The sequence below is a fragment of the Thamnophis sirtalis genome, unplaced genomic scaffold (genome assembly GCF_051295495.1).
Source record: "Thamnophis sirtalis isolate CommonGarterSnake01/CBP01778 unplaced genomic scaffold, rThaSir2_p1.2 scaffold_5, whole genome shotgun sequence".
Taxonomy (NCBI): Eukaryota; Metazoa; Chordata; class Lepidosauria; order Squamata; family Natricidae; genus Thamnophis; species Thamnophis sirtalis.
In genome coordinates this window covers 7,960,534-8,032,622 of record NW_028261385.1, presented here as the reverse complement: position 1 = coordinate 8,032,622, position 72,089 = coordinate 7,960,534, and the positions used below count along the sequence as shown (strand labels likewise).

Below are 72,089 nucleotides of genomic sequence, written 5' to 3'. Positions count from 1 at the left end.
ACCAAGGCTTTGCAAAGTAGTACTAATACATCACATGATCTTGATTCTATGCCTCTTTTTATACAACCAAGGATTTGATTAGCTTTTTTTAGCTGTTGCCACAAACTCCTGGCTCGGTGTGTGGCAGCAGCCAAAAAATGCTGATATAACCCTTGGTGGTATAAAGAGAGGCTTAGAATCAAGATCATGTGACGGATTAGTAACACTTTCTCCTGTGGTCGTCCATTAGGATTCCAAGGTCCCTCTCACAGTTATTGTTTTTGAGCCAGGTTTCACCTAATTTGTACTTGGTGTTGCAGTGGTTAGAGTGCAGTACTGCAGGCTACTTCTGCTGACTGCCAACTGCCTGCAATTTGTCAGTTTGAATCTCACCAGGCTCAAAGTTGACTCAGACTTCCAAGGTGGGTAAAATGAGGACCCAAATTGTTGGGGACAATATGCTGACTCTGTAAAACTACTTAGAGAGGGCTGTGAAGCACTGTGAAGTGGTATATAAGCTTCTTCTTCTTCTTCTTCTTCTTCTTCTTCTTCTTCTTCTTCTTCTTCTTCTTCTTCTTCTTCTTCTTCTTCTTCTTGTCTTCTTCTCCTTCTCCTTCTCCTTCTCCTTCTCCTTCTCCTTCTCGTCCTCCCCCTCCCACTCCTCCCCTACTCCTCTTTTTCTTCTCCTCCTTATTTCTTCTCCTCCTCCTCCTCCACCTCCTCCTTCTCCTCCCCTCCTCTTTTTCTTCTCCTACTCATTTCTTTTCCCCTCCTCCTCCTCCTCTTCTTCTTCTCCTCCTCCTCTTCCTCCTCCTTCCTCTTCCTCCTCCTTCCTCTTCCTCCTCCTTCCTCTTCCTCCTCCTTCCTCTTCCTTCTCCTCCTGCTCCTCCCTGTAAATTGACTCAGCCTTCCATCCTTCCATCGTTCCTCCGCTTCTATTTCGTCTCCTCCTCCTCCTTCTCCTCCTGCTCCTTCTCCTCCCCTCCTCTTTTTCTTCTCCTACGCATTTCTTCCCCCCTCCTCCTCATCCTCTTCTTCTTCTTCTTCTCCTCCTCCTCCTCTTCCTCCTTCTCTTCCTCTTCCTCCTCCTTCCTCTTCCTTATCCTCCTGCTCCTCCCTGTAGATTGACTCAGCCTTCCATCCTTCCATCGTTCCTCCGCTTCTATTTCGTCTCCTCCTCCTCCTCCTCCTTCTCCTCCTGCTCCTTCTCCTCCCCTCCTCTTTTTCTTCTCCTACTCATTTCTTTCCCCCCTCCTCCTCCTCCTCTTCTTCTTCTTCTCCTCCTCCTCCTCTTCCTCCTTCTCTTCCTCTTCCTCCTCCTTCCTCTTCCTCCTCCTCCTGCTCCTCCCTGTAGATTGACTCAGCCTTCCATCCTTCCATCGTTCCTCCGCTTCTATTTCGTCTCCTCCTCCTCCTCCTCCTTCTCCTCCTGCTCCTTCTCCTCCCCTCCTCTTTTTCTTCTCCTACTCATTTCTTTCCCCCCTCCTCCTCCTCCTCTTCTTCTTCTTCTCCTCCTCCTCCTCTTCCTCCTTCTCTTCCTCTTCCTCCTCCTTCCTCTTCCTCCTCCTCCTGCTCCTCCCTGTAGATTGACTCAGCCTTCCATCCTTTTGAGGTGGGTAAAATGAGGGCCCAAATTGTTGGGGGCAACAGGCTGACTCTGTAAACCTCTTAGAGAGTAAAGCACTGTGAAGCGGTATAGAAGTCTAAGTGCTATTGCTATTCCCCACCTAGGTGTAAAACCTTCCTTTCCTCCACCTTAAATTTCATGTTGTTGGCTAGGGCCCATTGTTCAAGTCTGTGGAGATAATATACCTTTCTTGGCTAAAATGGTCATAAATGCCTCTTTTTCCGGATTGGACAACACACTCTTTAGCTGTTTATGCCTCTTCCGATGCATCAATTGCTTAAGGAATTGCTGCATTTGCTGATTCAAAGGCATTAAAAAATAACAAGGCATGACCCAGCAAAATTGCTCGGTTTACACAGGGCGATAAAAATCTTAACTGGGCATGCAAACTCCACTGAGTTTCGAACTTCCTCGGCACTGCACTGGGGACTGGCCCTGATGGAGTGCTTTAATAGGGAAATAATTATCAGGCCTCGAAGTCGGGAGCACGGCTCCTGCTTATTCCCTTAGCCCAGCGAAAGCCTCTCGTGTCAATGCAATCAGGAAATCTAATCTCCGAAAAGCCACTGGATAGACTTTTATGGTGGCTTGATGTCAAATGGCGCATACGTTTCGGAGCAAATTGATGATCTCTGGCAGGGGCAAAGCTGTAGAAATGTAAAACAGAAGGAGGTTCTCCTTCACTTCCCGAATCTTTCTTGGAAGGCAGATACTAGCTAGAAAGAAGGGACAGGATGGGATGGGAAGGGATGAGATGGGATCAGTGGTGGCATTCAAAAATCTTTTACTACTGGTTCTGTGGGCGTGGCTTGGTAGGCGTGGCATGGCTTGGTGGGTGTGGCAGGGGGAGGATACTGTAAAATCCCCATTCCCTCCCCACTCCAAGGGAAGGTTACTGCAAAGTCCCCATTTTCTTCCCGATCAGCTGGGACTCGGGAGACAGAGAATAGATGCGGGGGGGGGGGGGTGCGGCCAGCCAGAGGTGGTAATTACCGGTTATCTGAAGTACTCAAAATTTCTGCTACTGGTTCTCCAGAACTGGTCAGTCCCTGCTGAATACCACCTCGGAATGGGATGGAGTGGAATGGAATAGAAAGGAACAGAATAAAGAATGACTCTGACTACTTAATAGGCCAGGCCAGGCCAGGCCAGGCTAAGCTGGACTGGATTGGACTGGACTAGAATAGGATAGGATAGGATAGAATAGAATAGAATAGAATAGAATAGAATAGAATAGAATAGAATAGAATAGAAAATATGGGATGGGATAGGATAGAATAGAATAGAATAGAATAGAATAGAAAATAATAGAAATATGGGATTGGATGGGATGGGATAGAATAGAATAGAATAGAATTATTGAATAGAATAGAAAATAATAGAAAATATGGGATGGGATGGGATGGGATGGGATAGAATAGAATAGAATAGAATAGAAAATATGGGATGGGATAGGATAGAATAGAATAGAAAATATGGGATGGGATGGGATAGAATAGAATAGAATAGAAAAGAATAGAAAAGAATAGAAAATATGGGATGGGATGGGATGGGATAGAATAGAATAGAATAGAAAATATGGGATAGGATAGAATAGAATAGAATAGAAAATATGGGATGGGATGGGATGGATAGAATAGAATAGAATAGAATAGAAAATATGGGATAGGATAGAATAGAATAGAATAGAAAATATGGGATGGGATGGGATGGGATGTGATAGAATAGAATAGAAAATATGGGATGGGATGGGATGGGATGTGATAGAATAGAATAGAAAATATGGGATAGGATAGAATAGAATAGAATAGAATAGAAAATATGGGATGGGATGGGATAGAATAGAATAGAATAGAAAATATGGGATGGGATAGGATAGAATAGAATGAAAGAGTTTGAAATTACCTTGGAGGTCTTCTAATCCAACTGCCTGCTCAAGTAGGAAACCCTATACCAGTGCCAAAAGTGGGGGGAGCGCGGGGGGGTCCTGCGTGGGCATGCCACACCCATAATGCTATGTGCACAATCCCAGAGCACATGCGTGCACGACCAGCGCTCCCACACCGTTTCTGGCATACTTTTTCTGCCTTCCCCAAGCTCCAGAGGCTTTATAGGAGCCTGGGGAGGGAGAAGACAGCCCCCACACTCCCAGGAGGCCCTCCGGAATGCGAAAAACCAGCCCTACGGACAAACCGGAAGTTCAGGAACAGACTTCCAGTTTCTCGTAGGGCTGGTTTTAGCCCTCCGGAGCCTTCAGGGAAACTTCCTGAAGGCTCATGAAGGCTCCGGAGGGCTACGAAGAAGCCGGAAGTCTATTCCTGAACAGATGCTCCAGAAGCTTCAAGGAAGGGCGAAAAATGGTGTGCACTGGCCAGCTGACAAGGCAACACCTCACATGCCCTGATAAATGGATCCGTGTAGCATGCGTGCCATAGGTTCGCCATCCTGGCCCTATACCATTTAAGACACATGATTGTCTGATCTCTTCTTAAAAACTGAATTCACAACTTCTGAAGACAAGCTGTTCCACGGAATAATTGTTCTAAGTGTCTGGAAATTTCTCCTCAGTTCTAAGTTGCTTCTCTCCTTGATTAGTTTCCACCCATTGCTTCTTGTTCTGCCCTCAGGTGCCTTGGAGAATAGCTTGACTCCCTCTTCTTTGTGGCAACCCCTGAGATATTGGAAGACTGCTATCCTGTCTCCCCTAATCCTTCTTTTCATTAAACTAAACATGCCTAATTCCCAGTGTAGGTTTCAAAATTTTTTAGAACCTCTTCTGTAGGTGTGGCCTGCTCTGTGGGAGTGGCTTGCTGGCCATGTGACCGAGTGGGAATGGCTTGCCAGCCATGGTGACTGGGTGGGCGTGGCCAACTTGTAAAATGTGGTGAAACTCACTTAACAACGCTCTTGCTTAGCAACCAAAATGTTGACTCAGGAACTCTGGCATTTGAAGCACGCAAGTCTTAAACCTGTCAAGTTACAAGACCCTTGCACCCCTAATTCTTTAGAAAAAAACCCGAGGGGTGTTCAAACTTGACAGCTTTAAGACTTGTGGACTTCAACTCCCAGAATTCCTCCTCTTGCTCTTCATCTTGATGATGTGCGGACGGGCAGGGGGAGGGAGCTGGAACCGGTTCTAAACGGCACTGGAGATTTGTGGAACCTCTTTTATAGAAGAGGTTAGAACTGGCAGGAACCCACCCCTGCTAATTCCTGCAACCGTTCTTCATATGTTTTAGTCTCCAGTCCCCTAATCATCTTTGTTGCTCTTCTCTGCACTCTTTCTAGAGTCTCCACATCTTTTTTACATTCGTGGCGACCAAAACTGGATGCAGTATTCCAAGTGTGGCCTTACCAAGGCATCATAAAGTGGTATTAACACTTCACCTGATCTTGATTCTATCCCTCTGTTTATGTAGCCCTAGAATTGTGTTGGTTTTTCTTAGCAGCACTCTGCGCTCTTTCCAGAGCCTCAACATCTTTTTTACATCGTGGTGACCAAAGTACCATCTTTTGATGTTGAGGTGCCACACTGAAGGAGTGGAATTGTGATAATAGCAATAGCAATAGCAGTAGACTTATATACCGCTTCATAGGCCTTTCAGCCCTCTCTAAGCGGTTTACAGAGAGTCAGCATATTGCCCCCAACAATCTGGGTCCTCATTTTACCCACCTCGGAAGGATGGAAGGCTGAGTCAACCCTAAGCCGGTGAGATTTGAACCGCTGACCTGCTGATCTAGCAGTAGCCTGCAGTGCTGCATTTAACCACTGCGCCACCTTGGCTCTTTGAATAAACCTTTCACCCTCCCCTTTCCTACCACCCAATTCAGCAACATCATTCAAAGGGTGCTCTTTAATTGAACACGAGGCATAATGTTTTCTCAGCCAATTAATTGTTAGTTTAGGGCCATCTCATAAACTTCCAACAGTAAAAACATCCCCGATTGGTTCAACGTGCTAGGGAAACCCACCGCTAAATTGTATATCATTCTTTTATAGCCACTTAAGGGGGCAAAGGTCACAGTCTTTAAGGCTGGCCATTAATGTGTCATACTGACATAAACAGCTTTTTATTTGATTATCTCTGCATGATTTTAAAGGACTAATTAGATCCTCTCAGATGTTACATTGGCCTTTGGACACCAGCATAATCTGGGAGTTGGGTTGGGTATCATACAAAAACGGCAGTCCTAGTCTTATTTTTTGGTGTCGTTTTTTTTACAATCAAGAATTCAGCATCTATTAGGAATAGGATGACACCCAGCCAGCCAATTTTCTTTTTAGGAAAATTGCTCTGCTTTATTTAAAGGTGGTTGTGAAAGTCTTCAAAAAAATATTAAGCTGGTGAAAATATCTGACTATGGGCTTGGAGAGTTTTAGAATGTATAATATGCAAATTGTTTCCTTCTGTTCTTTTTTCTATTCTATTCCATTCCATTCCATTCCACTCCATTCATATTTTATTCTGTCCTGTTCATTCCATTCCGTTCCATTCCACTCAGGGATGGGTTTCTCACCCCGTTCCAACCGGTTCGGTTGGAACGAGGCCGGCGGCGTCCTTGCGCACGCATGCATACTAGTGTCTGTGCGATGCTCCAGCTGCTCCTGGAGGATCGCGCAGGCGCTGTATGCGTCCTGCGCATGCGTGGAAGCGCAGAATTCGGCAAAACTGGGTAAGTAGCAGGTGCGCGGGCGCGCGTGGGCGCGGGGGGGGGGTTCGCCGTTCCCGGAAGTTACTTACTTCCGGGTTCGGCGACCAACCGGTTCGCAGGGACCGCCGCGAACCGGTTGAAACCCACCCCTGATTCCACTCCACTCCAGTAGTGGGTTGCAGGAGGTACGCCCTGGTACGGGTGTACCGGAGCCCTGCCCGGAACACCAGGTACCATTCCGGTACGGTGCTCAGGAGGACCCGCCCACCCGCCTGAGCTCCTTACCTGTCCTTTAAGCCTTTGGCGCTTCCGAGTATGTGTATGGTGCCTGCGCAATGCCCCACCGAGCAGCTGGAGCATCGCAGAGGCTTGCGGAGGTGTCGCTGGCAAGTATGATGCATACACGTGCCATGTGCGTGTGCGCACACACCGTGCATGTCCATGTGGGTGACGCTGGGCCTGTTACAACCATACTGGTTGGAACAGGATCCGAAACCCACCACTGCTCCATTCTATTCCACTCCACTTCACTCATTCCATATTCCATTCTATTCTATTATTCTGTTCTGTTCTGTTCCATTGCGTTCTGGTCCACTCCATTCATTCCATATTCTATTCTATTATTCTGTTCTGTTCTGTTCCGTTGCGTTCTGGTCCACTCCACTCCATTCATTCCATATTCTATTCTATTATTCTGTTCTGTTCCATTGCGTTCTGGTCGACTCCACTCATTCCATATTCTATTCTATTATTCTGTTCTGTTCTGTTCCGTTGCGTTGCGTTCTGGTCCACTCCACTCCACTCATTCCATATTCTATTCTATTCTATTCTATTCTATTCTATTCTATTCTATTCTATTCTATTCTATTCTATTCTATTCTACTCTATTCTACTCTATTCTATTCTATTATTCTGTTCTGTTCTGTTCCGTTGTGTTCTAGTCCACTCCACTCATTCCATATTCTATTCTATTCTATTGTTCTGTTCTGTTCTGGTTCCATTGCATTCTGGTCGACACCACACCACTCCACTCCACTCCACTCATTCTATATTCTATTCTATTCTATTCTATTCTATTCTATTCTATTCTATTCTATTCTATTCTATTCTATTCTATTCTATTCTATTCTATTGTTGTCCCTAAGGTGGGCCTAGAATTTACCATCACCTGGTGATTCACCCAAAATCACCCAGCTGGCTTGTGTGCCTAAGGTGAGACTAGAATGCACCATCACCTGGTGATTGGCCCAAAGTCACCCAGCTGGCCTTTTATGTCCAAAGTGGGATTAGAACTCACAGCCTCCTTCTGATTGGCTGAAAGTCACTCAGCTGGCTTTTGTGGCCTAAGGCAGGGCTAGAACTCTCAGTCTCCTGGCTTCTATCCTGGTTCCTTAAACCCCAGTTCTATATATATATTATTTTATCCTTAGGAAAAATATAAATCTCATTAATGTTCAGAGATTTGTAATGTGTAAATCCAACAGGTGTTCAGTGGTGAGCTACTGCAAGTTTGGACCGGTTGATTTAGCTGAACCGGTAGTTCCAAGTACTTGTTGGCCCCGCCCACCTGCCCGGACACTATCTGGTCCTAGATATTTCACTTTCTGGCTTGCTCGCCCCACTCCACCGCTAAGCTGATTTGCGTGCCTCTCCCGTTCTGTCAGAGTTTGTTGCATAAATTCAAATCTGGGTGCGTCCTATACACTGAATACAGCACTTTTGGCATCCCAAAACCCCACCCCATTCACAAAATTAATGTGCATTGGCTTTGAGAGGCCTGCAAAGTGCTCCTGGGGGCTGGGGAGAGCAAAAACGAGCGAAAATTGGGCTATCTTTGTCTGTTTCTACCACCACCACCCCAGCTCTCAGAAGCACTCTACAAGCCTCCCAACGCATACGCAAACCCTTCTCTTTTTTTGCAAAAAAAATTGGCCCATTTTCACTAAAAATGGGCCATTTTGGGGGTGTTTTGCCCCCCCCCAGTCCCCAGGAGCACTCTACAAGCCCCCCAAAGCATATGCATGCCCTTCTTTTTTTGCAAAAAAATTGGGGCGTGGTTTGCTCATTTTGCCCCTCTCCCCAGCAGGCCTCTCAAACTCTCTGCATGCCCTATTTTTCACAAAAAAATGAGGCATGCAGAGAGTTTGGGAGGCTTGCAGAGTGCAAAAAACGTTTTTTAAAAATTAATCTCTTCAAAATCTTGGTGCGTCTTATAGTCCAAAAATATGGTAGTTTACTTCGCAGAGTAGCAGACTGCTTACAGACAAAGAGAACCTCCTCTATACAGGGCAGTTAAGCTAGGTCTAAGCCACGCCCAGGCTCCAAGCCATCGAATCAAATCACCAAATAATTGGCTGACCCAGTTGCCATGCCTATACATTGGCTGACCTCCTTCCCATGCCTCTCCCAGTCATGAATATTTTAACACCTTCTACTAACCATGGGTGACCTAGTAGGTGTGCAGGAAGCCGCACCCCAGAGGTGGGTTCCTACCAGTTCGCACCTATTCGGTAGAACCTGTTCATCAAATCTACCGAACCGGTTAGAAGAGGTTCCACCAGTGGACCCGGAAAGCAGGCCACACCTACAGAAGAGGTTCCAAAAAATTTTGAAACCCTCCACTGGTCCTTGGATATGATTATTCTACACTATCATGCTCATATTTATAAAACTCAGTGCCTCTGTGAAAGGTAAGAATGACTACTGCGTTTGTGGTGCAATCAGAACATTGTGTTGAAGTTGTTTTAATGCAAACCAAAGATGCCTTTTAAAAAACAAGTTTACATCATATTCTTATGCAGGCCAGTGCTGTGTGTGAGGTAATTTAAGGTGGTTCTGACAAGTGCATCTTCATATCCGGTCAAATGGGCGGCAAGCCACTCCCATCCGGTCACATGGGCGGCAAGCCACTCCCACAAAGGAGGCCACACCCACAGAGTAGGTTCGAACAATTTTTGAAACCCACCACTGGTATGCGCCTACAAATTGAGCAGATGTGCGCGGCAAACCGATGGTAACAAAATGTGAAACCCACTGCTGTACGTAATGCTGGATAAATAAGAATAGAATGACAACATTTTTTGGGAACCCACCACTGCTGCACCCATAGAAAAAGCCTTGTTTTAGGCGTTGCGCGCAAGTGCGGAAGGCATGTGCACATCGCACCCACGCATGAAGCGGGAGTGCATGCATACTCACATTTTCGGTGAACCGGTTGTTAAAGTATGTGCAGCCCACCTCTGCAGGTGTTACCTCAACGTGTTGGTTGAGGGCCTTACGAATCTTAAGTTGGTGTGGACTACGCAGCCCTACTTCCAAAACATTTAAAATGTGTCGCAGTGTGTTTCAAATAATGCCGGAACACAAAAACGCATCCTCATTTTATGCGTCCATTTACATGACCCATTCAGAATCCTTTTCACGGGCCATAACTTGCCATTTGTGCTTCGTGGAATTAAAGACCCTCTTAAAATTAAAACAGCACCCATAACTTTTTATCATTTCCCAATTTTACACCAAACCAGAGCCGGCCTGGCTTGTAAGTGATGGGTTTTCGCCTTGTAGCATATAATGAAAATTAAAGCAAAGGAGCCATAAAGCTTTCTAGCATTAATACAATTTACATCTAATTGCCGTTATTTTATCTGTGCCATCTTTTCTTCCCCCCCTCCCCCTTTTAGCAAAGAAAGCCTTTGTCAGTTTAAAAGGAAGGTTTTCCAGGCATTGTGTATTGCCACTGGAGCCAACCTTAATGAGACTATTTCCATTTTATGAGGTTTCCAGCCCCGTTTTAACTAAACCCTCAATTATTTAATTTAAAAGGTCTAGTGGAATATTGGTACCTTTGATTTAACCTTGATGAAGCACAGTCGATAGTCTGGGGGGGGGGGAAGGGGAATAAGATACGATTGTTTGTTTTTAAGGCAATATGCTAAGCTACAAGAAAAAGGAGAAGAAGAAAATGTGTGTGTCGGTTTCTCCCTGACCTAAATATAGTATGATTCAGGGTGCTTAGTTTACAATCATGAGTCTCACAGCCGTTGGGTAAACAGGGCCCATTATAATACTATTTCTCTTATCTGCAGCTAATTTCAGAAAAATAGCCAAACTCACTAACCACAAAATGCAAGAAAGAGAACAAAGTTGGAGGAGACCTTGGAGGTCTTCTAGTCCAACCCCTGCTAAGTTGAGAAACAATAGAATAGAATAGAGTACAGTAGAATACAGTAAAATACAGTAGAGTACATTAAGCTACAGTAGAGTACAGTAGAGTACAGTAGAATACAGTAGAGTACATTAGAGTACATTAGACTACAGTAGAGTACAGTAGAATACAGTAGAGTACAGTAGAGTACAGTAGAATACAGTAGAGTACAGTACAGTAGCGTACAGTAGAGTACAGTAGAGTACAGTAGAATACAGTAGAGTACAGTAGAATACAGTAGAGTACAGTAGAGTACAGTAGAGTACAGTAGAGTACAGTAGAATACAGTAGAGTACAGTAGAGTACAGTAGAGTACAGTAATGTAGAGTAGAGTAGAATGATAGAGTTGGAAATGACCTTGGAGGTCTTCTAGTCCAACCCCCTGCTAAGCCGAGAAACAGTAGAATAGAATAGAGTACCCTAGAATACAGTAGAATACAGTAGAGTACAATAGAGTACAGTAGCGTAGCGTAGAGTAGAGTAGAATGACAGAGTTGGAAGAGATCTTGGAGGTCTTCTAGTCCAACCCCCTGTTTAGGCACGAAACCCTATACCATTTCAGACAAATGGTTGTCTAATCTCTTCTTAAAAACCTCCAGTATTGGAGCATCCACAACTTCTGGAGGCAAGTCGTTCCACTGATTAATTCTTCTCATTGTCAGGACATTTCTCCTAAGTTCTAGGTTGCTTCTCTCCTTGATGAGTTTCCACCCATTGCTTCTTCTCCTACCCTCAGGTGCCTTGGAGAATAGTTTGACTCCCACTTCTTTGTGGCAACCCCTGAGATATTGGAACACTGCTATCATAACAATATAATAATAATAATAACAGTAGACTTATATACCGCTTCATAGGGCTTTCAGGCCTCTCTAAGCGGTTTACAGAGTCAGCATATTGCCCCCAACAACAATCCGGGTCCTCATTTTACCCACCTCGGAAGGATGGAAGGCTGAGTCAACCCTGAGCCGGTGAGATCATGTCTCCCCTAGTCCTTCTTTTCATTAACTAGACATTCCCAGTTCCTGCAACCGTTCTGCATATGTTTTAGCCTCCATCCCCTAATCATCTTTGAATCACTAGAACATGGAATGTAGAATAATTAGGGTTGGAAGGGACTTTTGAGGTCTTCTAGTCCAAACCTTGCTCAAAAACAGAAAGTTTCATATCATGTAGAGAGGGTGACAAAAATGGTAAGGAATACCAAATACCTCTGTGTATTAAACTAGCAAAAAGTATTGATAGAAGAGAATATTTGTAGCTCAGGATTTAACAGTGGGGTCCTTGGTGCTCTCTGAGGTTGGTTATTTTCTTGCAGACGTTACATTACCTGACTAAGTAACATCATCAATGCTAGAAGGGAGTGGGGTTTGCTCTCTATCTATAGACAGTAACTTGCCCTGCCATTTTGGGGACCTTAGGACAGGCCCATAAGTCACCCAGCTGGCATTCACATCTGAGGCAGAACTAGAACTCACCATTTCCTGGTGATTGGCTCAAAGTCACCCAATTGGGTTGCATGCTGAGGCGAGACTTGAACTCACAATCGTGCTCTACATGGGGCAGCCCTTGAAGAGCATTCGGAGACTCCAGGTTGTCCAGAATGCAGCCGTGCGAGCGATCGTGGGTGCACCTCGGTTCACCAATGTAACACCTATCCTCCGTGAGCTGCACTGGCTGCCTATTGGTCTCCAGATACGCTTCAAGGCGCTAGTTGTCACTTATAAAGCCCTTCATGGTATTGGACCTGGGTACTTGAGAGACCGCCTGCTGCCAATTACCTCCACTAGACCGATTAGATCCCACAGATTAGGCCTCCTCCAAATTCCATCCGCCGGCCAGTGTCGACTGGCATCTACCCGGAGGAGAGCCTTCTCTGTGGCTGCTCCGACCCTCTGGAATGAACTCCCCATGGAGATTCGAACCCTTACCACCCTCCAGGCCTTCCGCAAAGCCCTTAAAACCTGGCTGTTCCGACAGGCCTGGGGCTAAAGAGCTGTTGCCCCCGTCTCGAATGGTATGACTGTCGTGTGTTTTAAATTATGCATTGTTATGTGTCGTTTTTAATTTTTTGTCTGTATCCCCCTTCCCTGGTTTGAGTTGTGAGCCGCCCTGAGTCCCCTTCGGGGGAAAAGGGCAGCATATAAATATAATAAACAAACAAACAATCTCCTGCTCTCTAGCTTGGTGCCTTAACCACTAGACCAAACTGACCCTTAATCTCTTTATTGCTGTTTCCATTCCTACACCAGAGGTAGTATTCAGCTGGTTCGGACTGGTTCGAACGGACCGGTTGCAGAGATGGCTGGTGGGCCACGTTTTTGAGGCCAGGCGCACGCATGGATGGCATGCGAGCGAGCAAAGGACATGCGTGGAAGGCCGGACGCCAGTGAGGAAGGTGCGCACATGCGTAAAGCAATGACCAAGGACAGATACAATCAGGAAATAAGGAGAAATTTTATGACAGTGAGAACAAGCAACCCATGGAACAGCTGGCCTTCAAAAACTTCCTCATTGGAAGCTTTCAAGAAGAGACTGGACTGCCATCTGTCAGAAATGGCGTCGGGTCTCCTGCTTGGCTAGAGGGTTGGACTAGATGATTTAAAAGGCCCCTTCCAATTCTGTTAATCTGTTACAAATTCATCTGACTTCATTTGGCTCTTGAAAGAGATGGAGAAAAGCCATGCATTTGCATACATGAAAGCACCCAGTATAATACCTCCTTGCACCTTTGCTCATCAATCCAATCTTTAAAGTCAATTTAACCCAGAGATTGAGGGTATCTCTAAATTAGAATATTTGCACAACTCTAGTAGAATATGTGCAAAGACCTTGTTTTGAATCCCGCAGGTGTTTTGGCTCAAAGCCAACTTTACTCTTCCACTTCATGCTCTTCCTTTATAGGATGTAAAACCAGTTTATTGTTCTTACCCACCTGGCAGAGTCCTCTGTAACTTAGCCTGTTGCAAACCCTGTAATCGCATTCCTGATCTGCTGGTAACCTAGATGTTCATTGGTACATTTATTTGCAGAATATATTTTCCAAAGCACCAGAGGGGATGTGCCTTGCTTCATCGAGCAACTTGGATTGCCTCCTACTTCCGATCGGACTTTGCAATCACTAGAGGAGACTTGAGCTCTGCTGGTGTAGACGTTTCTGACTGCTAGAGAGATTGCTTAGGGCTGCTGGAGTGGGCAATGTGAATCAACATGGTTGTAGGGACTGAGTATGTCTAGTCCCATGATGCCGAACCTATGACACATGGGCCAGAGGTGGCACGCAAAGCCCTCTCGGTGGGCACATGCACCGTCGCCAGCGGCTCTTCTGGTTTCCGGCATGCACATGCTTCACAGGTGCCGGAGCACCGGAAAGTGGCCCAAAAAACAGGCCGTTTTTGGGGCATTTCAAAGCCATTTTTTGGCTGCTTTTGGACCACGTTTGGGGCCAAAAATGGCCTGACAACGGCCCGAAAACAGCCTAAAAACAGCTCCAAAAACAGCCAAAACCGGATGGTTTGAGGGGCCATTTTCAGGCCTTTTCCGGGCCAAAAATGGCCTGAAAATCAGCCAAAAAATAGGCATGTGCTCACTGGCCAGCTTGTCATTGGGTTTCCGGTACTTTGACATGCGTACATGCATGTGAGTTCTGGTTTAGGCACTCGTTGCCGAAAACTTTTGTCATCACTGATCTAGTCTAACAAAGAGAAGGACTAGGGGCAGTGGTAGTATTCAGCCAGTTTGACAGCTATGCTGTCATATTTAGCCATGTTTTCTGTCACACACATGCGTGCAAGCCACATGCATGCATGGAAGGCCACACACATGCACAGGAGGAGGCACACATGGACAGAAGGTGATCTTCAAGTGCTGCCCCCCCCATGCTATGCTGTCCTATTTAGCCATGTTTTCTTTCACGCGCATGAGTGCAAGCCATGCACACACGAGCAAAGTACATGTGTGGAAGGCTGCATGCATGCATGGAAGGTCACACACATGCACAGAAGTCCATGCATGTGCAGAAGGCATGCACATGCACGCTCCCATTTTTTTGGTGCATGGCGAACCAGTGGTAAATTATGTAAAACCCACCTCTGACTAAGGATAACACAATAGCAATGTGCCAATATTTGAGGTACTACCACAAAGAAGAAGGGGACAATGTACTTTACAAAGCACCTGAAGGCAGGACAAGAAGCAAATGGATGGAAACTAATCAAGGAGAGAAGCAACTTGGAATTAAGGAGAAACTTCCTAACAGGGAGGACAATTAACTAGTGGAACAGCTCCAGAACTTGAGGGTGCTCCATCACCATGACCTGTCAAAACCGCGCTTGACTAAGCCGCGCCCGATTAAACCGTGTCGCTGACGTCATCAACAGGGTGACAACAGCCAGCGCGGAGAAAGAAGGGCGCTTTAAATAGTGCTTTGAAAGCAAGCTGATTCAACTTAAGGTAAGGGTTAGGTTTAGGGTTAGCTTTAGGGTTAGGGTTAGGTTTAGGGTTAGGTTAAGGGTTAGGATTAGGTTAAGGGTTAGGTTAAGGGTTAGGTTTAGGTTTAGGGTTAGGTTAAGGGTTAGGATTAGGTTAAGGGTTAGGTTTAGGGTTAGGGTTAGGGTTAGGTTTAGGGTTAGGTTAAGGGTTAGGATTAGGTTAAGGGTTAGGTTAAGGGTTAGGTTTAGGTTTAGGATTAGGTTAAGGGTTAGGGTTAGGGTTAGGGTTAGGGTTAGGGTTAGGGTTAGGGTTAGGGTTAGGGTTAGGGTTAGGGTTAGGGTTAGGGTTAGGGTTAGGGTTAGGGTTAGGGGGGTTAGGTGTAGGTTTAGGGGTTAATTTTAGGTTTAGGGTTTACAGCGTGCTTCTGTCTCCACTCTGTTGTCGCCCTGTTGATGACGTCAGCGACGCTGTTTAGTCGGGCGCGGTTTAGTCGTGAGCGGTTTTGTGGTGGAACCCTCCACCACTGCAGGTTTTTATGGACAATCACTGGTCGGAAATCATATAGGGTCTCCTGCTTGAACAGGGGGCTGGACTAGAAGACCTCCAAGGTCCCTTCCAGCTCTGTTTGGATTGATTGACAAAGATCGTCCCAAAACAGTCCTCACAGCAAGAAAATAATTTGTGGGCTCCATTCTTCTCTATACAAAATGAATTTTTTTAGTGTCAAATTAATGGGGTGGCCTTGCAGAGAAAACTGGACTAAAAGCAGAATCACCTCCCTCTGCCATTCTTTATTATAAGCAGACATAACTTTGTTCAAATCTGTTACTTGGCAACCCGTTTGTATGCTTCGCTTCTATTTAGGGTAGCTAAAATGCCATTCCTTCTGGTCTGCGTAGAAAGAAGAAGGTGAGCAGGCCTAGTGAGGTTCAAATGACGTCAGATTATTACAGGTGTTTACCCCTCTTGGAAAAAAAATGGCACCAACAGTAGATACCTACAACAGTTTTTGGATGTTATTTGGAACCCTGACATTCACACGATTACATTGCGTTAAATTAATCCAGAAAAGAGGTGTGCAAACCAGGGGTAAAATTCCAAAATTTCCCCTACCGCAGTGGTGGGTTACGATCGGTACACCTGCCCGGAGGACTGGGTACTGTTCTGTTAGGATGCTCTGGAGGGCCCACACGCCTGTCTGCGCTCCTTACAGGTATTTGAGCTCTTCAGCACTTCCGTGCATGCTCACAGAATGTATGGCGCCTGCGCAATGCTCTGCCGAGCAGCTGGAGCGTCACAGAGGCATCGTGGAGTGCGTTCATGTGGTGGACGCCTGCCCCAGTTGCACCATACCAGTTGCACCGGGATCAGGAACCCCCCCAGTGCCCTACCGGCTCTATGGGTGTGGCTTGGTAGCCATGTGACTGGGTGGGTGTTAGGAATATAATTCTAATGGGTGAGTTGGCAATACATAAATCATGTAACAATGTTGTACCTGTTTCTTTAAAGCATACTGTAAAATGTGATTGGTTGCTGTTTCCTCAATCGGCCATAAGAGGGAGCCAGAATGACTGTTAGCTCTCTGTTTGTTAGATGCTGGGCTGATCTGATCTGAGCACCATGAGCTATTGTAAGTTTTGCAACTGCTAGCAAACTTTGAGTACTGAACTGATTATATGATACTGGACTATGTTATTTGGACTATCCCTTAACTGAAAGACGTTGATGACTGACTGTATGACTTGGACTGTTTGATGGACTCTGATACCTCTATTTCCACAAAAGTAAAAGCCTATTTAAACTGCAGTGTCTCTGTATGCTGGGTTGTGTGTTCTCCAACACAACTCTCACAACACTTCGCTGAACGTCTCGCTCTCCCAACAGGGAGCTTACCTAACACGGCATGTCCAATTTAGCAGTTCATTAAACAATACACACAAATCAAACTTTAATTTGTTATCCTCCTGGGGGTGGAAAGCAGGTTAGTGAAAGGATGTGGCTGCCTTGGGGTGTGTGTGAGGGACGTTTTTTGTGTGTGTGCGTGTCTCTCTCTCTCTGCCCCTCCCTCTGGCCAAGACGACATCACTTCTTTCCCCTAATGACCTACAAAAAAGAAGATATACCAATTATTATAGAGAACAATAAAAGAGATACACAAACACTTACGTAAGAGCAGTAAGATTCTAATTGCTCTTATATAAGAATTTGTATACCTCTTTTATAGTTTTGTGTATAATAATTGGCATATCTTCTTTTTGAATTTCACCCCTGATCTATCTACTTGCTTTCCCCAACCTGGTGCTTTCTCATTTGTTACTAAACTACATGTCCCAGACCGTGCATTGGCCCCCTGTTTAAAAAGTTTGAGGACCCCTGCCCTATAGCATTCCAGATAAATGGCTCTCCAGTCTCTTTTTGAAAGCCTGCAGTGATGGTGCACCCACAACTTCTGAAGGCAAGTAATTCCACTGGTTGATTGCTCTCACCTTTAGGAAATGTTTCCTTAGATCTAAGTTGCTCCTCTCCTTAGTTAGTTTCCATCTATTGCTTCTTGTCTTAACTTTTGGTCCTTTGGAAAATGGTTTGACCTTCCTTCCTTCCTTCCTTCCTTCCTTCCTTCCTTCCTTCCTTCCTTCCTTCCTTCCCCCTTCCTTCCTTTACTGTCAATGTAGACTATAAATTTATTCATTACTGTCAACATTGCCATAAATTTCCAATGAAGTGAACACAAGATGGATTGTTGTTTTCTCCATCCTCCCTATTCCTCCCCCTTCCTTCCTTCCTTCCTTCCTTCCTTCCTTCCTTCCTTCCTTCCTTCCTTCCTTCCTTCCTCTTTTATTTTTCCTTCCTTCTCCCTCCCTCCTTCCTAACCTCATTCCCTCCTTCCTTCCTTCTTCCCTCCCTTTTATTTTTCTTTCCTTCCTCCCTCCTTCCCACCCTCCTTCCTTCCTTCTTCCCTCCCTTTTATTTTTTCTTTCTTCCTTCCTTCGTTCCTCCCTCCCTTCCTTATTTTATTACTGTCAACATTGCCATAAATTTCCAACTAGGTAAACACAAGATGGATTGTTGTTGTTTTCTCCTCCTTCTCTCCCTCCTTCCTTCCTCTCTTCCTCCCTTCCTTTCCTTCCTTTCCTTCCTCCCTCCCTCTCTTTTATTTTCCTTCCTTCTCCCTCCCTCCTTCCCACCCTCCCTCCTTCCTTCTTCCCTCCCTTTTATTTTTCCTTCCTCCCTCCCTTCCTCCCTCGCCCCTCCCTCTGTCTCTCTCTCTCCCTCCCTCCTTCCTTCTACCTTCCTTCCTCCTTCTCCTCCCAAAAAGAAGGGAGACAATCCAATCTCACACAGTTGTAATCAGCCAATGTGAAACAATGGGGTATGGACGTACCTATACCCCTGGAACAATTTAGCGGAGGGACACCATTTTCCATGCCCTACAAACCTCAGAGCAGTCCGTAAATGTGATTTCTCCCCCCTTCCCTAATAAGGACAAAGTCTTTTTTTTTGAAAATTTTATTAATTTCATATATACATTCACAATTATATGATCTCATAACTGTTATTAACAATATGTATTTATAACAAATTTTCCCCTGCAGTTGACAATATACTTGAAATTGCTTTCTTACCATCCCATAACTCCATCTTATCTTACAACATTCCTACTTCTTCTTCCTTCCTTCCTTCCTTCCCTCCTTCCTTCCCTCCTTTCTTCTCTCCTACTCTCCTTCCCTCCCTCCTTCCTTCCCTCCCTCCTTCCCCCTTCCCTCCCCCCTTTCTTCTCTCCTTCTCTCCTTCCCTCCTCCTTCCCTTCTTCCTTTCCTCCCTTCTTCCCTCCTCCTCTCCTTCCCTCCCCCTTCCTTTCCTCCTTCCTTCCCCCCTTCCTTCTCTCCTACATTCCCTCCTTCCTTCCCTCCTTTCTTCTCTCCTTCCTTCCCTCCTTCCTTCCCTCCTTTCTTCTCTCCTTCTCTCCTTCCTTCCCTCCTTCCTTCCCTCCCTTCTTCCCTCCTCCTCTCCTTCCCTCCCCCTCCCTTTCCTCCTTCCTTCCCTCCTTCCTTCTCTCCTACATTCCCTCCTTCTTTCCCTCCTTGCTTCCCTCCTTCCTTCCCTCCTTCCTTCCCCCCTTTCTTCTCTTTCTTCTCTCCTTCCTTCCTTCCTCCTCTCCTTTCCCTTCTCTCCTTCCCCTTCCTCCCCTTTACCCTTTACCCAGACAAAGTCTGATTGGGGGGGCATTACCCTAAAAGCAAAGGGGATGAACCCCTTTTAGGGAAAGGTTTTGGAACTGGCCTACATCTAGATTCCAATTTGTACACAGGGAAGAGAGAAGGTTTAAGCAAAAGGAAGGAAAGGGGGAAATAATGTTTTGGGTTGTTTTTTTTTTAACAGAAATAATCATTGAGGTGTTGGCTACTTTGGGAAATGTATGAATCGTCACCTAGCAACCGCCTGCCCCCCACCCCCCCACCCCTCCTTTTCGTCTGTCTGGTGGTTCTGCCTAGAAACTTGATAAGCGGCTTCTAAGAGACACCCAGGCACTTAAAGGGGAGCAGTTGCTGCCTGGTTCGTTTTCCCATTTACTTTGAAAAATGTTGCTTTAAACTAAGAGGCAGCTTTTAAGCAAGCGCTGCTCGACAAAAGAGGTTTTAATCAGGACCTCGGTGGGTAGAGGGCTGAGCCTGTTCCCTCCCTCCTGGGTTTATAGGGAAATAAGGGAAACGGCACCGGCAATTTACAATTTAAAATGTTAAAAGGGGCCCAAGTAAATTTCTTTCTATTGAAGGCCAGTTCCTGGTGGCCCCAGGACCATGTCTGTCGGTAGAGTTTCCTTGGTAGAAATATGGAAATGGTTAATGATTTGCACTGGGGAGGGAGGGAGGGAGGAGGAAGGGAGGGAGGGAAGGGAGGGAGGGAGGAAGGAAGGGAGGATGGAGAAAACAACAATGCATCTTGTGTTTACCTCACTGGAAATTTAAGGCAATGTTGACAGTAATGGAAGGAAGGAAGGAAGGAAGGAAGGAAGGAAGGAACGAAGGAAGGAAGGAAGGAAGGAAAGGGAATGAGGGAGGGAAGATGGATGGAGAAAACAACCACAATCCATCTTGTATTCACCTCTTTGGAAATTTAAGGCAATGTTGACAGTAATGGAAGGAAGGAAGGAAGGAAGGAAGGAAGGAAGGAAGGAAAGGGAAGGAGGGAGGGAAGATGGATGGAGAAAACAACAACAATCCATCTTGTGTTCACCTCTTTGGAAATTCATGGCAATGTTGAGAGTAATGAATAAATTTATAGTCTCTATTGACAGTAATGGAAAGAAGGAAGGAAGAAAGGAAGGAAAGAAAGAAAGAAAGGAAAGGAAAGGAAGAGGGAAAGGAAGGAAAGGAAAGGCAGAGGGGAAGGAAAGAAAGGAAAGGAAGAGGGAAAGGAAGGAAGGAAGGAAAGGAAAGGAAAGGAAAGGAAGGAAAGTGGAAGGAAAGGCAGAGGGGAAGGAAGGAAGGAAAGGAAAGGAAGAGGGGAAGGAAGGAAGAAAAGGAAAGGAGGGGAAGGAAGGAAGGAAAGGAAAGGAAGAGGTGAAGGAAGGAAGGAAAAGGATGAAGAAAGCATGGGAGGGAGGGAGGGAGGGAGGGAGGGAGGGAGGGAGGGAGAGGAAGGAAAGAAGGAAAAGGATATAGATAAGGAAGGAAGGCGGGTCAATCTATTTTCCAAAGCACCTGAAGGCAGGACAAGAAGCAATAAATGGAAACTAATTAAGGAGAGGGGCAACCTAGAACTAAGGAGAAATTTCCTTAACAGTGACAACAATTAACCACTGGAACAACTTGTGGATGCTCCATCACTGCAGGCTTTCAAAAAGAGACTGGACAGCCATTTGTCTGGAATGCTATAGGGTGGAGGCCCTCACACTTTTTAAACAGGGGGCCAATTCACAGTCCCTCAGACTGTTAGCGGGTTGGACTGGCTGGGTGGGGGTGGGTAGATGGTCATGTGACTGGGTGGGCACGTCCAATTTAGCAGTCCATTAAACAATGCACACAAATCAAACTAGTTATGCTCCTGGGGTGGAAAGCAGGTTAGTGAAGGGATGTGGCTGCCTTGGGGGAGGGGTGAGAATCTCTCTCTCTCTCTCTCTCTCTCTCTCTCTCTCTCTCTCTCTCTCTCTCTCTCTCTCTCTCTCTCTCTCTCTCTCTGTGTATGTGTGTGTGTGTGTCTCTGTCTCTCTCTGTCTCTGTCTCTGTGTGTGTGTGTGTGTGTGTCTCTCTCTGTCTCTGTCTCTCTGTCTCTCTCTCTTTCTCTCTATCTCTATCTCTCTCCTGGGGAGGTCAAACACAGGCCCATTTTTAGCCTCCTTGGCTAAAAGGAGGTGGGTGGGGGCTGGTAGATAGGTGGGACGATGTGGACGGGGTCCCTCACCAGATTAATGGCTTTGGTGGGCCATATCTGGCCTGTGGGCTGTAGTTTGAGGACCCCTGGTATAGGCTCACCTGCTGTAGCAGTGGTTTGAGCCAGAAGACCTCCAAGGTTCCTTCCAATTCTATTATACTAATATTCTATATTCTAGGAAACGAGGAAGGCAGGCAGGCAGGCAGGCAGGCAGGCAGGCAGGCAGGCAGGCAGGCAGGCAGGCAGGCAGGCAGGAAGGAAGGAAGGAAGGAAGGAAGGAAGGAAGGAAGGAAGGAAGGAAGGAAAAAAAGAATGGAGGGACAGAAATTTCAAGGACCAGTCCATGCAGTAATCAGTAGGCAGTACCAACTTGAAGGCATATTGTGTTCCTTTAACCAGGAATGGTCAACCTAAAATCGTACAGATTTCCTTTTAACCCTTGTTGAGAACATTGAGTTTTCCAAGGTGGAATTTCTTTTGCAAGCACAACCATAATATGTCGAGGAATGAACACACTCCCCCCCCCAAAAAAAGTTTATATTTCTACATTTCATAAAGATGACTTCCTTGGTCAACCCATTTCTGATTGAAATGTGAGAGTGTCCCTTTCTCTTCTGGTGGATCTCTCTCTCTCTCTCTCTCTCTCTCTCTCTCTCTCTCTCTCTCTCTCTCTCTCTCTCTCTCTCTCTCTCTCTGTGTGTGTGTGTGTGTGTATGTGACCTTCAACCTTTCCTTTTGTATTTGCACATCTCTCCCCCTAATTAGTTGGACCACTTTTCACACGAGATGGAACTTGCACAATGCAACCATCTCGGGCTTTTCACTACTCCCCTAGCCCCATGCTGGCACTTAATTGTGTTTCACGACACATTTAGAAGTTAACAAACTGCAAGAGAGGCTTAGAAGAGAGAATCTTCCACTGTGAAATACTGGAGATTGCCTTCTGATTTGGCATCTATTGATTAGCTATTTATATCATGGCGGAAAGACTGTCGTGTTTAATGAGCATTTAAAATATTTTTGTAAATAAATCAATACAAACATGTTCCTAATTACCGGGCGGTGGATAATAAAGTGAATTGTGTTTAATATGGGTGCTTACGAACCATCCCTACTCAACCACTGCTAATAACAAGAGTTTTCAAACGCCTCGGAAAGGGATGTCTTTTTAATTCTGTTTATTTATTAATGTATTTGTCATATTTATATAGCTGTCATCTCACGTAGTGACCCCGGGTGCATGCATAATAAAATCAAAGGCAAACAAGTAAAATACATTAAAAAAATGTGTACAATAAAATCCGATTTAAATTAAAAATAAAAAACATAGTAGAAAAACCAAAACGTCGGTCATCGTACAGAGAATGCACCGGTTAATGTCAGGCCTAGTCATTTAATTGGACAATCATTTAAATAGGAGCCAGCTGCCGAAAAAGCCAACACAGTTCTAGGCTGCATCAACAGAGGGATAGAATCAAGATCACGTGAAGTGTTAGTACCACTTTATAATGCCTTGGTAAGGCCGCACTTGAAATATTTACATCCAGTTTTGGTCGCCACGATTTAGAAAAGATGTGGAGACTCTAGAAAGAGTGCAGAGAAGAGCAACCAAGATGATTAGGGGACTGGAGACTAAAACATATGAAGAACGGTTGCAGGAACTTGGTGTGTCTAGTTTAATGAAAAGAAGGACTAGGGGAGACATGATAGCAGTCTTCCAATATCTGAGGGGCTGCCACAAAGAAGAGGGAGTCAAACTATTCTCCAAGGCACCGGAGGGCAGGACAAGAAGCAATGGGTGGAAATTAATCAAGGAGAGAAAAAACCTAGAACTAAAGAGAAATTTCCTGACAGTTAGAACAATTAATCAGTATAACAGCTTCCCTAAAGAAGTTGTGAATGCTCCAACACAGGAAGTTTTTAAGAAGATGTTGGATAGACATTTGTTTGAAATGCTATAGGGTTTCCTGCCCAAGAAGGGAGTTGGGATAAAATGGGGATGTCAAATTCGCAGCCCGTGGGCCAGATGCGTCACAAGCTGGCCACGCCCATCCCCATTTTAGCAAAGGGAAAAAAACTTGTGATACGTCACGTGACGACAATGTGATGACATGAGTTTGACACCTCTGAACTAGAAGACCTCCAAGGTCCCTTCTAACTGTTCTGTTCTGTTTTGTTTTGTTCTGTTCTGTTCTGTTCTGTTCTACTCTACTCTACTCTACTCTACTCTACTCTACTCTACTCTACTCTACTCTACTCTACTCTACTCTACTCTACTCTACTCTATTCTCAAGAACAACATAAAGAAATCCAGGCAAAGTTCAGGTTTTTTGCCTGTAATCCTCAACTTACAACCATAATTGAGCCCCAAAATTGCTACGCGAGACAGTTGTTAAGTGAGCTTTGCCTCATTTTATGACCTTTCTGCAGCTGTTCAGTTAATCACACATTTGTTAAGTGAATCTGGCTTTTCCATTGACTTTTCTGGTCACAAAAGGTGATTTAATGACCATGAGACACTGCAACGGTCATAAGTACGAGTCAGTTGACAATTATCGGGATTTTGATCGTATGACCATGGGGATTCTGCAACAGTTGTTGTGTGAAAACACCGGCCCAATCTTTCTTCTTTGCATTGGGTAGACCAGTACAGTCCCCTGGGCCAGATCCAACCACATTGTGGGCTGAATACAGCCTGACAGCCTTGAGTTTGACACCCCTATCCTAGAGTAATATTCTAAGTGTGGTCTCACCAGTGCATCAGGGGTGGGTTCTAGCAGCCGCTACTGCTGGTTTGCTCTTGGCCACGCATGGGCAATTAAGGCGCTATGGGTGCACATGCACAATACTATAAAAATGCTGTCAGCATTCCAAATATCATGCAGGATTAAATCAGAGTCAAAGGCAAACCGATCCTTAAAGTTCCAATTTAATAAGACAGGCATGTTGGCACTATGCTATGGAATCCCAATTCTGGAAGTTACATCAGAATCCCACCCAGTTAAAAGTTCATGATCTTGTCCCCACACCCACAAATCCATCACATGGTCCAATCTTCTTCTTCCACGCTAGCACCTACGCCCAACTGCTTCTGATCAGGTGCAAAGGTGCGGACACAAAAGATGACCTTGAGCTTTAGAAAGGAATTTTTTATTTTGAAAACAGCACATTCTACCCTTTGCTATCCCCCCCCGCCCCCCTTAATGAGAGTGTGGCAGGACAAAGATTCTTAAAGGAACCACTGCAGGCTTGATAAATGCTTCTTCCACATGCGCAGAATAGCAATAGCAATAGAGTTAGACTTATATACCGCTTCATAGGGCTTTCAGCCCTCTCTAAGCGGTTTACAGAGTCAGCATATTGCCCCCAACAACAATCCGGATCCTCATTTTACCCACCTCGGAAGGATGGAAGGCTGAGTCAACCCTGAGCCGGTGAGATTTGAACCGCCGAACTGCAGAACTGCAGTCAGCTGAAGTAGCCTGCAGTGCTGCATTTAACCACTGCGCCACCTCGGCTCTTCTTAAGCCAAAAAGAAAATGGCGGCACCTACAGCGCCACCGGGATAACCCGTTCACGGGCATGGCAGGCCTGGGTCACTGCTGGTTCCAGCAACCCAGGCCGCCAAACCACTACCGGTTTGGCCGAACCGGTCCAAACTGGGAGGAACCCACCACTGGTGTGTACAAGGATGGTCCGCGAAGAACTCGCTATGGATGACTTACAGAATGTTAGTCTGTTCAGGCAACACATTTCTCCCTTCCTGGGATTTGTGCTCAACTCGATTGTCTTCTCACATTTTAAATTGTTTAGGTTTAGGTTTAGGTTTATTGGGATTTATATGCCGCCCTTTTCCCTGAGGGGACTCAGGGCGGCTTACAACCACAGGGGAGGGGAAGTGCAAGGTCAAAACAAACACTTTGTGAACAAAAGAAAAATAATAAAACACAGCTTTCATTCAGCAATCAAACACTCGGGCGGGTAATTGGAAGCCTATCCCCAGGCCTGCTGGGAGAGCCAGATCTTGAGGGCTGCGCGGAAGGTCTGGGTCGTGGTGAGGGTGCGGATCTCCATGGGGAGCTCGTTCCATAGGGTCGGGGCAGCAACAGAAAAGGCTCTCCTCCGTGTGGTCGCCAGTCGACATTGACTGGCAGATGGAATTCGGAGGAGGCCCAGTCTGTGCGATCTGATTGGTCGATTTAGGGAGGTAATCGGCAGAAGGCGGTCTCTCAAGTACCTAGATCCACTACCATGGAGTGCTTTAAAGATGGTCATCATTATCCTGAAGCGCACCCGGAGACCAACAGGCAGCCAGTGCAGCTCGCGGAGGACAGGTGTAACGTGGGCGAACCGAGGTGCGCCCACTATCACTCGCGCGGCTGCATTTTGGACTAGCTGTAGTCGCCGGATGCACTTCAGGGGCAACCCCATGTAGAGCCCATTGCAGTATTCCAGTCTAGAGATCACAAGGGCTCGAGTGACTGTTGTGAGGGCCCCCCGATCTAGGTAGGGCCGCAACTGGCGGACCAGGCGAACCTGGGCAAATGCCCCCCTGGTCACAGCTGACAGCTGGTGGTCAAAAGTCAGCTGTGGATCCAGGAGGACTCCTAAGTTGCGGACCCTATCTGAGGGGTATAAAATTTGACCCCCCAGCCTAAGCGTTGGTGTATTAGCCAAATTATTGGGGGGGAAACACAACAGCCACTCGGTCTTATCCGGGTTGAGCACCAGTTTGTTAGCACTCATCCAGTCCTTAACGGCCTCCAGACCCCGGTTCATCACGTCCACCGCTTCATTGAGTTGGCACGGGGCGGACAGATACAATTGTGTATCGTCCGCATATTGATGGTATTTTATCCCGTGCCTCCGAATGATCTCGCCCAGCGGTTTCATGTATATGTTAAATAGTAGGGGGGATAGGACCGAACCCTGAGGTACTCCACATGTTAGGGGCCTCAGGGACGATCTCTGCCCCCCCACTAACACCGACTGCGACCTGTCCGAGAGGTAAGAGGAGAACCACCGCAAAACAGTGCCTCCCACTCCCACCTCCCGCAGTCGTCGCAGAAGGATACCATGGTCGATGGTATCGAAAGCCGCTGAGAGGTCAAGGAGAACCAGGATGGACGCATAGCCTCCATCTCTGGCCCTCCAGAGATCATCGGTCAATGCGACCAAAGCGGTTTCTGTGCTGTAACCAGGTCTGAAGCCGGACTGGAAGGGGTCAAGATAGCTAGCTTCCTCCAAGGCCCGTCGAAGCTGAAAGGCCACCACTTTCTCAACAACCTTCCCGATAAAGGGAAGGTTGGAGACAGGACGAAAGTTGTTTAAGATGGCTGGATCTAACGATGGTTTCTTTAGGAGGGGTCTCACCACCGCCGTTTTGAGTACGGCGGGGAAGTGCCCCTCCCGAAGAGAGGCGGTGACAACCGCCTGGATCCAGCCATGTGTCACCTCCCTGCTGTTAGCCACCAGCCAGGAGGGACACGGGTCCAGAATACAAGTGGAGGCACTTACAGCTCGGATGGCCTTGTCCACATCCCCAGAGGCAACTTCCTGGAACTCAACCCAGAACTGATGTGGCAAATGATCCTCCTGTGTCTCAGCTGGATCTACTGCGGTGGAGTCCAAGTCCGATCGCAACCGAGCTACTTTGTCCGCCAAGAATTGAGCATAATCCTCAGCCCTACCCTGCAAGGGGTCTCCCGCATCCCTCCTATTAAGGAGGGAGCGGGTTATCCTGAACAGGGCGGCTGGGCGTGACTCGGCGGACGCAACCAAGGAAGAAATATATGATCTTTTTGCAGTTCTTAATGCTCGGACATAGTCCTTGGTGCAGGTAGTTAAGAGTGCTCGGTTTACCTCGGACCTATCGGACCTCCACTGGTGCTCTAGGCATCTCCTCCGGCGTTTCTTCTCCCGGAGTTCCTCGGTAAACCAGGGAGCTCTCCGGGATCCACTGACCCGGAGGGGCCGTAGTGGCGCAATCCGGTCGAGAGACTCCGACGCCGCCGAGTACCAGGCGGCAGCCAGAGTCTCCGCCGAACTGTGGGCGAGGGTATCAGGAATAACCCCAAGCTCCGTCTGGAACCTCAAAGGGTCCATAAATTGTCCGTATTGATGCTCATTCAAGTGACGCCTCTCGCTGGCTTTGAGAGGGAGTCATTATTTTTTGCAAGGTTGCCTGTCTTGTTGCAACCCACCCCCTGCAGAAACGGTCTACCTTACCTCCCGAGAAACCCATAAGGAAAAACCACCTTTGTCAGCCGCTAATTGACAGCTCCGTCTTCGTCCTTAACGCTAATGGGCATCCCCGCTAGACTTCCCGCTCCCTGCCACACGCTTTAGTGAAATGCATCAATGGGTCCGACGCAGCCTCTATATTATGCTCCTGACTGTATGCCACTAACATAAAACTGATGCTCTTTGGATAGGCAGATCAATAGGCCCTGTGCAATAGGAGTACGTATTACATATCGATGTTCTGGTTTTGTTGTGTTAACATTTAGCTACAGGTGTAACTAAATACACATTCACTATCCTGGCATTGTTTGACCCAACTCTCATTTCTTCCTCCTCCCCTTTTTCTTAACTATTGTTTTGATCATAGCTGGCTAATTGTGTTTAGTCTGACTGTGTAATGCAGTGGTGGGTTTCAAAAATTGTTCGAACTTACTCGGTGGGTGTGGCCTCCTTTGTGGGAGTGGCTTGCCACCCATGTGACCGGATGGGAGTGGCTTGCCGCCCATGTGACCGGATATGAAGATGCCGATGACACTTGTCAGAACCACCTTAAATTACTTCACACACAGCACTGGCCTGCATAAGAATAGGATGTAAACTTGTTTTTTAAAAGGCATCTTTGGTTTGCGTTAAAACAACTTCAACACACGCCATGTTCTGATTGCACCACAAACGCAGTAGTCATCCTTATCTTTCACAGAGGCACTGAGTTTTATAAATAGGAGCATGATAGTGTAGAATAATCATATCTAAGGACCAGTGGTGGGTTTAAAAAAATTGGAACCTCTTCTGTAGGTGTGTCCTACTTTCCGGGTCCACTGGTGGAACCTCTTCTAATCGGTTCGGTAGATTTGACGAACCGGTTCTACCAAATAGGTGCGAACTGGGAGGAACCCACCTCTGGTGTAATGATATGTGCAAATTGTCTTGGGAGATGCAGACAAGGATACAGTTGGATAAGAGACCGCTTAACTTGCAGCGGGAATGTGGGTGGGGCAAGAGGCTGAGAAGACACCCTCCCTAATTTCCTGGGATATAGAAGAGATTGGGGGGGAGAGATACTGTAAGAGATGACCAGGCTGAACTGGAAGGAGGGGTCATCATCTGTCATGAGTTCCTTCACACCCACCAAGAGATCTAAGTCCATCCCACCTTGAATCCCTGTGACTCTGATCTACCGCCAATTTGCTTGGGCTGTTAGTAGCTCAGGTTTTTGTAGAGAGCTTAAGCTTGCAATACATCATTGTACCCATTTGAACTGTCTGGCTCTCCTGATTTCCCTGGCGCTTGACAGATAGATGGCCAGACTTGCAAGATGCTGTTAGTGTAACTCGACAATAAAGTAGAATTAGCTCATCTGGCTGAGTTTTTTGTCTGGTATACCTCACAAGGCTGACAGGCCCAAGCTAAATGTAATTACCGCTCAGGAGCTGAACAGCATGGAGAACCATGGTTTTCAGATGTTGGTAGGAGCAGGGAGGAACTGCCAGATGGGATGGAGAGAAAATGCATTGACAAGAGTGAGAGAAGGCTGAATGAAAGGAAGGAAGGAGCGGAAAGGTGGGATCCATCAAAGTAATGCCCTTTCTTCTCTTTCATTGTTTATTTTCAAGCTCAAGTTACACAAATAACAGAGTTTGAAGGGACCTTGGAGGTCTTCAAATTGAAAGCTATTTTCAAGTAAGATACCCTATACCCATGATGAAGATTTTAATGGGGATTTTGCAGTATCCTTCCCCCTGGAGTGGGGAGGGAATGGATATTTTACAGTGTCCTTCCCCTGGAATAGCTACTTGGACCGACCTAAGTACTAATTCATAATTTCATATCCAGTCACATGGGTGGCAAGCCACTCCCATCTGGTCACATGGGCAGCAAGCCACTCCCATATCGTCACATGGGTGGCAAGCCACTCCCACAAAGGAGCCACACCCACAGAGTAGGTTCCAACAATTTTTGAAACCCACCACTGATTCTATCCTATCCTATCCTATCCCATCCCATCCCATCCCATCCCATCCCATCCCATCCCATCCCATCCCATCCCATTCCATATTATTCTATTCTATTCTCCCAATCTTTTCCCAAGCTCTGTGAATCACAATGCATTGGGAGCAAGTTCTTTTTTTGCATCTCCGCAGCTGAATGGACAAATCTATAGAAATTTTCATTTTCTCCCCACCTAAAGGCCCTCTAGGTTCTTTATATATTTAATGCATTTATATCACTGTCCGTCTCATATATAGGACTCTGGGTGGCTAACAATTAAAACAAAATAAAAACATAGTAAAAAACAGAACCAATAATTAAAAACATAAATAAAATAGTAGCATTAGAGCAACCAAGAACAATCACAACATCTTTGTTGGGCACAAGCAACCCGAATCACTGGGGCCTAGGCCAAAGTAGATATTTTATTGCTAATCACCTCTATTAGTAACAGCAATGGAGTTGGAAGGGACTTTGGAGGTCATCTAGTCCAACTCGCTGTTCTCACAGAAGATCTATACTATTTCTTTTTTTAAAAAAATATATTTTTTTATTTATAAATTTTAAAATACATACATTTTATCTTTCCTTAATCAGTGTGTCATCTGGGCACAGATATTTCTGTGCAACATTCTTCCATAAATTATAATACATTGTACAGTTAAACCTTAGAAATCTCTTCATTTCCTTCTTAACATGTCATTTAGCATGTCTTCTAATATAAATACAATAATAACATTGAATATAGTTATTTTCATCATACTAATGCTAACAATTATAATTTGATTCTTATCTCTGTCTTAATACATTTTCCATTCTTCTTTCTATCTTCTTCTTTTATTTCCAATTTCCTTTTTTTTTGTTCTCTAACCAAAGGCAAAACACCTCCCATGTGATATAATAATCAGATTGTTCTTTCACTTTAATTGCCAATGTTAGTCTATTCATTTCCGCGCATTCTAATATTTTCCTAATCACCTTCTCTTCAGTAGGGATCTCTTCACTTTTTCAGTATTGTGCAAATACAATTCTAGCCATGGTTAATAAATGAATAATTAAATATGTATTCTCTTTATTATAAATTTTGGGCAATATCCCCAACAATTTCTGGTTTTAAATCAATACGTTGTTTTATCATCTTTTCCAACCATATCTTTATCTTAGTCCAGTATTCCTTTGTTTTTCCACACATATGATAGTAAGATCCAGGTAACTTTCCAAAATTTAGCTGATTTGTCTTTAAACATCTTTTGCCAACCTATTTCTGATAGATGGCGGTCCAGGTTCTTCTTAAAAGACCTTTAAAGCGCTCCATGGCTTAGGCCCAGGGTACCTGCGAGACCACCTACAGCCACTGGTAGCCTCCCACTGTCCAGTGCGATAGCAGTAGCAATAGCAGTTAGACTTATATACCGCTTCATAGGGCTTTCAGCCCTCTCTAAGCGGTTTACAGAGTCAGCATATCACCCCCAACAACAATCCGGGTCCTCATTTCACCCACCTCGGAAGGATGGAAGGCTGAGTCAACCTTGAGCCGGCGAGATTTGAACCGCCCAACTGCAGCTAACAGTCAGCTGAAGTGGCTGCAGTACTGCACTCTAACCACTGCGCCACCTCGGCTCTGCGATCCCACAGAGTGGGCCTCCGCAGGGTGCCGTTGGCCAGACAGTGTCGGCTAGCGACCCCCAGGGGGAGAGCCTTCTCTGTGGGAGCCCCTTCCCTCAGGAATGAGCTGCCCCCAGAGCTTCATATAATCCCCGACCTCCGGTCCTTCCGACGTGCCCTAAAAAGTTGGCTTTTCCAGCAAGCCGGCCTGGCCTGAACAAAACAAAATAAATGATTGATTATTGTTAATTTTAATGAATTTTTTAAAATGTTACTATTAACCTTAATTGGGTTTGTTTTTTGGATACTCTATCTAATTTTTTTAAACTTTTGTAATATGTGTTTTCTTAATGTTGTACGCCGCCCTGAGTCCTTTGGGAGAAGGGCGGCATATAAATCCAATAAACCAACCAATCAATGAAGCAAGGACCCACAATTTCCAAAGGCAACTTCTTCCACTGGTTTATTTACAAGAAGGTTACGAGATATTTTTATATTACAAGAATATTGTCAGACTGTTCCATATTCTAAATTGGAACTCAACTCACCAAAGAATAGTATGTTGGATCAAATTTTTTCTAAAGGCAGGTTCTCTTCAGGATCCTGCAAAGGTAAAGGTTCCCCTTGCATATATGTGGTAGTTGTTCCCGACTCTAGGGGGTGGTGCACTTTCCCATTTCAAAGCTGAAGTGCCAGCACTGTCCATGGTCAAGTGACTGGCATGATTCAATGCTGAAGGCGCATGGAACACTATTACCTTCCCACCAAAGGTGGTCCCTATTTTTTCTCCTTGCATTTTTACGTGCTTTCAAACTGCTAGGTTGGCAGAAGCTGGGACAAGTAACGGGAGCTCACTCCGTTACGTGGTGCTAGGGATTCGAACCACCTAACTGCCGACCTTTCTGATTGACAAGCTCAGCGTCTTAGCCTCTGAGCCACCCCGTCCCTCAGGATGCTGCTAAGAATGTGCTAAACCAGTGTTTCTCGTTCTTTATTTTGCGCTCTGTTTAACTACCTGCTTGGATGTTTTGATTCTAGTTGTGAATTCAGAATTCCAAGAGATATTAAAAGGTTAGTCTGCAGCCATTCGAGATATGTTTTGAATTGATACCAGCAGCCCTTTAAAACACAGGGACAGTGGGAATCAATTTAGCTTTCACCTTGATTTATGTAAGGTAACAGAAGGTGCCAGCTTTGGGGCAGGTTTAAAGACAGGTTGATTTTGAGAATATGAACGGTTCCATTCCCTGGTTCCTGAGCAAAGTCAGACAGCTGAAAACCACGAGTATTTTTTTTTAAAAGATAGAAAACATTATTCCAAGGTAGGACTTCATGGAAGTTACAGGTCAGGAATGAAGTATCTACATGGAGCATAGAAAGTTATAAAGGCAGTTCTTGTGTTACAAGGTAGAAGTGGAGAATGATGGAGGAGGAGGAGGAGGAGGAGGAGGAGGAGGAGGAGAAGTCCAGATCTCCCCCTGTCCATGCTTCTACAGAAATATATTTTAGCCCAATTCTAGACATATCTACATAGCAATAGCAATAGCACTTAGGCTTATATATCACTTTACAACCCCCTCCAAGCCGTTTTACAGAGTCAGCCTCTTGCCCCCAACAATCTGGGTCCTCATTTTACTGACCTCTAAAGGATGGAAGGCTGAGTCAGCCCTGAGCTAGTCAAGATCGAACTCCAGACAGTGGGCAGAGTCGGCCTGCAGTACTGCATTCTAACCACTGCACCACCATGGGAAGGAAGGAAGGAAGGAAGGAGGGAGGGAGGGAGGAAGGAAGGAAGGAAGAGCAATAGCAATAGGACTTATACACCACTTCACAGTGTTTTACAGTCCTCACTAAGTAGTTTACAGAGCCAGCCTCTTGCCCCTAACAATCGGGGTCCTCATTTTACCTATTTTGGAAGGATGGAAGACTGAGTCAACCTTGAGCCTGGTGAGATTCAATCTGCAAAACTGCTGGCAGCTGGTGATCAGCAGAAGTAGCCCGTGGCATGACAAAACCACGCTCGTCAAAATCGTGGTGATAAAATCGCGGCGCTAAAGCCGTGACGTCATCACCATGCATCATGACTGCCACGACAACAGCACGGCAACAGAAGGGTGCTTTAAAATGGCGCCACGGCAGAAAGCCGATTTCAATTAAGGTAAGGGTTAGGATTAGGTTTAGGGGTTTGTTTTAGGGTTAGGTTTAGCGTTAGGTTTAGGGTTAGGTTTAGGGTTAGGGTTAGGTTTAGGGTTAGGGTTAGGGTTAGGGTTAGGTTTAGGGTTAGGTTTAGGGTACTGAGTGCTTGGGAATGCGCGGATTTGCCCTCCGCGATTATGTCATCGTGGTAGGGTCGCGTTTTCCCTTAGCGCTTCGAACGGTGCGAATTAGTCTTCGCGCTTATGTCTCCATGGATAAGGGCTTCGCGGATTTGTGGTGGAACCAAAGTAGCCTACAGTACTGCACTGCACCACCGTGGCATGGAAAGTAATCCCATAGTAGTATCTTTCATGGAACTCTAACTTCATTCTAGAAGCAGATACTGAGCAGCTACTGAGCCAATACTTTTTAAAAAAAGAATCTTAGAACAGCGATTCACTTGAAAATTACAATTAAAGAAAACTAACTTGAAACAAAAAGGAACCTACACTTGTAGTGATTCTGAGCGAGATGGACAGTTCAAAAGTGTGAAAAATAAGTAAATACATTTTTTAAAAATCCTCTGTCTCCCCTCTCCGCTTGTTTGCCCTTCAACAATTACCCAGATTGCATTTTTTTGGTTGCTTCGGCTTTTGTTGCGTGGCTTCTCTCTTTAGTGTGCCTTTAGCAGAATAACAGGGATGGAAGGTACCTTGGAGGTCTTCTAGTCCAATCCCTTGCTCAAGCAGGAGACCCTATGTTAGGAATATAATTCAAAACGGTTGGGTTGGCAATATATAAATCATGTATCAATGTTGTACCTGTTTCTTTAAATCATACTGTAAAATGTGATTGGTTGCTGTTTTCCTCAATCGGCCATAAGAGGGAGCCAGAAAGACTGTTAGCTCTCTGTTTCCTTAGATGCTGGGCTGATTTGATCTGAGTGTTTTTGGAAGCTGGAAGTGCCTTGAGCTATTGTAAGTTTTGCAACTGTTAGCAAACTTTGTGTACCGGACTGATTATATGTTACTGGACTATGTTATTTGGATTATCCCATAACTGAAAGACGTTGATAACTGACTATCTTATCCGTGTATGATTTGGACTGTTGATGACTCTGATACCTCTATTTCCATGAAAGTAAAAGCCTATTTAAACTGCAGTGCCTCTGTATGCTGGTTTGTGTGTTCTCCAACACAACTCTCACAACGCTTCGCTGAACGTACTCGCTCTCCCAACGGGAAGCTTACCTAATACCCTATACCATTCCAGACAAATGGCTGAGCAATTTCTCCTTGAAAACCTCCAGTGTTGGTTAACCCACAACTTCTGGAGGCAAGCCATTCCACTGATTATCTTCATGGTCAAGAAATTTCTCCCCAGTTCTAGGTTGCTTCTCTCCTTGATTAGTTTCCAGCCATTGCTTCTTGTCCTGCCTTCAGGTGATTTGGAAAACAGATCGTATATTTTATAATGTAGAGTTTCTTTTAGGCTAAATTTTACTCCTAGTGACTCCATAGCAATGCTTTATTTATTTTTTTAATTTGTTGCGTCAAGCGTGTATAAGATAATAGATATGTTATATTTGTGCTGATAAATAAATAAAGGGAGACTAGTATAGATCTATTTCAAGCTATTTAGCTCTCATCAGCTAGCCAAACCCTTACTGGGATTTGAACCTGTGCTGTATTGCATCTAAGGCAGATGTGTTAACCATTGAGCCATAGAGCTCGACTCCTTATCAGCCAGCCAGGGTGAAAGGTATCTATTTAGATTTTACAACCCCCGGTATGCCCAAATATAGTGATCTTCCTCCCATATTTGGGCATACCGGGGGTTGTAAAATCTAAATAGATAATAGATATGTATATACAAGATTATGAATACATGAAATGGGTATGAATACAAGGGGATATTAGGACAGGGATGATAGGAACGTTAGTGCACTTATGCAGGCCCTTACAGACCTCTTAGGAATGGGGTGAGGTCAACAGGAGACCGTCTAAGGTGAAAGTTTTGGGGGTTTGGGGAAGAAACCACAGAGTCAGGTAGAGCATTCCAGGCATTGATCACTCTGTCGCCAAAGTTGTATTTTCTGCAATCAAGTTTGGAGCGGTTTACCTTAAGTTTGTATCTATTGTGTGTTCGTGTATTGTTGTAGTTGAAACTGAAGTAGTCAGGTAGGAAATTGAAGTAGATAATTTCATGTACTATGGTTAGGTCAGACTGAAGGTGGCGTAGTTCTAGATTGTCTAAGCCCAAAATTTCAAGTCTGGTGGCATCAGGTATTCTGTTGCAAGCAGAGGAGTGGAGGACTCTTCTCACGAAATATCTCTGGATTATGATTTTGCACCTTTCCGGAACATAATAGAAAAAGGGGTTGGCCATTGTTTCCTTCTGTTTTGAAGCTTCCCACTCTTTCTTCCAGATTTCCTGGTGGTGCTTCATCCCATTCCATCCCAATCTAGCCCAAGGCTGCAGACTTTGTCAAGATCAGCCAGGATGTCCATTTATGATGGAGAACTTCTTAATAATGCCTGGTATTACAAGGACAGATTTCAGAAGTAAAAATGTGAGGGGAAAAGTGGGTGTGAAGCTTCAGAGAGAAGAAGAGGGAGGAAGAGGTATCAGGCACATAGGTCCAGAACCTCACAATCTGTTTAGAAGCTACATCTAACAAGCTACAATCTGTTTAGAACGGAGCTCTAACAAGCTGTAATCTGTTTACGCCTATTCCAGTCAGTCTGGGGAATCGGTGTTCAATGTTCCCCCAAGCGAACACTCCAGCTATCTGGCAAACCGCTCTAAAGAAGCATTTCCAGGGGAAAAAGAAATTGTGTCTGGGATATTCCCTACCTCCCCCCCCCTTCCCTTCCTACATCTGTAAATACCCCCCCCCTCTTCTCCTCCCTTCTCTCTTTTATTACTCTCTCTTTCCTTTTCCCCCCCTCTCTCTTTAAACAAATCTTTCTTTTTCTCTCTCAGTCATATCTCTTTCTCTCACTCTTCCACTGCCTTCCTCCCTCCTCCTTCTCTCTCTCTCTTTCCTCTCTTTCTCCTCTCTCTATCTTCTCTTTCTCTCTCACTGTCTTATCTCTCTCTTTCTCACTCTCTCACACATACTCTCTCTTTCCCTTCCTCCCTTCCTCCTTCCCTCTCTCTCCTCTCTCTCCTCTCTCTCTCCCTCTCCCCCTCGCTCTCTCTATCATATATCTCTTTCTCACTCTCTCCCTTTCGCTCTCTCTCTCTTTCTTTCCCTTCCTCCCTTCCCTCTCTCTCTTCTCTCTTTCTCTCCTCTCCCCTTTCCCCATCTTTCTTCCTCCCTCTCTCCTCAGCCCCGTCTCCCAGGTTTAAGACTGCCAGACAGCAAAAATATATGCATAAAAAAATAAAAAATAAAAAACGCGACGCAGGGTTGGCCCTAGAAATTAGCATTGCTATCTACGCCCGGCTGAGAATGTGAGCTAATCTCCTGCAGCAGAGCCGTTAAAATAATTGATGAATGTGGGCTGGTGTCTCAGGAGTGGAGGGGTGGGGGTGGGGGGGAAGGGGCGGGGGGAGGAGGTACTGATTTCACTCCGGTAGCGTCAGAATTGCGTCAATTTGGGTTTCAACCACGTCTTCGCGGCTCAGAGCTCGGTGAGTCAGAAGACCCGAACCAGCGGACAAGGGCTCACGAATCGCTGTGACGGAGAGGAGGACCCGACCAGGCCTGCCCTGTCTTCCGTCTCTCTCTTTCTCTCTCTCTCTCTTTCTGTCTCCCTCCCACCTGCGACTGCTCTCTCTACCTCCTCCTCTTTTCCAAACCTTCCCGGGTCTTTCGGGCTGGTATTGGCACCGAGTCGGGAAACAAGTCTCCCCTCTTTTGGTTGGTGGGCTTGCGCGCGCGTTGCCTTTTTGCGCGGGGATCCGCCGGAGGGGGTGAAAAAAAGAGGCAGGAGGAGAGAGGAGGGAAAAAAGAAACGTTCAGCACCTTGGACAGCACACGCAGCAAACAACATGGCTCCGATTACAGCCAGCCGAGAAGAATTTGGTAAGAAAGATTTATTTTTATTTTTATTTTAAAAAAAGAGAGAGAAATTACAACATGCGAATCCAGGTGGGCTCCATTTCCCCACCACCCCACCCCACCCTACCCAATCCCCACAGTTCCTTCTCAAGCAAAGTAGATGACTCTGCCATTTTGGACTCCTTGGGGAGTTTGAAACCCTTGCGTGTTTCCACTTTGATCTTGGGGGGTGGGGTGGGGTGGGGGTTCTGTGCCTCCCTTTCCAAGCATCTGTGGCAGGATGGGTGGATTGGACAAAAGTTTGTTTTTTCTTCTTCTTCTTCTTCTTCTTCTTCTTCTTCTTCTTCTTCTTCTTCTTCTTCTTCTTCTTCTTCTTCTTCCTCTTCCTCTTCCTCTTCCCCTTCCCCTTCCCCTTCCCCTTCCCCTTCCGCTTCCGCTTCCGCTTCTGCTTCTGCTTCTGCTTTTAGACGTTCAGATTATTCCTCCTTCTGTCCTCCTTCCCCTAATGTTGCAAACAGAATACAAGGACCGGGGTAAGGGGGTTGAGGACAGAGAAAGGATGGATTTGGATTTGCTTCGATCTTTGTTGGAAGGAAGCAATGATCGAGAAGAGGATGAGTCATTTCAAACCTCTATTCCACATGCTCTTGGGGGGGGGGATTGTCATAATTGCTTCCATTAATGCAAGGGTAGCGACTAGACACTTAAAAAAAGATTAGTCATCCATCTCAACGTTCCTATTGCTATGCCTTTCTACCTCTTGAGTAGATGTCTGTTTGCCTCTCCTCATAAGTGTTGTTTCTTGGATAATGCACATTAAAGTGTTACCTCATGCTTTTAACTCAGTGCAAGATTTCAGAGATAAACTCAAAGTGGCTTTGGCTGTGAAAATTAGAAGAAAATCAACCTTTGTATTGGTATCTCTCCTTCGCTGGAAAGCTGAATAAATGAGTTTTTATTTGTGGACCAAGAGGGGAAAAATGCATATCTACATAGCTTTCTTTTTCTTTTTTTCAGATGTTTAAGTGTGGGGTAGATGAGTGAGTGAACATTGTCTCATTGATTGTGTTTGCCATGCAATGCTCTCAGGGTATCACCTTTACCGACAAAAGTATTGTGGTTTAAACTCTTGATGGCCTCTTCTGGGACAATGGGATCATTTCTAAGTAACATATGCTATTCCTTCCATCCCTGGGTCAAGTCGTTTCTCTGGCTTTCCATTAAAATAAATCACTTCCATGCTGACTTCAGTTTGCATGCAGAGGATGTGCGTATCGACACTCTTGAAATCTGCCTAATTCTTTTTCCTGGTAGCTGGTAGAGTCTCAAGTCGGCATCTCATTCTCACACAGATGTTAGAATACCTAGGTGATGCTAGGAAAACAGCATCAAAGCAGATGGTGTTCCCACTGGGGGTTAAGAGAGAGCAGGATGAGTTGGGATTTCTTCTCGGTCCATCCCCCCTCCTAGGTGCTTCTAATTTCATTTGCGACAGCTTGCTCACCTCGTAATAGACTTTGGGAAGATAATTAATACCTGTAACTTTCTCCCAAGAACAATCTTCTGGGGTGCCGGCTTCTAAGCAGTCCTTGCAAAGACAGAGGTTCGCAATTAAAACCTGTTCATGGGAGTTAATACCCACATTGTAAGCATCTTATGGAAATGCCATTTCCTCACTGCTGATCAGTTGTCCCTCAAACTGGAGGAGACATTCAAAAGGGTGTGTGTGAAGGGAGTTAGTGACATAGAAAGAGGATACAGGAAACTGACCCACTGATCAACGTGTCATCCCAAAGCAACATTTCCTGGAGACTAATGTACAACCACATGTTGTCTTCTCATTAATCAACCCTAATCAAAAATGGAGAAGTCCTCTCCTCAAAAGACAAGACGCCAGAAGGCAATGCCTCCAAAAAATGGCAATGGTCCATACTCAACCCCTTCAATGCTTGCTTAGTAGGTCCATTTCATTGTCCCGTAATTTTAACGGAGAGGTGACTCTGTTACCCTTCTCCCACTTAAAAGCGAAGTCTTCCTCGCCAGTAAGAATCGTCAAGGACACATCCCCTTCTCCTCTCCACTTCAAATCCACCCTGCCAGAAAGAATACAGCACATGTCTCCTAGCATACTAGTCCCCGCACATGAAAGACGCACTTCTTTTCTGCATTAATATTTCATGCGTTCCCATTTTGTGAGGAGAAGGTAGGTTTTTCATTTGGACGGCTGTCGCCAGTGCCTGGGACTTCAACTTCCTCGGAAATGTTACTTACGGGGAAGAATTGGATTTCCAATTAGTGGCATTCATTTGGCCCTGTGCTGCTTACTCGTGAAATGCTAATGATCTCCTCGGTGTCCCACTTTTATCTATACTCCAGATGTCATTGCTGCTTCCATGCTGTTCTCCCTATTGCTGTCTAGAATGTGGGCTGTTTTCTCTGACTGATGGAGAAGGGGGAAAAAATAATAGTTGCTGTGCTGGCAGAAGGAGATGCTAAACCCTTGTTCTTTAGGCACCAAGACTTCTGAAAATCCTCATCGGTTTCTCCTGCAATGAGAAAAGAAAATATAAACCATGCACATAGGAGATAATAAAATAACAGGGGGGGGGATCGTTGTATATTACCTATTTCAACACTGACCTTAATATCAGTATGCCAGACTGGTGGGGAAACTCATCAAACTTAACATTTTCCTGCTGTATCATAATCTGTTCTATAAAAGGGTTTGTATAAAAATATTGTATGAAAGTCAACATTATGGGGATAATACATTTCAAATCTTTCTTTTTATCAGCCAGATGAAAAGGAAAATGTGAAGGATGTGAGAGGGAATGAAGCGTCTTTGTATACAGAGTGAATCCGTAACTTTATCTAGGAAACCCACAAAATTTAATTGCCCCAGGGCTGTTTATTACAAACCATGATTGCTAAACTCTTCTTTCTCTCAATCATGCATTCATCTGGAGAAAACTCTCCAGACGGGATTTTTTTTTTCCATAGATACCTGCAGGGGGCACAAAATGAATATGCTTTCTCTTAGTATATTGTACAGTCCAATTGCTTCGCTCTATCATTTTGCCGGATTCTTGCTAAGTTAACTATCACTTGCGAGCTCCGAAGCCCACCATTCCTACGGTTGTTGACATTTGCTTTGATTTGCAGATGAAATCCCAACCGTGGTTGGGATCTTCAGTGCCTTTGGCCTGGTCTTCACCGTCTCGCTCTTCGCCTGGATCTGCTGCCAACGCAAATCTTCCAAAGCCAACAAGACTCCTCCTTACAAATTTGTCCACGTGCTGAAGGGCGTTGATATTTACCCGGAGAACCTGAACAGCAAAAAGAAGTTCGGCGCAGAGGACAACAAAGGGGAAGCCAAAAACAAGCCCATGATGCCAAAGACGTCTCTGCATCTTGACCTGGAGAAACAAGACCTGAATGGCAACTTCCCCAAAACGGTCCCGAAAGTACCGACTTCTTCAGATGTTGAGAGCTTCACTCCAAAGCTTTTTCCTGAGAGGGAAAAAGATTCGGTGTCTCCTGACAGCTTGAAGTCGACCACCTCAATATCTTCGGAAGAAAAGCAAGATAAATTAGGGACCCTCCTCTTCTCCCTAGAGTACAACTTCGAGAAGAAGGCCTTCATGGTCAATATCAAAGAAGCAAGAGGCTTACCGGCCATGGATGAACAATCCATGACTTCTGACCCATACATTAAAATGACAATACTGCCGGAGAAGAAGCACAAGGTGAAAACTCGGGTGCTGAGGAAAACCTTAGATCCCGCTTTTGATGAAACTTTCACCTTTTATGGGATCCCTTATACTCAAATTCAAGATCTGAGCCTCCATTTTATGATTCTGAGCTTCGACCGCTTCTCCCGCGATGATGTCATTGGAGAAGTCCTGTTCCCCTTATCAGGAATCGAGTTGTCTGAAGGAAGGATGCTGATGAACAAGGAAATCATCAAGAAAAATGTTAGGGTAATTGATCTTACTTATTCTTTCTCTCCCCCCCCCACCCTCCCCCCACCTCCTGCTTGAGAAGTATTTTGAAGAGGTGAGTTGTACGAATAGCCAGCATCCTGTTGACATTTTGAAGAAATGAATGAACTAGGAATGAAATAGAATAGAAAATATGGAATGTAATAGAATAGAATAGAAAATATGGAATGGAATGGAATGGAATGGAATAGAATAGAATAGAAAAATAGGGAATGGAACAGAATGGAACAGAACAGAATAGAATAGAAAATATGGAATGGAATGAAATAGAATAGAATAATAGAATAGAATAGAATAGAATAGAATAGAAAATATGGAATGAAATAGAATAGAATAGAATAGAATAGAATAGAAAATATGGAATGGAATGGAATGGGATAGGATAGGATAGAAAATATGGAATGGAATATAATAGGAAATATAGAATGGAATAGAATAGAAAATATGGAACAGAATGGAATGGAATAGAATAGAATAGAAAATATGGAATAGAATGGAATAGAATAGAATAGAACAGGGTAGAAAATATGGAATGGAATGGAATAGAATAGAAAATATGGAATGGAATGGAATAGAATGGAATAGAATAGAATAGAAAATATGGAATGGAATAGAATAGGATAGGATAGCATAGTATAGAAAATATGGAATGGGATGGAATAGAATAGAATAGAACAGAACAGGATAGAAAATAGGGAATGGAATAGAATAGAAAATATGGAATGTAATAGAATAGAATAGAAAATATGGAATGTAATGGAATAGAATAGAATAGAATAGAGTAGAGTAGAATAGAATAGAGTAGAAAAATAGGGAATGGAACAGAATGGAACAGAACAGAATAGAATAGAAAATATGGAATGGAATGAAATAGGATAGGATAGGATAGGATAGAAAATATGGAATGGAATAGAATAGAAAATATAGAATGGAATAGAATAGAAAATATAGAATGGAATAGAATAGAAAATATGGAATGGAATGGAATAGAATAGAATAGAATAGAAAATATGGAATAGAATGGAATAGAATAGAATAGGGTAGAAAATATGGAATGGAATGGAATAGAATAGAAAATATGGAATGGAATGGAATAGAATGGAATAGAATAGAATAGAAAATATGGAATGGAATAGGATAGGATAGGATAGGATAGAAAATATGGAATGGGATGGAATAGAATAGAATAGAACAGGATAGAAAATAGGGAATGGAATGGAATGGAATAGAATAGAATAGAAAATATGGAATGGAATGGAATAGAATAGAATAGAAAATATGGAATGGAATGGAATAGAATAGAATTATTTATTGACCAAGTGTGATTGGACACACAAGGAATTTGTCTTTGGTGCATACGCTCTCAGTGTACATAAAATGACAAGATGCATTTTTCAAGAACCATAAGGTGCAACACTTAATGCTAGTCATAGGGTACAAATAAGCAATCAGGAAACAATCAATATCATTTCTAAACATTCTAAACACGATAAAAGGACTTGCAAACCCATATTCTGTCTATGAGATTATCAATCATCTGGGTTAAGGTAGCCCTAAAAGTGCTTTACCGAAAGGCAACTGGACTTTCTCATTTATTTTTCCCTTGAAAACATTTCAAGGAAAACATCCAGTTTTGCAGATAAGAAGTGAAATGTTTTCAAGGAAAAAAAAACAAACAAACAAGGAAGTCCAATTTCGGAGAAGCACTTTTGGACAATATTATCTTTTCACTTATATCAGGCCAGACGAGAAAGGAAATTTTTTGGCCCTTTAATGACCCCATAATCCCTTGCATCAGGGTGGAGTCGCAGCAACTGAATGGACCTGAGTGTTTACTGGCCGGATGCCCTTCCTGTCGTAGATGTGGAGTTCACAGAAGATATATTCTCATTGTGCCCAGAGAGAGAGAGAGAGAAATAACTGCCGCTACCCAGGATCGAACTCACAGTCTTCTGATTGTGAGGCGAGAACTCCACCTCTAGGCCACCGCACCACTCAGGCGGGAAAGGAAACGATTTATAATAAAATGACTCTTGAGACTGAATCGAAGTCTCACTTCCCCAATTCCCACTCAGTAGTTAGTGCACGTGTTCGGGCACTAAAGATAACAACTCACTTCCAGAGTTGTGTACAACATAGTGGGATAAGCCATGTTCTCAGAATATTACAAGGTGTTTTAAATGAGCCAGACCTCAGGTCGATCTCGCTGGCAGCAGCTCTCCAAGGGATTGCAGAGATCCAACCTGTAGTTAATGATCCATCCTGCCTGTAGTTAAAACTTGGTTTGATGACCCTCTGTGCTGACTAACAGGGACAGATCCTGCACCCTGCCAAATTCAGGGTAGGAACTTGCATCAGCACAAAAGCCCATCGGGACATATTTTGTGTTATCAGCATCGAGGCATTGAACTCAACTCATCACAATAGAGCAGCTCTCTTATGCTCTGATTGATTATGGAGTAAGGGGGGGTGGGGAGGGCATAATGCTGAACTGCTTAATAGCTGTAAGAGCGGAGCTCACAGATTTGCCAGGATCAGCAACAATTCGGACATAATTCACACTGGTGACAGGATAAAGGAAATAATCTCCCGGCTGAATTTTACGAGCCTCCTTCGTAAGACAAACTCATTTCACAGGAGGCAGACCAGGAGACCCCTTTGAGTTCCTTGTCAAGCATAGTGTAGCAATCAAAAGCACAAAGATGTAAGTCGATAGTTTGCGAGCTTTGACAGGAACAAGAAATTAGACAACAATCCGCAGGATGGCTGTGAACTGTTGATTAAACTCTATCCAGAGGTAATCAGATCAACTCAACAATTCCACCCCTTTCTTCCACTGAGACAGTAATATTAATATTTCATTTGTGATTAAAAATATTGGATCAACACAAACCAATTACAGACACGGTCCAGGGAATGGGTGAGGTCAGCGGTGAAATTCAATTTTTTTTTTAATACCGGTTCTGTGGGCGTGGCTTGGTGGGCGTGGCAGGGGAAGGATACTGCAAAATCCCCATTCCCTCCCCACTCCAGGGGAACGATACTGTAAAATCTCCATTCCCACCCCACTCCTGGGGAAGGATATTGCAAAATCCCCATTCCCACCCCACTCTGGGGCCAGCCAGAAGTGGTATTTGCCGGTTCTCCGAACTACTCAAAATTTCCGCTACCGGTTCTCAGAATCTGTCAGAACCTGCTGAATTTCACCCCATGCATCTCTATCAGTGGTGGGATTCAGCCAATTCGCACCTACGTATTCGGGAGAACCGGTTGTTATCTTTCTAAGCAGTTCAGAGAACTGGTTGTTGGAAAAAAAATCTCATTTTGTTTTTTTTCCACTTTACAGGGCTAATCCTGTAAGGAAGGCAGGAAGGAAACATTCTGGTGTTGTTTCTAGCCTCATATTCATTGCCCTGCTTACAGAAACTGCCTCTCCAGTTAACCCTTATTACATTGTAACACCTAAGGCGAAGCGCCCATTGATGTGAGTGACATTGAGTTGGCCATGCCCACACGATCACATGACCACTGAGCCCCCCCCCCCAAGCTGGTTATTAGGGCAGAGAACCGGTTGTTAAATTATTTGAATCCCACTACTGATCTCTATCAAGCAATAAAGCATTATAACAGAACAACAAATTTGGAAGCAATATTGGAGATTTTCTAGTCCAACCCCATGCTGAAGCAGGAGACCCTATAACATTTCAGACATATGATTGTCCAATCTCTTCTTAAAAACCTTCATTGATGGAGCACCCACAACTTCTGACGGCAAGATCTTCCACTGATTAATTGTTCTCACTGTCAGGAAATTTCTCCTGACTTCTAGGTTGCTTCCCTGCTGGATTAGTTTCCATCCATTGCTTCTTCTGGTGCTTTGGAGAGTAGTTTGATTCCCCCTTCTTTATGGCAACCCTTTAGATATTGGAACACTGCTATCATGTCACCCCTTCTTTTCATTAAATTAGGCATAGCCAATTCCAGCAACCATTCTTTATATGTTTTAGCCTCCAGTCTCCTAATCCGGGCGAGGGAGGGAGCTGGAACCGGTTCTAAACGGCACTGTAGATTTGTGGAACCTCTTCTATAGAAGAGGTTAGAACTGGCAGGAACCCACCCCTGCTAATTCCTGCAACTGTTCTTCATATATTTTAGCCTCCAGTCCCCTAATCATCTTTGTTGCTCTTCTCTGCACTCCTTCTAGAGTCTCAACATCTTTTTTTCACATTGTGGAGACCAAAACTGGATGCAGTATTCCAAGTGTGGTTTTACCAATGTGGTATTAACATTTCATATGATCTTGATTCTATCCCTCTATTAATACAGCTGAGGACTGTGTTGGCTTTTTTGGCAGCTGCATCTGGCTCATATTTATACAATTGTCTACTAAGCAAGATCCCTCTCACAGTTACTACTACTGAGTCATGTTGCACCTATTCTATAACTGTGCGTTTTGTTTTTTCTTGCTTAAATGTAGAACCTTACTTTTTTCCCATTGCTGAATTTCATTTTGTTAGATAGCACCAGGGGTGGGTTTCAGGCGGTTCGCGGCGGTCCCTACGAACCGGTTGGTCGGCGAACCCGGAAGTAAGTAACTTCCGGGAATGCCGAAGGATCCACCCGCCTGCCCGCGTTTCTTACCCAGTTTTGACGAGTTCTGTGCTTCCACACATGCGCAGAACGCATACAGCGCCTGTGCGATCCTCCAGGAGCAGCTGGAGCATCGCACAGGCGCTAGTACGCATGCATGCACTGCGCGCGTGCATGAGGACGCCGCCGGCCCCGTTCCAACCGAACCGGTTGGAACGGGGCGAGAAACCCACCCCTGGATAGGACCCAGTGTTCAATTCGGTCAAGATCCTTCTGTATCTTTAGCCTGTCTTCTGAAGTGTTGGCTATTCCTGCCAGCTTAGTGTCATCTGCAAATTAGATGTTCCCCATCTATCCCCTCATCCAAATCATTGATGAAGATGTTGAAGAGTACTGGGCCTAAGACAGAGCCTTGGGGGACTCCACTGCATACTTCCCTCCATGTAGATGCCGTTCCACTGAGGAGTGCATGTCATGAACCATATCATCACCACACAAATCTTAAACGCATTCAGGACAAGATGAGGAATCAAAAGTCAGCATACTTACCCACTTTCCCCTTACTGAGTATCAAAGGAATGTTTGCTCAAGAAACTCGCCCACTCAATTCTAGATCTCTAATGAGACCATCGATCAACGTTCAAAATGAAAACGGTATAAGGTATATAGCATTTTCATTTTAAAGCCTAATAGATTTTGTCATTATAAATCCAGGATTTAGCGTGCGACTTTGCTTAGCAAATATAAGATATAGAAAGTAAGATAGATGATCTTGAAAGAAACATTCAGGAACCGATACCTAGGCAAAACGTACTTTAAAAAAAAATCCAGAGTCATGAGTTAATATTTCCAAGGGAGACAGATGCTTCCCTAATTAACTGGAGTATCAGAAGGGGGAGGGGATATAGCACACTCAGAATACAGAATGATAGAATTGGAAGGAACCATGGAGGTTGTTCTGACCCAGTCTTCCTTAGAAGAAGAGTCTTGATCCCCGAAAAACCCCTTTTATTTACATGACTGTGAATTCCTTTCATTCATAGTCAGCAAGGCTTGGCAAACAGTCTTTCAGAGGAATGTTTATCAACACAAACCTTATCTTGTTTGGACAGCTTCCAAATAACAAGTTTCCAAGTGCAGGGCAAGGCGACGCTTGGCATAGAGTCTCTTATAGTCACAAACAGAACTTCCCACTCTTGAAACAACCAAATGAACGAATTGTTTCCTGCAAAAGCCCACTCCCCATTCGCTCCTCTTATATTTCCTATGGGAGGGGCCATACACCTCCAAGGTCTGATTTTACTTCCAAGTAGACTCTGCTTTCTTAATTGTTCTTGTCTTTTGGTAGTTCTGCGCATGCGCACACTGGGAACAGGCTCCAGCTGTTCCTCTGCCTCACTGCTGTCTCTCCCTCTCTGCCTCTCATGCAAAGCCCTTGTCTGAGCTTTCTTCAGCCCTCAGGACTGGCCTATGTTCCTCCCCAACCTTCTCACTGTCCGACTCTGCTGCTAGCTCTGCTGGCCATCGGTGGGACCCAATAGAGATCTTTTAGTCTAACCCCCTGCTTGAGCAAGAGATCCCATATTCAGATTCAATTTTTGTAGCCTATCTCACTAAATTGTTTTTTTTTTTTTAATCTTCCTGGGCACTAGATTTTCTGGTCTAGTCTACTTACTGGGGCTGGAGATAGGTCATTCTGCAATAAAGACTAAGAGTATTACTGGTTTGGAAAGTATATCTGGTTTTTAAAATAGATTTTAACTAATCTGAACAAGTGACAGTACAAGACTTGTTTTGAGTTCAGAAGGTAAACAGAGTGGAGCTTGATAAGAGACCTCCCTTAAATACCAACGTTATATGTTGAGATGTTGAAATTATTTTTTTGAAGAAGGCAATGATAATCCACTTTTGGGGAAACCATTTAAGAATAACAGATTAAAAGAGTTAAAAGGGACTTTGGAGGTCTTCTTATCCAACACCCTCCTCAAGCAAGAAACCCTATATCCCCCCCCCCCCAGTGGTGGGATTCAAAATTTTTACTACCGGTTCTTGTGGTTTGGTGGCCATGGCAGGGGAAGGCTACTATAAAATTTCAATTCCCTCCCCACTCCAGGGGAAGGATACTGCAAAATCCCCATTTCCTCCTGGTCAGCTGGGACTCAGGAGGCAGAGAATAGATGGGGGTGGGGCCAGTAAGAGGTGATATTTACTGGTTCTCCTGAACTGATCAGAACCTGTTGAATACCATCTCTGCCCTCCCCCCTCTCTCTCACACGTCTGTCTATTTATTATCTATCTATCTATCTACTTATCCATCCATCCATCCATCTATCATCTATCTATCCATCCATCCATCCATCCATCCATCCATCTATCATCTATCATCTATCATCTATCATCTATCATCTATCATCTATCATCTATCATCTATCATCATCTATCATCTATCATCTATCATCTATCATCTATCATCTATCATCTATCATCTATCATCTATCATCTATCATCTATCATCTATCATCTATCTATCTATCTATCTATCTATCTATCTATCTATCTATCTATCTATCTATCTATCTATCTACATATCTCAAACACTGGAACTCTACAGTCTAGGCAATTCAAATGAATATTAGTTGATTGCACCCTAATGATCCCTACAAGAATCTGAGCTACTAATGGTGAAAAGAAATTGGCAGTAGATAAAAATCAATGGACGGCGGGACTTAGATGTCTTATGGGTGTGAAGGGACGAGACTGATGATGTATTTGTCCCCTCCCTTGGGCTCAGCCTGGACATCTCCTGCAATCTATCATCTCCCTCCCTCCCTATCTCTCTCTATCATCTATCATCTCTCTCTTTTTATCTGTCTCTATCTCCATCCATATCTATCTATCTATCTATCTATCTATCTATCTATCTATCTATCTATCTATCTATCTATCATCTATCTATCTATCTATCTATCTATCTATCTATCTATCTATCTACCTACCTACCTACCTACCTACCTACCTACCTACCTACCTACCTACCTACCTAACTACCTAACTACCTAACTACCTAACTACCTAACTACCTAACTATCTAACTATCTAACTATCTATCTAATTTCCCATCTCTATCTCTGTCTGTCCATCCATCCATCCATCCATCCATCCATCCATCCATCCATCCATCCATCCATCCATCCATCTATCTAGCATCTATCTTATCTCTCTCATCTCTCTCTCTGTCTCCCCCTAGCATCTCTCTCTCTCTCTCTCTCTCTCTCTCTCTCTCTCACAAACACACACACACACACCAACATCATCATCATCATCTATTTCTCTGTCTCTATGCATATTGACAAAGAGATGATACCACTCCTTGTAGAGCCAAATGGTGCCATTCATTTACCAATGGTTTTAGGGAAACTCAATATTACCTTCTAAGGAATAACCCATTATTAAAAGGATTGCCGAAGGTGGGATAGAATTTACTGGGGACCCAAACACCTCATCTATCAGAACATTTTATCATATGCTAAATTTGTTTTGGGCACTTCTGCCTGCCAAGGAGTGTCAGAGTGACAATAGCATTATTGTAGCCACATAAGCCCCGTCTCTTTTTGATGGGCATCATGACACGGCATGCATGTAGTGAGATACACTGAGGTGTTGCTGTAGTGATAAAGATGCATTCAAAGTACACCTTCAACGTGCATCCCTTAGGATTTTTATCTTGACTTACTTTCCTTCTCCCTAAATTGGTACGTGGCAAAGTAAGAAAAATAGGCTTGTAGATTGCAATTGTAGTCAGTTACCTAGGCAGATCAATACACATCTGTTGTAACAGCCTTGTTTATGCGCCATATTTTCATCATTTAATCGTTCCATCCTAACTTTTAAGACATGAATTTCACCCTTGGAGAAGCACAATATTTAAGATGAGGCTGATCAAAGCGAAAGGAGTATCCCTAATGATTAATGAATGTTGGGTGATTATCAGCTGATTCTGCTGTGTCTGATGATTAATGGATATTCCTGCTTGAACATGCATAGGAGAACATAGAATATTATTTTAACTGTGTTGATCTAAATGATTAATGGGTTTTGTTAAATCATTAACTAACCAATGTCTCATTCTTGAGAATTTCCAGCCAATGTTGGGAAAACTACCATATTTTTCAGAGTATAAGGCTTTTGAAGATGTAATTTTTGAAGAGATTTTGAAGAGGTAATTTTTTAAAAAAAAATGTTTTTGCACTTTGCATACCTCCCAAACCCTCTGCACGCCTCATTTTTATGTGAAAAACGGGGCATGCAGAGTTTGAGAGGTCTGCAAAGTGCTCCTGGGGGCTGGGGAGGAGGACAAAAAGAGCAAAAAGGGCATGCATAGCCTTTAGGAGGCTTATAGAGTGCTCCTGGGGGCTGGGGGGGGGGGAAATGAGCAAAAAACGACCCATTTTTCGCTCATTTTTGCCCTCCCCAGGAAGAGTTTGCAGGCCTCCCAAGCCCTCTGCACGTCCATTTTTGTGAAGGGGGCGGGGTTTGGGGAGGCCAAAAACGCTGTATTCAGTGTATAAGATGCAGTGAGATTTCAATCCTCTTTTTGGGGGGAAAACAGTGTGCTTATACTCCGAAAAAAAAATGGTATTACATGTCTGGGCAGAAATATTTCCAAATTCTGCTACTGGAGTTGCTGAAGTTTATTTTCTGCAAATCATCATTTATACTAACCAAAATGGTATGAATTCTGTCATTTGGCATGCCAAAAATGTTCTCGCACAAAAATTAGTATTGATACATTGTCTTCGTCAATTTGCTGCTGTTGGTTGCAAAGTCATGTCCGATACATCGAGACACCATGGACAACGTTCCTCCAGGCCTTCCTGTCCTCTACCATTCCCCAGAGTCTAATTAAGCTCATGCCTACTGCTTCTTTGACTCCATCCAGCCTCATTCTCTGCCGTCCCCTTCTTCTTTTGTCCTCAATCTTTCCCAGCATGAGGCTCTTCTCCAGAGAGTCCTTCCTTCTCATTAGGTGGCCAAAGTACTTGAGTTTCCTCTCCAGGATCTGGCCTTCTAAAGAGCAGTCAGGGTTGATCTCCTCTAGGACTGACCGGTTGGATCGCCTTGCAGTCCAAGGGACTCGCAGGAGTCTTCTCCAACACCAGAGTTCAAAGGCCTCCATTCTTTGGCGCTCAGCCTTTCTTATGGTCCAACTTTCACAGCCATACATTGCAACTGGGAAAACCATAGCCTTGACTAGACGCACTTTTGTTGGCAGGGTGATGTCTTCATCAATAGTGGAATATATCAACTAATATATAAATGAGAGCAAATCCCACTCCCTTGTAACACTGATGATGTTACTAGATGGGTAATGAAATGTCTGGAAGAACACAACCAAGCTCAGTGAGCGCCAAGCATCCCACAGGTCAACCCTGAGCTACAAATATTGTCATCAATCAATCAATCAATCAATCACCATGCACAGTATATTCTGCCTTCCAGTATATCTAATGACAAAAAGGTTGATTTTAATGGCTTTGAATATTGCCTATTATTGCCATGGATAAAATCCACAGAATCTGCCAATTCTCCATCAGAGATTATACTACTATTATACTCGCTCTACATGGGGCAGCCCTTGAAGAGTGTTCAGAGACTTCAGCTGGTCCAGAATGCAGCCGCGCGAGCGATTGTGGGTGCGCCTCGGTACACCCACGTTACATCTATCCTCCGCGAGCTGCACTGGCTGCCTATTGGTCTCCGGATACGCTTCAAGGTGCTAGTCATTACTTATAAAGCCCTACATGGTATTGGACCTGGGTACTTGAGAGACCTCCTCCTGCCAATTGCCTCCCATAGACCCATTAGATCCCACAGAGTAGGCCTCCTCCGAATTCCATCTGCCGGCCAATGCCGGCTGTCGACTACCCAGAGGTGGACCTTCTCTGTGGCTGCTCGGGCCCTTTGGAATGAGCTCCCCATGGAGATTCGGACCCTCACCACCCTTCAGGTCTTCTGGACAGCCGTTAAGACCTGGCTGTCCCAGCAAGCCTGGGGTTGAGTCCCCCCCCCCTACTCGAACCTGTTGTGCTTGCTGTGTTTTTTAAATTGTTGTATTGCTGTCTGTTTGTCTTACGTTTTTGTATTTGTTCCCCTTCCCTTGGTTTTTGTTCAGCCACCCTGAGTCCCTTCGGGGAATAGGGCAGCTTACAAATCGAATAAATACCAAATACCAAATACTACCTGAGAGTTCTCAGGAAACAACAATTGAATGAAAAACTGCTGGGGACCGTCTATAGAGAGTATTTTAACTTATTGCACCTGTGTATGGTTTGACAACTGCACAGTGGTAGATAGAACAGCACTCCAGAGGGTTAATGCCATTGCCCAGAGGATCATGGGTTGCCCTCTCTCCTCCTTGGAAGAGCTTTATAGCTCCCGCTGCCTTAAGAAAGTTCAAAACATTCTTAAAGAGCGATCTCATCCTGGGCATCCTTTTTTTTTTAACTATTACCATCTGGCAGCCGGTACAGGATAATAAAAACTAGGACAAATAGGCTGAAAAACAGTGTCAGCGTTCCAAATAGCCTGCAGAATTAAATCAGAGTCCAAGGCAGAGCTATCCTTAAGGTTCCAATTTAATAAGACAGACATGTTGGCATCATGCTATGGAATCCCAATACTGGAAATGACATCAGAATTCCACCCAGTTAAAAGTTCATGATCTTGTCCCCACACCCACAATCCATCACATGCTCCAATCTTCTTCTTCTTCCACGCTGGCATCCACACCCAGCTGCTTCCGGTCAGGTGTTAAAGTACAGAGACAAAGGATGACCTTGGCTTCTAGTAAAGAATGAAAACAATACATTCCACCATCCTACTCCTTCTATTCCCCCCTCCCATCAACTATACTAATGAAACAGATAATGAAATAAGAGAAAGTGTGACAGGCCCAAAATTCTAAAAAGAATATAATTGCAGGCCTGACAAACAGCTTCTATCCCAGGGCAGTAACTATATTGAATTCTAATGTATAGTGCAATATTAATGCAATATTGAGTTTTCAACTTCAGTTATATAGCATGCGAAGGATATGTGTTTGTGTTTTTATTTTTAGAGTTATAACATACACTGAATTGAAGTTGAAAACTCAATATTGCATTAATATTGCACTATACATTAGAATTCAATATAGTTACTGCCCGGTTCCACCACAAAACCGTGGTCGTCTAAAGCGCGCTCGACGAAACCGCGTACCTGACGCCATCACAGCATGACGAAAAAAGCACGCTGTGAGCGGTAAAGCTAAAATTAACGAGTAAAACTAAACCTAACCCCCCCAAACCTAACCCTAAACCTAACCCTGAACCTAACCCTTAACCTAACCCTAAACCTAACCCTGAACCTAACCCTAAACCTAACCCTTAACCTAACGCTAAACCTAACGCTAACCCTTAACCTAACCCTAAACCTAACCCTAATGCTTAACGTAACCCTAAACCTAACCCTAACCCTTAACCTAACCCTAACCCTAAACCTAACCCTAACCCTAACCCTAACCCTAAACCTAACCCTTACCTTTATGTGAATCGGCCCTTTTTTCTCCGCGGTCGTTGTTGTCGCGCTGCTGATGACGTCAGCGACGCGCTTTAATCGGGCGCGCTTTAGTGGACCGCGGTTTTGTCGTGCCACGAACTAAACTAAACTCTAGCACAAATTCCCAGGAATCCATTAAACTTCAGTTGGCCAATCAAAATAAGCAGCCTCCTAAAAGATGCCGGCATCAGTTTTATTACTATCATCAGGAGTTGTGGCTCCAATTCTAAATATTTCCTTTGCCCCACTCAATTTATGACCAGATCAATATCTTTGATATCAGGTTGCAAATCAGCTTGGAAATATCTTGAGCTTTAAGTGGCAGCCCATTTCCTATTAAAATCCCAAATCTAATACATGTTTCAAAGCTCAGGCAACCAATATCCCGGCTTGAGGACCTGCCAGTGTATTGACTTTGGGATAATTGCTTTCAAAAGATCAAGCATCAAATCAAATTGCTTCAATGTGTAGCAAACAATATTCCCATCTAGAGTGTTTTATGGCTTTTAATCCATTTCTGACCTGAAGAGATGAAGCTTGTCTGGCTTACATTTCCTGGCTTATATATTTTGTTTCCACAAGGTGACCATATTGTTTTCGGTAAAATCTGATTTGTATCTGATATTTTCTTGGGTCCTTTGACATGATAATTCATCGTCGGTTACTTGTGACAACATTTTGAGAGATTGGTTCCAATGTTTTGTTCTGTATTAGAGGGTTTGAAGCAGTGGTGGAGTTTCACATTTTGTTACCACCAGTTCGCCGCGCACGCATGCACTCACTGCCTTCAGTGCATGCCAGAGGTGGGTTCCTACCAGTTTGCACCTATTTGTAGAACCGGTTCGTCAAATCTACCGAACTGGTTAGAAGAGGTTCTACCAGTGGACCCGGAAAGCTGGCCACACCTACAGAAGAGGTTCCAAAAATTTTTGAAACCCACCACTGACACACACACACACACAGAGACAGACAGACAGACAGACAGACTGACACAGAGAGAGAGAGAAAGAGAAAGAAAGAAAGAAAGAAAGAAAGAAAAAAGAGAGAAAGAAAAAGAGAAAGAGAGATGAAAGAAAAAAAGAAAAAAGAGACAGAGAGACAAAAGGAAGGAAAGAGAGAGAGAGAGAGAAAGAGAGAGAGAGAGAAAGAAAACACATGGCCAGCAAGCCACTCCCACCAGGTCACATGGCCGGCAAGTCACTCCCACAAAGGAGGCCACACCCACAGAGTAGGTTTGAAAAAAATTTGAAACTCACCACTGCACTGTTTTCAATTATGTATAATCCCACTGATCATCTATCGAATATCAATTTCTTCTTAAAGATGGAACACCCACAGTTTCTGGAGGCAAGCCATTCCATTGATTAACAGTTCTCTCCATAAGGAAATTTCTTCTTAGTTCTAGATGGCTTCCTTCCTTGTTTAGTTTCCGTCCATTGCTCCTTATCCTACCGTCTAGTGTTTTGGAGAATAGCTTGACCCCCTCTTCTCTGTAGTAGCCCTTCAAATATTGGAACACTGCTATCCTGTCTCCCCTTTTCTTTCTTTTCATTAGAGTACACATATCCAATTCCTGTAACCCTTATCCACATCCTCCAGCCCGCTAATCATTCTTATTGTTCTTCTCTGCATTCTTTCCAAAGTCTCAACATCTTTTTTTTTAATAATATGGTAAGCAAAACTGGAAAGCAGTATAGCAATAGCAATAGCAATAGCAGTTAGACTTATATACCGCTTCATAGGGCTTTCAGCCCTCTCTAACCAGTTTACAGAGTCAGCATATCGCCCCCACAGTCTGGGTCCTCATTTCACCCACCTCGGAAGGATGGAAGGCTGAGTCAACCTTGAGCCGGTGAGATTAGAACCTAACCACCCTAACCACTGCGCCACCTCGGCTCTCTATTCCAAGTATTCCAAGTGTGGTCTTACTAAGGCTTTATAAAGCAGCCTTAATACTTCATGTGATCTTGATTCTACTCCCTTATTAATGCAGCCTAGATAGTATTGGCTCACTCACAGACTGATATTTGTCAATGTTTTGAAATATGAGTTTCAGGTAACAATTTTCCATCTGATTTAGGGAGTTTCAGAATAATATCACAGTTAAGAGAGTGAAAGGAGGGTAAAGCTGGCTCAAATATATATATAAAATATCTGTAAGTATTCAGAGTTAAATGATGCATCACAGCCATCTGGTGAAATCTAAAGGTTTGAACAGTTTTCGAGTTTCAACCATTTGCTTAATGACTGTTCAAAATTCGATAAGCGTTAATGGAATTCACCGGGATGAGACTTGGATCTCCTGTGGCTGCACAATGATTGCAAACTGATGATGCCCTTAACCCCGCCCTCTTCCTCAGTCTGCTCATCTCCTACACACACACTATTAGAGAAAGATCCCAGGGGTGAAATTCAAATGTTTTTTACTACCGGTTCTGTGGGTGTGGCTTGGTGGGTGTGGCAGGGGAAGGATACTGCAAAATCTCCATTCCCACTCCACTCCGGGGCCAGGCAGAGGTGGCATTTGCTGGTTCTCCAAACTACTCAAAACTTCCACTACCGGTTTTCTAGAACCTATCAGAACCTGCTGGATTTCACCCCCGATGCCCCCCTCCCCCCCACACTAGTGGTGGGATTCAAAATTTTTACTACTGGTTCTGTGGGCATGACTTGGTGGGCGTGGTGAAGAGCCGAGGTGGCGCAGTGGGTAGAGTGCAGTACTGCAGGCCACTTCAGCTGACTGCTAGATCAGCAGTTCAGCGGTTCAAATCTCACCGGCTCAGGGTTGACTCAGCCTTCCATCCTTCCGAGGTGGGTAAAATGAGGACCCGGATTGTTGTTGGGGGCAATATGCTGACTCTGTAAACCACTTAGAGAGGGCTGAAAGCCCTATGAAGCGGTATATAAAAATCTGCTATTGCTATTGCTATTGGTAGGGGAAGGATACTGCAAAATCCCCATTCCCTCCCAATTAGCTGAGTTGAGGGCCTGGTTTGCTTCAATCATCTCTCTCAAATTAAATATGGCTTAAATGTGACTTGGTGAGTTCTCTAAAGCTAGCGACGGTCGTTCAAAAATGTTGAATTGCAAAATTATGACATTGCATGATGTGTGAACTCAAACGTGGTTAGTTTATTCAACAAATTGTGATTAAAAAGCAGATGAAGTTGAATCACAGCATCAGGAAGAAAGGACTGATTGGCCCAATCCATGCTTTGAAAAATATCCCAGATTTGTCATGGTTTCTCAGGTTTTCGTGTGTTGTGTCTAGTAATCAAAAAAGGGAGATGGAAATACATTAAATTAATTGGGCCAGATTTACTAGAACTAGCCTGTTCCTTTGGTTTCAGTTGTAGATTAACACATCTCGGTTTCTAGAGGTTCAGGCTTATGATTTTCACTTTGGGTTGTTTGTAAAAATAATAAAGGTGGGATACAAGCAAACAAATAAAAATAGCAGGAAGAGATAGAGAAAGATGGACAGACAGACAGACAGATGGTGGATGGATAGATAATAATAAATAATAGATGATGGAGAAGGTATGATAGAGAGAGAGAGAGAGAGAGAGAGAGAGAGAGAGAGAGAGAGAGAGAGAGAGATAGATGATAGATAGATAGATAGATAGATAGATAGATAGATAGATAGATAGATAGATAGATAGATAGATAGATAGATAGATAGATAGATAGATATGGATGGATGGATGGATGGTAGGCAGGCAGGCAGGGAGGGAGGGAGGGAGAGGGAGAGAGATGATAGGCAGGCAGCTAGGCAGATAGATAGATATTAGATAGATAGATAGATAGATAGATAGATAGATAGATAGATAGATAGATAGATAGATAGATGATAGGCAGGCAGCTAGGGAGAGAGAGAGAGAGAAAGAGAGAGAGATAATAGGCTGATACATAGATAGAATGAGAGATGATAGATGATAGATGATAGATAGACAGATAGATAGACAGACAGACAGACAGACATATAGACAGAGACAGAGATGAGAGATTAGATAGATAGATAGATTATAGATAGATAGATAGATAGATAGATAGATAGATAGATAGATAGATAGATAGATAGATAGATAGATATAGAGAGATAGATGATAAGCAGGCAGCTAGGCAGATAGATAGATATGAGATAGATAGATAGATAGATAGATAGATAGATAGATAGATAGATAGATAGATAGATAGATAGATGATAGGCAGGCAGCTAGGGAGGGAGGGAGGGAGAGAGAGAGAGAGAAAGAAAGAGAGAGAGATGATAGACTGATACATAGATAGAATGAGATAGATGATAGGTAGATAGGTAGATAGGTAGATAGGTAGATAGGTAGATAGATAGATAGATAGATAGATAGATAGATAGATAGATGATAGGTAGGTAAGTAGGTAGGTAGGTAGGTAGATAGATGGATGGATGATAGGCAGGCAGCTGGGGAGGGAGTGAGGGGGGTGAGAGAGAGATGATAGGCGGATTCATAGACAGACAGACAGACAGGTTGAGAGATACAGAGAGACAGATAGAAGGAGATTCATCCATGCATACATTCTCCAAACTAGAAATACGTTGTTGCTAATGGTAAAGTTAGTTTACAAATCAGAATATTGCAAACCTGCCCATCTCTGAATTTGAAGTAGCTCTAAGCATTGCAACTCAACAAACCTCTCTCTTTAATTCTGCAGAAATCTTCTGGACGTGGTGAATTGCTGATCTCACTTTGTTATCAGTCTACAACAAATACGCTCACAGTGGTTGTTTTAAAGGCCAGGCATCTACCTAAGGCTGATGTTTCGGGATTATCAGGTAATTTGAAAAAGGAGGCCACATGTGATAACATTGATGGATTCTTAGCTGGGGAGGATGGGGACAGTTTGAACCTAACAATTTACAAATTACAGGGAAGCAAATGATTTTCTTTAGAAAAGAACTATCTTTGGGATTTTTTTGTTTGTCTGTTAGAAAAAAAATGTTTTTGAAAAGGGCAGAAAAATTTGTTTTTGAAAAGGGCAGAAATTTATGAATTTCTTTTTGGTGGAATTATATAATCCTACTCTAATTCCCAGAAAGATAAATTCACACTAGAACCAGGTTAAGCGTGAATATTTTAGGTGCGTGTGGGAGAAGATAAAATGTGACATGAATTATGAAAGCCCTTCTAGATCATCCACCCCAGACCTGTTTGAGGAATAATATCAAAGCATGCAACATTCATCAGCTTTTATTGAACTGGAACTAAGTGGTTCTACCTATCCCTAGAGTTTCAGTTTGACTAATCCTTCATAAAGATGTTGTTATAGCAATAGCAGTTAGACTTATATACCGCTTCATAGAGCCTTCAGCCCTCTCTAAGCGGTTTACAGAGTCAGCATATCGCCCCCACAGTCTGGGTCCTCATTTCACCCACCTCGGAAGGATGGAAGGCTGAGTCAACCTTGAGCCGGTGAGATTTGAACAGCCGAACTGCAGCTTAGCAGTCAGCTGAAGTGGCTGCAGTACTGCACTCTAACCACTGCGCCACCTCGGCTCTTGTTAATTCCATGCACCTTTGAACTGGCTCATTATTGTTCTGTGTTGGCTTTGCCTGTATGCTCTCATTCCCAGAGTTATTAACAATAACCATTCAGAACCAGGAACAAGGGTGAGATTTAGCCAGTTTGGACCAGTTCAGGTGAACCGGTGGTTGATTTTACATCAGGTTTGCTTTAAGCCATTCCATTTAGGCACATCTTTTAGCCAAAGCACATGCGCGGGCTCACATTTGCGAACCGATAGGGAAGGAAAGGGAATACCACCTCTGGGCTCCACGCACCAGATCTAAGCACCTTGCAGGCTGGATCTGGTCCCCGGGCCTTGAGTTTGATACCTCTGGTATAAGTCAACCGTCGTATGTCACTTGTCTTGCAGATCCTTATGTCAAAGTGAACCTTTACCACGCCAAGAAGCGGATCTCCAAAAAGAAGACGCACGTCAAGAAGTGTACCCCCAACGCGGTGTTCAACGAACTCTTTGTCTTTGATATTCCCTGCGAGGGTCTCGAAGAGATCAGCATCGAATTCTTAGTACTGGATTCCGATAGGGGGTCCCGGAACGACATCATCGGCCGGCTAACCTTGGGGGCGTCCGCGGAAGGCCCGGCGGGAGAACATTGGAAGGAGATCTGCGAATACCCCAGGAGACAAATCGCGAAATGGCACATGTTGTGCGACGGCTAACGAAGGAGGGGAGAAGCCGGACTTTTTCAAAGAGAAATCCCATAGGCAAGGATTAGTTTTCTTTCTTTGCAATGTATAATCACAGGCTTGTGCTCTTGGGGGGAGGGGTGGGGAAAAAAAACCTTTATCGTTATCCTTATTGTTAAGACTGGACCGGACGATCCCAACAGAAGGTAACTGACATTTTGGTTGAAGTTCTCTTCCTTTCTCTTCTTTTTGCAAAAAAAATCAAACCGTCATCCTGTATCACAGTTTCATTATTCTGCAAGAGAATCCACCACTTTAGACACGTACAGAGTGCTGTTAGCTGCAAATTGAAACGGGTTTCTTTCTTTTTTTTTAAACGGATGCATTAGGAAACTTAGATCATCGTTGTCACCTAGGTGATACGACGGCCTCATTTGATACGTTGCTCGTGTTGTTGTAAAGTCGAAAGCCACGAAGCAAATTAACGGAAAAAAGGACTTAAAATAAGAGCCGCAAACGAGAGAAGGAAGTTCGTCCTTCGATTTGATTTTTTTTCCTTACGAAACCGTAAGAGTTCATTCATACTCGAGTAATGCAAAGAGACGGGATCATTTTTTGAACATTCCATATTACCAGTCTCCCATGATCCTTTTCAGACTAGGAGGTGGCAAAGGTTTAGATTTTACGCAAAGGACTTTTGAGATGAATGCATTCAGCAAATATGCTACCGTCCTTGATAGGGTTCACTATGTTTAATCAAGGGCTTAGAAGGGAATATAGGTGGTGTAAATTTTACTAGGAGGTTACGGTTTGTGCTTTTACATATAGCCTATGGTGATTTATTTAAAAAAAAACATTTATTTTGTCCTCTCCAGCATAATACATGCTTCTCGCCTCCCCCTCCCCCCTCCCCCGGATCTAACCAGGTGAACATACTGTAGAAAGTTATATAAGATATTGCTCTTTTTACCTGGTATATTTTGAAACAGCTGCGGATCGAATTGAAACTTGTTTCTATTTCTTTTATTATGCCGTACCTAAAAAACAAAATGCAAACAAAAAAAAAAAATTTAAAAAAATCTAAAAAGAAAAAAAAAAGAACGAAAAAAATTAGGATATACATACCAAGCACTGATTCTTTTAAAAACGATGCCATTATCACTGAGTAAATGTGTGATTTTAGCGGAATCGGGCTCGGTGCGAGCTTTTGCACCTCGTGCTAACTCACATTGTAGATAAGCTGTTTTGCTCTAGTAGCTCCATACTGGTAGTCCTCCACTTACGACCACAACTGGGCCCCGGATTTCGGCTGCTAACAATCGGTGATTGTTTTGCTCCGTTTGATGGCGTTTCTTGCCACCGTGGCTAAGTCAATCACTGCAGGTGTTAAGCTAGGAATACGGTTGTTAAGTGAATCTCCCTTCCCCATGGTCAGAAGTTCTCAAAAGATGATCATGTGACCCCCTCCCCCAGGACACCCCTAAATATGAGCCGCTTGTCAAGGGTCTGAATTTTGAACACGCGACCATGGGGCTGTCGAAATGGGAGTAAGTGTGAAAAACTTTTTTTTTTTTTTGCATAATATTTTTATTTCCGTTTCATTCTATACAATCACATGTTTACTGTGCATAACCGGGGCATATAACATTGAGTAATAAACACAACCCTCGCTTATATAGAAAATGCCCCCTACAATACAAACCGAGTATACCACCTTGACCCACCATACACCCTCTTTCAACCCCCTCCAACTTTCATTCTCCCTTCTCACATACCCCTCTACGCCTACTTCCCCTCCCCCTCTATCTAACCCTAACCCTATCACTCCCTCTCTTAATCCATTCCCTCCCTTCCTTCTCCTCCTCCTCTCTCTCACTCTCTCTCCACCCTCCTTCTTCTTTCACTCAGCTCCTCCCTTCGGTATACTTCTATTACCTTCCAATATACTTCTATATGAAAAACTTTCATAAGTCACTTTTTTCAGTGCTGTCGTAACTTTGGTCACTAAATGGACTGTCGTAAGTTGAGGACTACCCTATATCATTTGTGCCATTGGGTGACTGCTGAAGATCAGAAGGGTGTGGTGGATGGACAGTGTCAGAGCTATCCTATCAGTGCAAGATGTATGCATCATACAATCATTATTATTAATATTTTTACAGGTATGAGTGGGTGGTATGGAATTAAGTTTAGGAACCGACCTTCCGCCCATTAATGACAGCCCTCCTACTTCCCTTAGGAATCTTCCTGACTAACTATTTTTAGACAAAAACTCAGATTGTGTGAGCTCCTGGTGGGCCACTTTCTATAGCTGATGGCTTGGATGGAGGGGTGGGTTTCAGGCGGTTCGCGGCGGTCCCCGCGAACCGGTTGGTCGGCGAACCCGGAAGTAAGTAACTTCCAGGAACGCCGAAGGGTCCACCCGCCCGCCCGCGTTTCTTACCCGGTTTTGACGAGTTCTGCGCTTCCACTCATGCGCAGGACGCATACAGCGCCTGCACGATCCTCCAGGAGCAGCTGGAGCATCGCACAGATGCTAGTACGCATGAGTGCACTGTGCCGTGCACGAGGACGCCACCGGCCCCGTTCCAACCGAACCGGTTGGAACGGGGCGAGAAACCCACCCCTGGTTGGATGTCACGTGCTGGGTACCAGGATGCACTGGCCAATGCATCTCATGCTTAAAAAATGTACCTAGCTTGTTCACCTAGGAAACCTACTTATATGTTTACATAGAAACTCTTTAAAGAAACGAGAGATCAGCACAATCGCAGTAGACCAGTGGCCAATCCTATCCCTTGCAGGTGGGTATTTGAGGTCGACGTAATTCTTCAACGCCAGTGAAATTTAGCACATCCTCCAAAATCACCTTCGGAGGAAGATGTGGCTTAGGGCTTGGCAGAACATGTGGAATAATGCACGGGGGAACACAACGACCCATTTTTTGTGTGGGGGGGAATATCAGTCATATAGGTAGAATATAATTGTCCTGATTATTGGCCTTTTTAGAAGTATCTTACTGGAGGGAAACGCTCATTCTCAACAAACTAGTGGAAGAAACAAAGTTGGAAATTTAGAGTTTCTTGTTGTGAAACGGGCCATTCTATAGGAGATATGTCTAATGAATTATTTGGAGAAGACAGTTGTGAAAGCAGTATGAATAAGAGAATGGTGGGATCCCTAGAGATATGTAGAGGGGTGGAATTACAAGTATATTGACTCAATTTCCATTGACCTGTATTTGGAGTTTAAGACAACCTAAGTCCCAAACAGAATAAAGATAAAGTTCCTTAGATAAAGGGTTGCTAAAATGAGGGCATGTCCATTCAGGAATGGACAATGTTTTGGTGGCCAGGACTACCCAATTTCTAGGGAAGTTCAGAAAATGTGAACATCCTCATTTTCACATATGAGGATGGGTCTTTGCTTTTAAGGGTAAGACGTCTATTTTTGGTCTTGCAATGCAATTTTTAATCTGTTTCCCAACTGGAAAGGACAGGAGGCAGTGCTGCCATTTTTTCCATCAGTCATGATCATAAGGCCAGGAAAAGAAGGCTTAAGGACCATGTGTGGTCTTGAGAGGTGCCGGTTGATCACCCCTGATCTACGTCTTCTTGGCCTCACAACCTTTGTGTGAAATTTAAGGTGCTGATATGTTACTTCAGCCTTATAAGCAAAAAAAAAGTGACACAATTTGTGGTATTAGGGTCCCATACCCATAGTTTTCAAGGAGACACAGCTAACCAATCCCCATATTTTAATTGACCAGAGAGCCAAAACTCTAGAAACCAAAAATGGATTATAGCCCAATCAAGCATGGACCATAAAATGTGGGGTTCTGGTGAAGAATTAGAAATGGCTTTTATTAGATGCATCTTTGGCCAGAGATGAATCAGAAAAGACTGGAATATGAAATATGCAACAAATATTATTGAAAGAATTCCACTTGGAGCCTTTCAGGGTCTTCTTTTTTTTTGGGGGGGGGGTGTGATTTATCCAGGTTTTTGAATAATGTGTTTGATATAATGGTCTTTGTATAAATTCCAAGACGTTTCCAGAGATGCTTTTTATTACAATGCTCTATGTTAAGGTGATACTTGTAGTGCAACTTGGGTGTATGAAGGGTTCCAATCGATTTTTTTGTTCCGTTTTAGAAGATTTATAGGCCAACATCCATGCAGGCTTGAAATCCTCAGACAGCTTACTCCAGGGTGGTCCTACTAGGGTAAAGATTAACGTGGGTCTAAAGCCCCGTAAATCCCACAAAGATGATTTAGAAAGCTTCAAGTAAGCTTTCAGAGGACGCACAAAAAGGGTTACTGTATTTTTCGGAGTATAAGATGCACCGGAGTATAAGACGCGCCAAGATTTTGAAGAGGGAATTTTTTTAAAAAAAGTTTTTTTGTACTCTGCAGACATCCCAAAAATGGCTCATTTTTCGCAAAAACGGGCCTGGGTTTTTTCCCCCAAAAAGGGGCATGCACAGCCTTTAGGGGGCTTGTAGAGTGTCCTGGGGGCTGGGGGGCAAAAACGAGCAAAAAACAGCCTGTTTTTCATGAAAATGGGCCCATTTATGAAAAAAGGCAGGAATAGCCTTTAGGAGGCTTATAGAGTGTTCCTGGTGGCTGGGAAAGCAAAAAGAAGCAAAAAACGGCCCATTTTTCATTCATTTTTGTCCTCCCCAGCCCCCAGGAGCACTCTGGAAGCCTCATAAAAGCTATGCATGGCCAGTTTTGCAAAGGGGGCGGGGTTTCGAGAGGCTAAAAATGCTGCATTCAGTGTATAAGATGGACCCAGATTTTCACCCTCTTCTTTTGGGGAAAAAGGTGTGTCTTATACTCTGAAAAACATGGTAATTCACGAGTCGCAGAGAAGGTCGTCCTTTTCATAGGCTGGGGTGGGTGGTTGGGGAGGAGATTAAGTATCAAGAGGATCGACACAGTCATATGATCAAAGCCCCACCCATTTTTAACATCTATTCCAGACATCATCATAATAAGGGCAGGAATTTATGCGGCCATTAACGATCATTGCGACTTTCCCCCCTCATTATCTGAGCTGAATAGTTAAAGTAACTGAGCTAAATAGTTTAAATAAAAAAATATTGACAGGGCTGGTAGAATTCCTAAGTGGTCTTTACGGAAATCACCTCCAATCCACTCTTAATGAAAAGGTGGATTTTAAAAATCAGTATCCTTCATCCTAGAAATATTGGAACATTGCTATTAAGACCACATGCCACGGACTCCACATAATAAGGTGGGAATTTTTTTTCATTGGATTTCAAGGAATCCTAATCCTTGCATTAGGATTAATATCAGTGTGACCCAGTGAGTTTTGAACAGCAATCTGGGGCTTCTTACTCCTTAGTGATAAGATAAATTATTATCTATCTTATAAATTGTTTACTCTCTGTATAAATTATGGAGAATTAAGCCTCTGAATGCTGGCTACTACTAACAGCAATCTGTTCTGACCACATTTAAACCTTGATTTAGACTCGTCTGCAACTGCAGATCTCCTGCGATGGGGTTAATGGGTAAGTGTGGTTGCAGATGGGTTGACGCCCACATTTTCCCAAATCTTAACTAAGCATGGTATGGAGATGCACATCCCTGAGTGCAGATTGGTTGATCTGATTTCCCGTTGAGAAATTTATCTGCTTTGTTTCTTTTTTAAGCACAGGGGCAGTGGTGGGATTCAAATAATTTACCAACCAGTTCTCTGCCCTAATGACTAGCTGGGTAGGCAGGGCTCGGTGGTCATGTGATCATGAGGGCGTGACCAAGTCAATGTCACTCAGGTAGATGGGGAACTTCACCTTAGTTGTTACAATGGTAATAAGGGTTAACCGGAGAGGCAGTTTCTGTAAGCAGGGCAATAAAGATTAGGCTAGAAACAACACCAGAATGTTTCCTTCCTGCCTTCCTTACAGGATTAGCCCTGTAAAGCGGGGGAAAACCAAAAGATTTCTTCCAAAAACCGGTTCTCCGAACTGCTTAGAAAGTTACCAACCGGTTCTCCCGAATAGGTACGAACCGGCTGAATCCCACCACTGCACAGGGGGGGGGGGAGGAGGTTCCTCCAAACTTGACAACTTTATGAATTGTAGACTACATGGCTGGCTGAGGAATTCTGGGAGACAAAGTGCACAATTCTTAAAATTTCCAAATTCGGAGGACCCCCATTTTAGCGCCAGAACGTTAACGTTTGCAGAAGTATAAACGCAACAGCTATGCAACCGTCTCTGAGTGACAGGCACATACGTTCCCTGGTGTGCAGTGAGGAAGAAGTCTTAAGAGGACCTTCAAAGTGCTTGACCAACAATGTTCAGATGGCCCAAACCTTTGACGGCCCACCCATGTAAATAGAACGAGGAGCTTTCTTCAGAATGCTTTAGAACGTTCAAAGGCTCACACAGGAGGTCTCCACAGCTAGATAGTTTGGAAATGTCTATCCTGACACCTAACTAGCATCTCCTAGTACTGTGTGGCGAACCTATAGCATGCGTGCCAGAGGTGGCACACAAAGCCCTCTCTGTGGGCATGCGTGCCATCGCCAGCTGCTCTTCTGGTTTCCGGCACGTGCCAGCCAGCTGATCTTTGCATGCGCCGAAGTCCCGGAAACCCACAAAACAGCAGGCCGGTGCATGCTTGTGCATTGGCCAGCTGGTCTTTTAGTTTCTGGGGCTTCAGCGCATGCACATTCTGGTTTGGGTACTCGGTGCCAAAAAGGTTTGCCATCACTGTCCTAGTACCAAATCTCCTTGTACTGTCTGTTGATAGTTTTAGCCATGAATTCCTTCTGGACTCAAAAAATAAAATAAAATAAAAATCACTCCAGAACTGTTTGTTATCTCTTTGTTTCCTTTTTTTAAAAAAATAATAATAATATGATATAGGTTTGTGACAATTTGTCATTTTGCCACCCAGTGGGTAATAACTGGATTAATCCTTTTGGTAGTTTGAAAGTAGTGTTTTAATTTCCGCCCCCTGCAAGGGTGTTGACAGCTATCAGGGTGGAAAGGAACACTTCTTTTCATATTAGCCAACTTGTAAATAAGTTTCTTTTCTTATCCTTAAAAAAACAAAAACAAATAAGCATTCAAGAGCCTCGGTGGCACAATGGGTAGAGTGCAGTACTGCAGGCTACTTCTGCTGACTGCCAGCTGCCTTCAGTTTGGCAGTTCAAATCTCACCAGGCTCAAGGTCGACTCAGCCTTCCGTCTTTCCGAGGTGGGTAAAATGAGGACCCAGTTTGTTGGGGGCAAGAGGCTGACTCTGTAAACAGCTTAGATGGGGCTGTAAAGCACTGTAAAGTGGTATATAAGTCGAAGTGCTATTGCTATTTGTCTTGAAAAATCCAGTTGTTGACCCACTGAGAATTAGATGGGAGTAAAACGAATATGTTCAATGCCTTTAAAAAAATAAGAGGGGGGGGGAATAATAATATTGCTGTTTTATAAAGTACTTGGTTCTTCATGTGAATATCTTGAAATTTGTTAAGGATACTGTCCTGTATTCAACATGTAAAATAATATTTGTCTAAGTAGAGATTGAAAAAAAACCTAAACTAAGGAGCTTATTCATGTCTGAAGATCTGTTGTATCTCAATAGCCAATTTGTTAATGATGTTGTACATTCAATAGAAGTTTTTTGGGAGAAGGCATGGTGTCCGAGGATTTGTATGTCTTTTGTGATTGGCTCTGTATGTTGTCCCATGTATGTAAGACCAGAATAAACTGCTTCTTTCATTCATTCCATTCCCCCGCTGTGATGTTTTTTTTAACCAATATTCATTAGCGGACCTCTAATTGAATACTTCATCCAGTTTTGGTCATCACACTACAAAAAAGATGTGGAGACTCTAGAAAGAGTGCAGAGAAGAGCAACAAAGATGATTAGGGGACTGGAGGCTAAAACATATGAAGAACGGTTGCAGGAACTGGGTATGTCTAGTTTAATGATAAAAAGGACTAGGGGAGACATGATAGCAGTCTTCCAATATTTGAGGGGCTGCCACAGAGAAGAGAGAGTCAACTTATTTTCCAAAGCACCTGAGGGCCAGACAAGGATTAATGGATAGAAACTGATCAAGGAGAGATTCAACCTAGTAATAAGGAGAAATTTTCTGACAGTGAGAGCCTTCAGGAGTTGCCTTCAGAAGTTATGGGAGCTTCATCACTGGAGGCTTTCAAGAAGAGACTGGGCTGCCATTTGTCAGAAATGGTGACGGGTCTCCTGCTTGGGTGGGGGGTTGGACTAGATGACCTCCAAGGTCCCTTCCAACTCTTTTAATCTGTAATCTGTGATGACTCTTTGAGCGTGGAATCCCATTCCCTACCTGCAACTTTTCAGTGACACTATTTCTGGTTTCCTGCATTAATCTGTACTATTCACATGGTGCTTTTACAAGTTGAGATGGACTCGATCCACGTGATTCATTTTATTTATTTATTTTTCGCATTTCTGAACCACCCGTCTCCCTCAAAGAGTGACCCTCAGTGGTGTACAATAAAATACTAGAACATAGAATCATAGGTCTGGAAGGGGCCTTGGAGGTGTTGCATTCCGACTTCCTGCCTAGGACAGGAGACCTTACATCTGTCAGGTTCCAAGTAATGCATCCATCATAAATAGAACTTTGAGGCATTCTGTTTCCTCAAAGTACAAATGTATTTAGATACAACATGTTGGCACTAACTGGTGGAAAGCTAGCACTAAAGTTCCCTGACTTTTTGCCCCAATATAAGTTTCAGTTTTTTTCACATTTCCTAAAACAACTGTCACATTGTCCAACCAAGATGGGAGCTGGTTGTTCAGCGATATCTATCCTCCTCCTCTTCCGGTCAGCCAGACATTGAAATGTGGTTGAACTCATCTGTTAGGAATGATGTTTTGACTGAAGGCTCCTTGTCCCTTCTGCTCCAAACTGTGTCAAACTTAATTCATGTCAGAATGTCCAAGGATACAAACAGTCCCGCACCCCAACCAAATTCAGGCATGACAATATCATCTCAGTCAAATGATTCTTCAATCTCCTCCTGAAAACCTCCAGTGATAGAGCATCCAAAATTCCATTGGTTAATTTTTTGCAATGTCAGACAAGTTCTCTTTACTTCTCAGTTGGATCTCTCTTTAGCAATCTTCTACCCATGGCTTCTCGTCCTGACCTCAGGTGCTTTTGAAAATTGACCCCTCCCTTCTCTGTGACAGCCGCTCAAGTTTTAGAAGACAGTTATGTTAAAATATAAAATGTGATATAACATAAAACATACCACATAAAAGTTAAAAAATAGAAAAAGGCAAGAGTGATTAAATATTATTAAAATTAGTTAAAAGAGAAGAGGAGTTTAGTTTAGTTTAGTTTAGTAGTTTTTAGTTTTAGTTTTAGTTTTAGTTTTTTAGTTTTTAGTTTTTAGTTTAGTTTTTAGTTTTTAGTTTTTAGTTTTTAGTTTGTAGTTTTTAGTTTGTAGTTTGTAGTTTGTAGTTTGTAGTTTGTAGTTTTTAGTTTTTAGTTTTTAGTTTTTAGTTTTTAGTTTTTAGTTTTTAGTTTTTAGTTTTTAGTTTTTAGTTTTTAGTTTTTAGTTTTTAGTTTTTAGTTTTTAGTTTTTAGTTTTTAGTTTTTAGTTCTAGTTCTAGTTCTAGTTTTAGTTCTAGTTCTAGTTCTAGTTTCAGTTTTTAGTTTTAGTTTTAGTTTTAGATTTTAGTTTTAGATTTTAGTTTTTAGTTTTTAGTTTTTAGTTTTAGTTTTAGTTTTAGTTTTAGTTTTAGTTTTAGTTTTAGTTTTAGTTTTAGTTTTAGTTTTAGTTCTAGTTCTAGTTCTAGTTCTAGTTCTAGTTCTAGTTTTAGTTTTAGTTTTAGTTTTAGTTTTAGTTTTAGTTTTAGTTTTAGTTCTAGTTCTAGTTCTAGTTCTAGTTCTAGTTCTAGTTTCAGTTTTTAGTTTCAGTTTTTAGTTTTAGTTTTTAGTTTTAGTTTTAGATTTTAGTTTTTAGTTTTTAGTTTTTAGTTTTTAGTTTTTAGTTTTTAGTTTTTAGTTTTAGTTTTAGTTTTAGTTTTAGTTTTAGTTCTAGTTCTAGTTCTAGTTTTAGTTTTTAGTTTTTAGTTTTAGTTTTAGTTTTAGTTTTAGTTTTAGTTTTAGTTCTAGTTCTAGTTCTAGTTCTAGTTCTAGTTCTAGTTCTAGTTCTAGTTTTAGTTTTAGTTCTAGTTCTAGTTCTAGTTTTAGTTTTTAGTTTTTAGTTTTAGTTTTAGTTTTAGTTTTAGTTAGTTTTAGTTTTAGTTTTAGTTTTAGTTTTAGTTTTAGTTCTAGTTCTCGTTCTAGTTTTAGTTTTTAGTTTTTAGTTTTATTTTTATTTTTAGTTTTAGTTTTAGTTTTTAGTTTTTAGTTTTAGTTTTAGTTTTAGTTAGTTTTAGTTTTAGTTTTAGTTTTAGTTTTAGTTTTAGTTTTAGTTCTAGTTCTCGTTCTAGTTTTAGTTTTTAGTTTTTAGTTTTAGTTTTAGTTTTAGTTTTAGTTTTAGTTTTAGTTTTAGTTTTAGTTTTAGTTTTAGTTTTAGTTTTAGTTTTAGTTTTAGTTTTAGTTTTAGTTTTAGTTTTAGTTTTAGTTTTAGTTTTAGTTTATTGTCATTGCACATCGTACAATGAAATTAATTGCAATCTCCAGTGTACATTATAACTATAAAAACACAAACACACATCCTTCACATTCTATATAATTAAAATTGAAAACCCAATATTGCATTAATATTGCACTATACCGTAGAATTCAATATAGTTACTGTCCTGGGATAAAAGCTGTTTTTGAGCCTATTTTTCCTAGTTTTTATTATCCTGTACCAGCTGCCAGATGGTAATAGTTAAAAAAAAAAGGTGGGTGCCCAGGATGAGATCGCTCTTTAAGAATGTTTTGAACTTTCTTAAGGCAGCGGGAGCTATAAAGCTCTTCCAAGGAGGAGAGAGGGCAACCCATGATCCTCTGGGCAATGGCATTAACCCTCTGGAACGCTGTTCTATCTGCCTCCGTGCAATTGGCAAACTATACAGGTGCAGTAAATTAAAATACTCTCTATGATGCAGCAGTAGAAGGTCACCAATGGTTTTTCATCCAGTTGTTGTTTTCTGAGAAGTCTCAGGTAGTATAATCTCTGCTGGGCCCTTTTGACCAGTGCTGCAATATGAGTGCCCCAGGCCAGGTCCTCTTTTATGATAAGACCCAGAAGTTTAAAATTAGCCACTTGTTCCACTTGGCCTCCATTGATAAGCAAGGGGTGGATATCTGATCTGTTCCTTCTGTATTCCACTATAAGTTCCTTGGCTTTATTGGTATTAAGGACCAAGTTATTGTCTCCATACTAGAAAAGCAACCAATCCACCTCATCTCATTAGGCAGATTCATCTCCCTCCTCCCCGCCCCGGACATGTCCCACCACTGTGCCTTCAAAGGACTAATCAGCCTCACAATTCCATGCTCCTCTAGGCTCCCCATGTTTTAACTTCTTTTCACAAAGCCAGGAGGATGGGGGACTTGCCTCCCCTCCATGGGGAGAGTATTCCAAAGGGTGAGGCCAATGGCACATAAGCTTCTCTTCCTGGACCCTGCAAATTGGAATTCTTCAACTGACGGGTTATGCAACATACAAGAGAAGGTTTAGAGGGAGACATGATAGCGGTCTTCCAAACTTGAAGGGCTGTTGGTTTGTCGACTAATTCCCCAAAGCATTGAGGGCAGGACAACCAGCAAGGCATGGAAGCTTCTCAGAGGGAGACCCAACCTGGAAATAAGGAGGAATTTCCTGACAGTAACCAATGGAACAGCTTCTCTCCTGGGGTTGTGGATGTTCCATTACTGATGGTTTTCAAGAAAAGATCGAACAATCATTTGTGTCAGGTTTCTGAAAGATGCCCTAATTAATTCATGAACCTTTTTTAAAAAATCCAGTCATTTATTAGGAACACCCATTGCAGTCATATGTGACCTCATTTTAATTATGGCTGAACTTTGCCCCAATTTCTTCCCTCCCCTCAATCTGTGTCATAAATCACATTCTCCAATGAGGTGCACGCCTCCCAAGCCTGCTGTAGCAATCTGAAATCCAACTCAAGCAAAAAGGTATGTGTGGAATGCTCTCCTCCGCTTTCCTCACCATGGCAACTTTATGAATCCACAATTTGTTTGGGATGGTATATTAGTAAGAATTAGATCTGGAGACTAAAACATATGAAAAAGGGTTGCAGGATTTCGGTTTGGCTAGTCTGGAGAAAAGAAGGATTGGAAGTGAGGGGGGGAATGAAGACATGATAGCAGTGTTCCAGTATTTGAGGGGCTGCCACAAAGAAGAGGGTGTCAACTTATTTTCCAAAGCGCCAGAGGGCAGGAAAAAGAAACAATGGATGTAAACTAAGCAAGGAGAGAAGCAACCTGGAATTAAGGAGAAACTTCCTTACAATGAGGACAATTAACCCATGGAAGAGCTTG

At 43.5% G+C, this 72,089-nt stretch overlaps 1 protein-coding gene across 1 annotated transcript; it reads left to right on the top strand.

The window, feature by feature from the left end:
- Positions 1-36,881: 36,881 nt before the first annotated feature.
- SYT4 (synaptotagmin 4) lies at positions 36,882-60,510 on the top strand. The gene is made up of 4 exons (XM_087715275.1): positions 36,882-37,269; positions 40,408-41,225; positions 58,122-58,242; positions 59,344-60,510. Exons 1-4 carry the CDS (start codon positions 37,236-37,238, stop codon positions 59,649-59,651), a joined length of 1,281 nt encoding a protein of 426 aa, XP_087571401.1. The 5' UTR covers positions 36,882-37,235; the 3' UTR covers positions 59,652-60,510.
- Positions 60,511-72,089: the final 11,579 nt, after the last annotated feature.

Coding starts and splice junctions, on each gene's coding strand:
- SYT4 (XM_087715275.1), top strand. CDS start 37,236: ATGGCTCCGATTACAGCCAGCCGAGAAGAATTTG. Junction 37,270..40,407: donor AGCCAGCCGAGAAGAATTTG/GTAAGAAAGATT, acceptor TTTGATTTGCAG/ATGAAATCCCAACCGTGGTT. Junction 41,226..58,121: donor TCATCAAGAAAAATGTTAGG/GTAATTGATCTT, acceptor TTAATTCTGCAG/AAATCTTCTGGACGTGGTGA.